This window comes from Condylura cristata, unplaced genomic scaffold (assembly GCF_000260355.1).
Source record: "Condylura cristata isolate star-nosed mole 26May11 unplaced genomic scaffold, ConCri1.0 scaffold00008, whole genome shotgun sequence".
Classification (NCBI taxonomy): Eukaryota; Metazoa; Chordata; class Mammalia; order Eulipotyphla; family Talpidae; genus Condylura; species Condylura cristata.
Window position 1 is genome coordinate 53,133,956 of NW_004567109.1, and position 66,264 is coordinate 53,200,219.

At 34.7% G+C, this 66,264-nt stretch overlaps 2 protein-coding genes across 2 annotated transcripts; both read left to right on the top strand.

Moving 5' to 3' along the window:
- Positions 1–9,238: 9,238 nt before the first annotated feature.
- LOC101626084 (calcium-activated chloride channel regulator 4) lies at positions 9,239–36,823 on the top strand. Its single transcript, XM_004679536.1, has 14 exons — positions 9,239–9,397; positions 13,701–13,841; positions 13,984–14,131; positions 17,591–17,699; positions 19,019–19,196; positions 19,937–20,155; positions 22,128–22,355; positions 26,307–26,484; positions 27,772–27,875; positions 31,011–31,226; positions 31,854–32,121; positions 32,384–32,554; positions 35,892–36,125; positions 36,423–36,823. The coding sequence occupies exons 1-14, from the start codon at positions 9,239–9,241 to the stop codon at positions 36,821–36,823; spliced, it is 2,754 nt and encodes a 917-aa protein (XP_004679593.1).
- Positions 36,824–45,024: 8,201 nt separating this feature from the next.
- LOC101626314 (epithelial chloride channel protein-like) lies at positions 45,025–65,066 on the top strand. Its single transcript, XM_012722134.1, has 14 exons — positions 45,025–45,174; positions 46,221–46,361; positions 46,560–46,707; positions 47,076–47,184; positions 50,383–50,563; positions 54,758–54,985; positions 56,058–56,282; positions 57,053–57,233; positions 58,122–58,222; positions 58,552–58,776; positions 59,056–59,326; positions 60,344–60,511; positions 61,135–61,368; positions 64,726–65,066. Exons 1-14 carry the CDS (start codon positions 45,025–45,027, stop codon positions 65,064–65,066), a joined length of 2,703 nt encoding a protein of 900 aa, XP_012577588.1.
- Positions 65,067–66,264: the final 1,198 nt, after the last annotated feature.

Below are 66,264 nucleotides of genomic sequence, written 5' to 3' on the forward strand. Positions count from 1 at the left end.
AAGGGAAAGATCAACTTAGCTCAAATAATGGATGTCATGGGCGTTTGCAATGGTGACTTCTAGCATAAAAAGAATTCCCTTAAGTGGTAGTAAATGGGCCCCATCAATCACCTAAAAACAAAACAAAACAAAGGCAGCAACCTGGAAGCTCTGAGATCCTGTCACCTGGGAGGTTACTCTATCCATATTGGGTGTCCTAACTACACGAACACTTGGCCCATCCCCATAAGAAACCTGGGACAGGTAGCACTATACCCACTTTCACTTGAATCCATATCTTGCAATTTTTTTAACTATTCATTCATTCAGAGATGAGGTACAAGCCAGAGATGCAGGATAAGTGAGAGGATTTACCAGAGACAGTGGGGAAAAGAACAGTTAGAGCAATGAAGTACACTGCTGAGAGGAGCAGTGGGCAGGTCAGGAGAGGTCTGCCCCCATGTGGATCACCTCCGGGGCAGGGGATCAAACTTGCACTGAAGCAGCTGCAGCTCATTTGCAGTGCTGTGTCCTAACCCGTTGTGCCACCAGCGAGGCTTCTGGCAACTAAAAAAAAAAAAAAAAAACTGCTTCTCTGGCCCTCCTTGGTGGTGCATCGGGTTAAAACACAGCACTGAGAGGGTGGAGCCACTTCAGTATGAGTTCGATCCCCGCCTGCCCCGAAGATGGTCCACATGGTGCCGCAGAGTGCTTCTGACCCGCACTGCTCCCCTCAGCAGCGTACGTCGTCGATTTTCCTGTTCTGCTCCCACTCTGTCTCTGGTGAATCCTCTCACCGCCCCTGCACCTCTGGCCTGCACCCCAGTTCTGTATGAGTAAATGAATCTTAAAAAAACAAACAAACAAAAAAAAAAAAACCTGCTCATCTGCTGCTTTAGTAATTAACCAAGTAAAAATAACTTAAACTGAATCCAAGATACCATTCTCTCCAATGACACAGATATTTTTTTAAACTGAATAGAGTTGGGGAAACTGAAAGGGAAAACAAAGCATTCTTTGAAGATATCCCTGAAGACAAAAGTGAAAAAGCATGAGTGTGAGATCAAGGTAAGAAAAGAAAGACTGATTCATTAAAAAGGAGCAACCCTTTCATTAATTCTTAAATGTTGCCACAGAGCCATTAAAACCTTAATAAAAACAATTTTGATGAAGAGAGTATGGGGTATGAGTACAAAAGAAAGAATCTTGACTGTGAAGTAGAATATGGAGTAGAAATAAGAAGTAATTTGGTAAAGAGAAGTATAATTTGTAGAGTAATGTTACAAAACCTTGTAAATATACAACTGTATAATATTTTAAGCTCTCTATATAGTTTTATAATAACTACACATGTGGTATAATGTCCAAAGGCTTTAACCCTTATCTTTCCCCACTTGAAAGTGGAGATAATAGTAACTGCCCCAAATGTTATGTGAATCCCATTAGGTGATGGCAGGTATGGCCCTCTGCCCACATATAGTTAGTGCTCAATCTGGGCAGCTCTCATGTTAACAAGCTTTGTGCTGCAGTCTCTGAAGCTCAGGAAGCTTAGTCCTCAGGCAGGCAGGCTATTAAGCCACTACTACTAAACAGTTCTGTACAGGTAGATGCTGTGAACAGAATTTTTAGTAGAAAGAAAGAAAACAATATGGCTCTCATATAGGTTAGCATCTACTAGAAATATTAAACATACCACATGATACAAATAATTAAATATTTTCAAAGTAGTCTGAAGTCTCATTCATATATTATCTCCTTTGACATTCATTAAGCCAACAAGGAAGTAAAACTGTCATCCCTTCACAGCATTGACTTTCTAGCATATTCCTATTCCTATTCCTCAGGTGTGCAAAGTTTTTGCCCTTGGTATGACCTTTACCATGTAATAAGATCATATGTATATTAATACCTATCAGGCTCCCATTTTCCCAAAATCAAGTATGCAGGCCCACAGCTGAACACAAAAGGTACTATGTATCCCTATGTATCCCAGATTCCAAACCTGGAATGTTTCCAGTTACATCTCTTCAAGGTGAGAGGTACTAGGTAAGTCAAAGCTATTCTACCACCATGCACCAATCCTACCACCAACACTTACACACCTCCCAATATAAAAAGAGGACGAGGCAAAAAGAAATGGCCTGGGGAAAAGAACAGTATTCTAAAAGGACACCTTTACATCTAAGTAAAAAATAAGTCTCAGAAAGCCACAAAATTCAAAAGGTAGTAATCTTCTTACACAAATATTGTTGAACAATTGGGAGAACAGTGTTCTTGATTCTGCTGAGATTAAAGAAATGGGCTGGGGCCCTTCTTGGTGGTGCAATGGGTTAAAGCAGCACTATGAAGCTATCCAAAGCCACTGTTGCCTGAGTTCGATCCCCTGCCAGGGAGGTGACCCACGTGGTGCAGTAGACCTCTCCTGACCCACCTGCTGCTCCCCTCACCAGTATATTTCAGTCAATCTGCACGTTGTGCTCCCTACTCTGGTGAATCCTCTCACCCCCTTCACCTCTGGCCTGTACCCCAGTTCTTCTATGCTTAAATAGATCTTTAAAAAATAATAAGGATGAAATAGACAGGAGAGAGAAGGAAAGACAGATTTGCCAGTACGGCTACCTTCAAACTTCAAAGATATCATGAAATTTGATACAATAAGTGCAGAATTCTAACTGACTGATTAGAATTGTAGATGGTAGCTAGGTTATCCCATGCCCAAAAATTGTGCAGAGAAAAGAGCCTTGTTGCACCATCTACAAAACTAAAGAGAACTAGCTTTCAGACATCTACCAACTTGAGAGAGTCTGGAACCACCCCACATTAGGCCAGTCTCATGAAGAGTGACTGGTTCTCCCCCACTCCTCCAGCTCAAGACCAAAGAGAAGACCACAGGGAAAATGGAGAAGCAATTATTTAAGGCCATACATTCCCTGTCTTCCCATGAGAAGCTATTGGAGACATAAATCTGACCTCAGTTACAGGAAGGGAAAGATCAACTTAGCTCAAATAATGGATGTTTTAGTAAATAAATAGAACTTGGTTCTATCAAACCAAGTTAATTTGAATATCCAAAAGTGGTCATGGAGTTGGCAGAGATAGCAAGACAAATTGCTACATAAACATTAGGAGGAAACACAACCGAACACAATTCATTGTAACTACTATGAACTGTATTGCTTTTCAAGCTTATATCCCATTAAGTCTACATTGCTCAGTAAACTGGCCTCACAGCAGTCACACTGAACAAAACCACTGCCACACATTTGTGACGACAAACCCACTGTCAGACCCGTTCTTGAGACACCAAATTCTTATTCATCTTTCTCGTCCTTTCTTTCTATAGAGATATGCATGGTGATATTCCCATCATCTAGTCTCCCTTGCTCAGGTAACTGTCTAGTTATTTACCAGTTTGAACTTCTTAGAAAGTGCATTATCTTCAGCACCAGTCTGTTCTACCATCACGCTCTCCTTTTGGCACCCAGAATGACTTCTTCCTTTGGATTGGCCTCATTTCCTTCTGTTTCTGTATATTGTTAACTTTTTATCTAGGAACACCATATACCCTTAAGGGAGCCAAACAGATCATATATTAATGGAATCTTTGGAGTTCCACAAAGCACAGACACTTCATGCTGCATGGAAATGACATAGGAAAAAAGATATTCTCTGTAGCTGGTTTTATGTTGTTTTATTAAACACAAAGTTTTCTTAAAGCCATAGCGCCCATAATAGTCTATTAAACACCTATTCAAAATAATGCTTACAAATTTTTTATTTGATATATAAACACACTGTGTCCTGTATATGTAGTCATGTGGCTGTCAGGAAATAAGGGAATGGTCTTTACATGAAATCGTGTTAGAGGTTTAAGGGGGGGATTGAAAGTAGGAGTTCGGTGGTATTAAACCAGACCATCACTGCATAATTAACAGGACAGTATTTGGATATTTCATAAAATCCAACAAAGTTCTCCAGATTTTGGAGAGTCTAAAGCTAAGACATGTCATCAGTCTTAGCATTAGATTACTCATATGAGTCAAACCTAAAAAGATTAGAAATACAGTTTTGAAAAGATGCTTAGGGATATATACATACATATATATATATATATATAAGCTTAGGGATAAAATAATATATATATATATATTATTTTAGAAAGGAAGTAGTGTTGTTATAAAAAAAATGAATTCATTCTTTTCTCTCATACATTCTTCTGACATTCCTCCCCAAGTCAAAGAAAATTGCTCAGTCCTTAGTCATTCAAATCAGAGATCAAGGATCCCTCATTTGACTCTCCAATTCCTCAACCTTTATATCCAAAGAGTCAATGGTCCTGTCAGCGACATGTCCTTAATATTTCTCTCTCCCTGCCTCATTTTCAGTGATTCTGCTCAGTTCAGCCTCCATCAGCACCTCCTGGGTAAAAGTGACCCCTAACTCATCTCCTTAGCTTCAGTCTACCCTCCCCAACACATCTTCACAAGCGATCTGAGCAAAGCCACAATAGCTCCCAAATGTTAAAAAATGAAGTTGAAACTCCTTGAAGAAAAAGACTATGCCCACATGTCACTGTTAAGCACCTGTTAAGCACCGTTAAGCACTGGCACAAAGATATCCAAATGTTTTTGAAATGAGATTTCCAGACCTGATACCATTGAATGCTCGCTTCTACTGCCCTCTCCCTTACTGCTCTGGTCTTGCAACTTTAATCAGTCATAGGCTTTCATATTCCCCTGAAATTCACAATATTGCTTATCTCTGGGCTTCTGTCAGAATTTCTCTTGTACCATAACCCCCTTATCCTTTTTCCCTTGTCAAACTACCCTCTTCGGTCTCTTCGTCTGCCTTCTAACCACATGACCCTCTTTGGAAATTCCATATCTGCTGTCTACCCCTGTGCCTCCCTCCAGTCTCAGGCCGAATGCCCCACTCCTCCACTGTGCCCACTCTCCACTGCCCGTGTGCTATTCTAACTCCCAAACACATTTCCTTGTTTAGCTGACTGAAGTCTTCCATAGCCCCTTGAACTATAATGTGAGATTTTGGGAGAACAGGACAGTGTCTGGGGGAGAAAGAATAAAAGGGAAGAGAGGGAAGTATGAAATGCTGAATATTCAAACACACATACAAATATAGAAACACTTATTCCTTTTTTCCCTGAATATCTCAAACACCCTCCCCATGTATCCATCCTTAGTTCATGCCTTCCCCTGAGTTCTCACATAACTTAGCCCTTTACCAAGTAGGGCTTTGTGAGCCACGGGGCAAGCTGTGCCTTACCTGAAATGCTCAGTCATATTGGAGGTAAGGACCGCAGAGGCCAAATACAGCCCATATTGCTCCCAAGATCAGAGTTAAGAGGAACACTATTTGATTATTTCTCTACTTACAGGGGACACAATTTTCTAGCTTACAAGTTGTTTTTACATATGTATATGTATATGCACACACACACATGTCCTGTATGAATATGTAGGATATACATACATATGTGGATGTATGTCTATGTGTGTATATGTGCGTGGGGGTGGGGCAGAAACATATCTCTGTTCCCAACTGTTCTTCAAGCTGTAGCCAGAATCTTTCTAAAATACAAATCATATTTTATCACTCTTCTCTTTAAAACCTTTCAATGAACCCCCTTTGCGATCAGGATAAGGTTCAGGCCCCGGGAATTGACTGATGATGGTTTTTCTGTTGTACTTCTGGCTGGGCTCCAAAGCACTCCCTCTGCCAGCCACACCTTCTCACACCATAAACACTGGGCCCCAACTGCTGGCTCTTGATTTGCAAAGAATCAGTCTACCAGGTGCTTTTTACTCTCTGGGAAAATGTCCTCTATTACACCTTGTCTCCACTTGTAAGGTCACATGGTGACTTACTCATCTTTCTGATTTTAGCTGGTGTCACTCCCTTGGCAAGCATTCCTTACCCCACTAATCCCCTTTCTGAGGGCTACACTTCCTCTCACACCACCTCACTCTCACCCCTGGGGTAACACTCAGGCCTCTATATTTGACAATTTAATTATTTCCATTTTGCCTCCAGATGGTGAATTTCTACACAGTAGGAAATATTTGCTTATCATCATTATATCCCCAGTTTCTGTGTTCCAGGCTATTTATTCATAAATAAATACTTGTAACAGCATAAATGCTGTCTTTTCCAAAGTATCAATTACAGGAATCACTGCCAAAGCTGAAAAAAAGTGTCACAAAAAAAGAACCAGAAAAATATTATGGTATGAACTTAAGTTACAGCAATGAAATATTTTAATATTAGATAGAGATGCTTAGTGGGAATGAACTATTTTTTAAAGATTTATTTATTTATACATACAGAACTGGGGTACAGGCCAGAGGTGCAGGGGTAGTGAGGATTCACCAGAGACAGAGCGGGAAGCTGAACAGGTAGATCTCCTGAAATACACTGCTGAGGGGAGCAGTGGGTAAGACTGGAGAGGTCCGCTGCGCCCTGTGGGTCAGCTCCCTGGCTGGGGATAGAACTTGTGCTGCAGTGGCTGTGGAGAGCTTCATAGTGCTACATTTTGACCAGCTGCACCACCAGGGAAGACCCGGGAACCACATATTGTAACATTAGATATGCTGAGTTCCTCTAATGAGGAAAAAAACCTTTATCAATATCTTCATTGTTATGGTAATAATAAATTAATTTAACCTTTATTCTTCATTAATCCCACAACAGCTTCTTTAGACTGAGATAAACTTTATATGAGTTTCCTTCTTCCTAATTTCTTTCTTGGATCCCATTTCCTTTATTGACCCTGATTACACCTATCCTGGACTTTACCTTAGTCCTTCAAATCAGTTTCAAAGATATCAAGGCTACATTCACTTAAAAGTAGCTAAAAGAAATTTCCACTTGCAAATTGTATCCCACACAAACCACTGCTCTTACTTACTGTACTACTACAAGAGCAGCCCCAATTCAGACAACTGTCAAATGCATAAAACCCAATGTTCATTACTTCTCTTTCATTGAACAGAAGACCAGTGAAAACAGTGACCTGCCAGCTTTGTTCACTTCACCCACTAACCCAGCACAGAAATTCTCAATAAAAGGTGCCTAATGAAGACATAAGAGAAGACTAACTTTTTATTTTAATACACTACACTATATAAAATAGATTCTGACCAAAGAGGATTATTTAAAATGTTTTATGTCAAAAATTTCTTGCTTATACATTCTTTCCTACTCTATTTTCTCAATAGCTTGTTATAAAGCTTGTTATAAAAAAATTCCTAGATGAATTTTTTTTAAAGATTTATTTATTTGTGCATACAGAACTGGGGTACAGGCCAGAGGCTCAGGGGCAGTGAGAGGCTTCACCAGAGACAGAGTGGGGAGCAGAACAAGCAGATCGACAAAGTACACTGCTGAGGGGAGCAGCGGGTGGGTCAGGAGAGGTCTGCCACGCCATGTGGTCACCTCCGAGGCAGGCCGGAATTGAACTCATGTGGAAGTGGCTTTAGCTTCTCAGTGCTGTGCTTTAACCCGCTGTGCCACCAGGGAGGGCCCCACTAGATGAATTTTTATAAACTAAACCTGTCCCTGTAATGAGCACAAATCACAGCAAAGTAACATCAATTACCAGTACCCCAAATACCTCTTTTGTTCACAACCAGTCATAATCACCCTAAAAAGTAACCACCATCTTGAGTCCAAAGGCATACTTCTCCCTTTTTAATTACATCATATGAGTAGAATCACACCACACACCTTTTTATGATTGCTTTCTTTTACTTAAATTTGTATGTGAGATTAATCTACACTGCATTTTTATTGTGTTGATTCTTATTGCAGTATGTCCCAAGTTTTTAGAATTCAACACTGTATTATTAGTGTATTAAAATACAACCCATTTTTGTTGACTACATTTAAAATATGATCAGTAACACAAGTTTCACAAAGATATTTTGGTCATTTCTAACCTAAGCTGCCCAGTCCTTTTTTTTTTTTTTTTTTTTCATTTATTTATTCATACAGAACTGGTGTACAGCCAGAGGTGCAGGGGTAGTGAGAGACTTCACCAGAGGCAGAGTTGGGTTGCAGAAAAGGCAGATTGATGAAGTATACTGCTGAGGGGAGCAGTGGGCAGATCAGGAGAGGTCTGCCGCACTATGTGGATCCTCTGGGGCTGGGGATCGAACTCGCACTGAAGCAGCCACTGCTAGTTTGCAGTGCTGCATCCTAACCTGTTGCGCCACCAGGGAGGGCCCTCTGCCTAGTCTTTTAAAAATATTCTCTATCACTAACATTCTTATACCTAAATCTTTATGTCTTAAAAGTTTCAAATCCTTTCTCCTCTCCTTTCCTGATCCATGGCACTTGAACAACATATTCAACATCTCTGGATTATCTGGAGGAGAGTAATATCACCTATCTCAACAAGTGTGTATGAAAAATAAGTAAGATAACATAATTATCAGACATTCTAAAAGTAATAAAGATGTTTACTAGAAACATAGGCATTAGCTTGTCCATCATTAGTAATCAATATTCCACTCAAGATATGAGATTTAAAAATAATTAATAAGCCATATTGATGACATTCCAGGAAGTTATAATATGATAGAAAAATAAAATTGAACATATATTATTCAATATCAAAATAGCATGAATAGTCAGATGGTGTGAACAGAAAAAAGGCATGAGAAAGAATGGATGTTTCTGTCAAATAACAACTAACTCTTAAAGTCATTCAGACCTAAAATCAAAGTATTTAAGTCTCCAAATCAAATTATCCAATTTGGTATTATTTGTATTTAATAAAATTACATTACTTATACACTTGCAAATAATTTAAAGATGAAAAAGAATATGTAAAGCTGAGAAATACATCACTGTTTTTCTTAAATTGATTATCCAGTGTTCCAATGTGTTATTATTTTTTTACATTCCCTGAATCAAAAAACAGCAAGCTTCATATATATGCTTGAAAATTAGCCCAAGTTAGAAAGTCTGTCCCAAAAGAAAATGTGCAACATATGTTATAAAAAGGCCTGAAATCTACTTTGACTCCAAATTACTTTTACAAAAACATGCAATAAAATAATTATGTAAACTGAAGCCAACCATTTCCTGCATATTCAATACTGACCTTTACTCTGTCAGTATCCCCATAACTGGCCAACCCTGATAAAGTTTAGGACTCTATGTATATATTTATATGGAGGCAAAGTGACAGAATAGTCTCTCAAATCACAATTTGAGCCAGGAACAACTTGAAAGACACATGGGGTTATTCAGAAGTTTTGCCTTCTTCGTTCTCCTGCACCTGCTGCAAGGATCCAACACATCTCTTGTTCGACTAAATGACAATGGCTATGAAGACATCATCATTGCTATTGATCCAGATGTGCCAGAAGATGAAACATTAATTGGAAAAATAAAGGTAAGGAAATAATGTAATTTCTTTGTTTGACTATCAAAAAGAGATTGAGTTAGCCATCAATAATTATTAAGGAAAGTTCTAAATGTCTCAGGAAGTTTAAAAACTGTGATGGAGTAAAGAAAATGCTGGAATGGAAGCAGGAATTGGAGGATCTAGTTTTTGCCCTGTCTCACTATAAGAGAAAACACAGGAAACAGGGCTCTCTGGTTCTGAACTCCATGGAATGAGCTATTGGATTCATCTTTTTTTTTTTTAATAGAACAATTAAATCTTATATTATGAAAAATATCAAATATGTACAAAAATCAAAAAAGTATAATGACTCACCCACATCAACAATGATCAATAATTTCCCATTCTTGTTTCAGCCATCCCACATCTAATTCTTTTGCTTAAATTGTTTCTTTTTTTCATTTTCTGAGTTTTTTTTTTAATTATGTATATTGAGGTAATGATGATCTACATCACAATATATATTTTAGGAGTATAGGTTTACATCTCTACAATTGCATGTTATTTTACCACGTGCACAACCAAAGACCCTCATAATACTCCATTAGACCACCACTCTTCCCTTGACTCACCCCACCCTCTCCCACTTCTTGTAGCTTCAGTCATATATGGCCCAATGTGATGTTCCCCTTCCTCTTTTCACCCCTTACCCTTTTCCCCTCCCCTTCTGTCTCTTCCTGTATAACTCAGATCTATGGTCAAATTTCTAGATTTGGCTGTCTGACTGTTTGATTTCTGTATATTCTACATATGAGTGAAATCATCAAGTATTTATCTTTCTCTTTCTCACTTCATTTAGTATTATTTCTTCCAACCATCCATGTTGCTGTAAATGACATGAGTAAATAGTGCTGCAATAAATATAGGAATGCATATTTCCTTCAAATTAGTGTTTTTGTGTTCTATGGGTAGATATCTAGGAGTAGAACTGCTGGGTTGTATGACATCCATTTTTAACGTTGTGAGGAATGCCCATATAGCTTTCCAGAGGAGTTGGATCAGTCTACACTTGCACCAACAGTTTAAGAGGGTTCCTTTTCTCCTCACCAGCACTCACTGTTTATGTTTTTTTTTTTCTAATATCAGCCATTCTCTGAGTTGGCATCTCACTGTGGTTTTGATTTGCATTTTTCTGAAGATAAGTGATCATGAACATGTTTTCATATGTCTGTCAGCCATCTGCATGTCTTCTTTGGATAAGTGCCTTTTTAGCTCTTCTGCCCATTTTTTATTGGATTGTCTGTTTTCTTTTTGTTGAATTGCACAAACTCTTTTTAGATCTTTTATATCAGTCCCTTGTTGGACCTATAATGTACAAATATTTTCTCCCATTTGAGAAAGTGTCTCTGTTTTGGTTACTGTCTCTTTGGCTGCAAAGAAGATTTTTAGTTTAGTTTAGTCCCATTTGTTTATATTCTTCTTTGTTTTCCTTGCTGCTTGAGATGAGTTCTCAAATATGTTTCTGAAATTTATGTCATGAAGTTTTTTTTTCCTGTTTTCTTCTACATATTTTGTGATTTCAGGTCTTAGAACTATCCATTTTGAGATGATTTTCATATGAAGGTGAGAGTAATCTAATTTCATTTTTTTTTGCATATGGCAGCCCAGTTTTCTCAGCATCATTTATTGAAGAGACTTTCCTTGTCCAGTGTATATATTTCACTCCCATATTTTATATTACTTGCCCATAAATGTGTGGATTTGTTTCTGGGCTTAATTATATTCCACTGGTCTCTGTATCTATTTTAGTTGCAGTACCATGCTGCTCTGATTATTATGACCTTATAGTATCTTTGAAGTCTGGAATGTGATATGCCATTCTTCCCCTTTTTTGACAGAAATCTTTTGATTATTCAGAATCTTTTATGGTTTCAAATGAGTTTCCATAATATTCACACTTCCTTTGAAGAATGCCATTGGGATTTTAATTAGGATTGCATTGAATCTATAAACTACTTTTGGTAGGATGGCCATTCTGACAATGTTGATTCTTTCTTTCCCATGAGAGAAATTATCTTTCTATCCCTTTGTACTTCTTCTATTAATGTTTTATAGTTTTCCTTGTATAGATTATTTATCTCCTTTGTTAAATTATTCTCAAGTATCTAATTTTCTTATTTTTAAGTGGGATGGTGTTCTTAATTTCTTTTTCTAGCTCAGGTGTTTGAGTGGAAGAAGGCAATTGATTTTGTGTGTTGATTTTGTGTGTTGATTTTGTGTACTGCCACTTTGCTGAACTGGTTTAAAAGTCTTTATTAGTTTGCCTGTGTAGTCTTTGGGGTGCTTTATGCATACTATCATGTCATCTGTAAATAATGATAGTTTTCTTTGTTTCCCAGTTTTGAATCCCTTTATAGCTAATTGTTCTAGCTAGGACTTCTTATACAGTGTTGCATAGTGGTGGTAACAGTCGAGATGCTTGTCTTATACCAGCTATTAGTGGACAGGCTTTCAGTTTTTCATTATTAAGAATACTAATAGTGTTTTTTTTTTAAGATTTATTTATTTAGGTATACAGAACTGGGGTACAGGCTAGAGGTGCAGGGATGGTGAGAGATTCGCCAGAGACAGAGTGGGGAGCAGAACAAGCCAATTGACGAAGTACACTGCTGAGGGAAGCAGCAGGTAGGTCAGGAGAGGTCTGCCATGCCATGTGGCAGGGTCAGCTCCCTGGCTAGGGATTGAACTCATGCAGCAGTGGCTTCTGAGAGCTTCATTGTGCCATCAGAGAGGGCCCTCATAAGTCTAATGCATTGCTAAGATTTTATTGAGGAATTTTGCATCTGCATTCATAAGAGAGATTAGTCTGTAGCTTTCTTTTTGTTGTTTTTGTAGGTTTTGGTATTAACATAAAGTTGGCCTCATAATATGTATTTGGTAGTATCTCTTCTTTCTCAGTTTCTGAAACAGTCTGAACATGATAGGAATCAGTTCATCTTCAAAATTTAGTAGAATTTACTTGTAAGGCAATGGGGTTTTTAGTTTTGGGGAGAGTTTTGATTATTGTTTGAATTTCTTGTTTATGATAGGCTTGTTCATGTTTTCTTTTTCTCCCCTTCCTTAATTTTTGATGATTGTATAACTCTAAGACTCTGTCAATTCTGTCTAGGTTGTTGAACATGCTTGCATATAAAGGTCCATAGGAATCATTGATTATCCTTTGAATTACTGAAGTGTTGTAATTTCTCCTCCTTCATTTTTAATTCTATTTATTTGAATTTCTCCCCTCTAGAGGTTTATCTATTTTATTTTTTTCAAAGAACCAGGTTTTGATTTCATTGATTTTTGAACTATCTTTTTGATTTCTAGTTCATTTATTTCTGCTCTGACTTTTATTATATCCTACCTACTATTGAGCTTTGCACTTTTTATTCTCCTTTTTCAAGTTCCTTGAAATGAGACTTCTTAATTTGGGCTACTTCTTTAAAAAAAAATTACTGATTGAATGGTTGATTTATGCATATAAGAACTGGGGTTTAGGCCAGAAGTGCAGGGGGGTGTGGGGGAGGCATGAGGGAATTCACCACAGACAGATTGGGGAACAGAATAAGCTGATCTACTTAAATACACTGCAGAGGAAAGCAGGGGGTGAGACAGAAGAGGTCTTAAGAATTTTTCTATTACATCAATTCCTGGACTTCCAACATAGCTGCTTATGATAGTGGGTGGAAGTACAGTGATAAACCTCTCTTATGACTCCATTCCTTCTAAGTGTTCACCTGAGCTTGCATTAGGTACAATTTTTTTCTATGACTGACAGTAATGGCAACCACCAGTTTTCTGACTGCATATAGAACTTAGTACTTCATAATTCATTCTATCTTCATGGAAACATTAAAGATATGAAAGTCCACTTGAGACAGGAAAATTGAGCTTCAGCTGTTAAATAAATTGGTAAAGATCTAGTTCTCAGAAAGTGCTAATGCCAATGTTAGAACAAAAAATATGACTCTAAAGTCACCATTTAATAACCAGAGTATTATGAATTAGAACCAAGTCTAGATACCTCCAAAGCCTATGCTCTTTATCATATCATACAATTTCTCTTAACAATTAACACAAGCATTTGTCTGTTGATGTGGGATAATTAAAGACTGAAAGCTATTAAATGTGCAAGATTAAACTAAAATTTTGGAGTGACAGATGTCAGAGTTGGAAGTCTGTAACAGAGACCTTGCTCTCCAGGCAGTTGACTTTTGTATTTATGATTAAAGGCAGGAAATCCCTCTGATGATTAGTCCTTTAACTCTTACTTGGTCACCCTCATGTACTTTTTTCTGCTAAACAACAGGACATGGTAACTGAAGCTTCTACCTACCTGTTTGAAGCCACAGGAAAAAGACTGTTTTTCAAAAATATATCAATATTAATTCCTAATAGTTGGAAGGAAAACCCTCAATATCAGAGGCCAAAACATGAAAGCTATACACATGTGAGTCAAAAACTTTTCTTAAAAGATTATCTTTTCTGTTGCTCCACAATTTTGCTGCAAATTGATCGTTTCAAAAATTTCAGCTTAAATGTCATTTCTATTTCTGAAGGAAATGTTTAATAGTCTTTTTAAACATTTTCAGGCTGATGTTAAAGTTGCACCACCAGCCCTCCCAGGTGAAGATGAACCATATACCAGGCAGTTCAGAGCGTGTGGAGAAAAGGGAGAATACATTCATTTGACCCCTGACTTTGTCCTTGGAAAAAAACAAAATGAATATGGACCATCAGGTAGGTTGATTATAATCTAGTGAGCAGCTGTGTATCCAGGTTAGGCATATAATCCTTGGAACCAGAGCCCTGAAGTTTAAATCCTGACTCCCCTATTCATCAGCTGTGTGTCACCTGAAACAAGTGCCTAACCTCTCTGTGCTTATCCTCTATAAAGTAGTGAATACAGAACTTCCTACCTTACAAAACCACTGGAAATACTGAACTAGAAAGTCCTTGTAAATGTATTCAGTATGTTGTCTACAGATCATCGTATAGCCATAATAAGTACATTTCTCCAGGTGTACTTTTTAGATTTTAACTTTCTAGTTCTCCACCTTTGGATGGTAATCAGTCACATGCTGTCCTCCTGAAATGCATTTAAATAAAGCTGAAAATAACCAAAATGTCAGTTCCCAGCTAATAAAAGAATACTTAAAAGCTGTTAGTTGCTGATATTTTATTGAGCCTATTTAATCGAACCACATGAACCTGTCTTTAAGTGAATACTTTTACCTATAAAAATGGCAATTCTTTTTAATATAAATTTATTTATTTATTTATACATCATTCTTCATTTTTTATATTTGTCCATCTCAGTTGTGGTCCCCGTGGGCTTCCCACCACTCATTCACCCATGTGCCATCACCATCCTCCCGTGCCCTCTTCTCTCCCCAGTTTAAAAAAAAAGGCAATTTCAAGTACTACATGTAAAAAATTAAGATCACTGGTTCAAATTAAATAAAACATAGTATTTTCATATACAATTTCAAATTACTATTGAAGAAGAGCCCAACTCGGATGTAATTAATCAAGAAAATCTTCCTGAATCCACATACCCCAGAACTATCCCTCCTTCTTCCACTGCCCCTTCCACGAGTATTCACTGTCTCTGGAGTCTAGAGCCATTCCCCATCCCAGTCTTCAAAGTTTCATCATCCCACCCCAATATTTCCTCTCCCCCAATATGTTACATGACCTTTGTATCCTTTAAGAAAAGCTCTTTCCCATCTGCCATGTCTAGCAAAATCAGTCATTTTAATTACAAGTATAAATAGTTCAAATCCCTTACCACTCCTATCTATAAATCCCATTCAACTTGAGAAATTCTCAGTATCAACTAATTTTCCTTGACTCCCTGTATCTAAGATTATAAAAGAAAATTATAAAGTTAATTAACAATTAATAACTGTTATATAAATACACTTTTCACACTCAGTGAAGACCTTAAAGCTACTTAAAGATTTTTATTTGGCCCTCACCAACTACTTTCTCAATCACTACAGCAGCTGTCTTAAAACTTTTACAATTTTTCTCAGATAGAAGCTATTCTTTACATCCCATCATTAACAGATGCCTTGATTGAAAAAATAGAGGCATCTACATTCTTCCTTTATACTTCTAAACCTTTATCTACTTTATCTCTTCCCATATCCACCTTCTTATAAGAGGAGGATTCTTTTTCAATTTTTAAAGATAATGTCCATGCTTGACCTCATTCTTTTCTCATACCTCCTACCTAGCTCTTTTCCATTATTGACAGCTTCCTCTCTTTTTCTTAAGACAGATATTTCTCCCATAATGCAAATATGATGTACTAAGCTCTAAAAGCAATATAGTTCTGGAAAAAATAAGATTAGAAATTGACTCCTCAAATCCTGTGGTTGTTATAATATCAATTACTACAACAGCAACAATATATAGCTACCTAGAATGCCAATTTGGATAATATTAAATAGCCTCTCCGTTTTACCCTCCCAACAGGTAGATGTTAAAATATACACAAGAGTGGAAATACTATCAAAAGCAAGATGGCTACCATAAAATGAGTAAATGTATATAGCAATAGAATTCTAAGACAGTGGGACTGATTTTAAATGGACATGACAAATGGAGCAATTGGCCACCAGCTGAAAATGAAGTAAGGCTGAAAGTAGCACTCTGAAAGAGAGCTGCTGGTGCAGGGAGTTTAAATGTTGTTATAACCCACTAAATCCCTACCAGATAAATGATATGTGAACTTTTTCTTCCATATGAAGATCACAGTTCTCCTAATATGTTGACACACTTGCCTGGGAAATCTTAAACTTATGTTTCTCAGCCAGGATTTCTTTCATTAATATGCAGGTTCTGATTCACTAAGTTCAGTGTGAGCCTGAGAGCCTTCATTTCTAACTAGGAGACAATATTGATGCTGCTTATCCAAGTACTATTCCTTGGGTAATGAGCACTAAAGAAAGAAAACAAACTCCACCACTATACTTATATTTTTCTCCTATTTTCAGATTTCATATGAGCTAGTTTGTATTACAGCAACTTACTTTGTAACAGGAACAGATTATATTTCTTATCTCCCCTTCACCTTTTATTCCCTCAGATTTTATTATTATATCTAAAGCAAAAAAATTGCTTTTTCTTCCTTAAAACTTAATTGACTGAATATTTTTTTAAAAAGTGTATGACTTAATAAAGTCCTTTATGAGATGGCAGATAACTGAATTTTTTGGAAAAAAACTTATTATGTCTCTTTATATATCTAAGTAGCTCCAAATCAAAGACTTTAAATTTTCTGGCACCTGGATGATGATAACATATATAATTCACAATAGCAGTATCGTTATCTAATGACAACTAATTATGATCCAAGCACATTAGTGAATTTAGTTCAATATCACCACAATTACATATGGTCTATCCCAGTATTTACCAACCTTGTTTATGCTTTACCTAATATCCCACATGACAGTTTAATACCACAGATATATTACATATATGCTTATTTTGTTAGGTATTGAATTTAGAGAGAGGCACACTATTATAATATATAAGATTTTTTACCCCCACGAACCAGTTGTGCTACTTCAGCGATCATCCCCAATTGAAAGTGGACTTTACAAATAAGAAACAGGAAACAGAAAAGTTAAGTGACTTGTCTAAGGATACACACATATAAAAGGCAAGAAAAGGTTAACCAATAAAATAAAAATGGAGTAATTGGGTAAAAATATGGAAGAATGAATGATTAAAAAAGAATGTTATTAATATTATAGCTCATGGACTAAATATGTGTGTATGTCAATCTCCTCTACCTCATGGTTACAAATGCCCAATATTCAGTATATTTGGGCCATAGCAAGTACTCTAGAAATGTTTTATTGGAGTTGACATGTTCTGGAATGAATAAATAATATGGAGTCATATAACATGCTCTTTATTTAAATGTTATAAATGTTGACAGTAATTTAAAATATATATTTATATATTTTTTTAGGGAAAAAGTGTCTTTTAATAGAAAAGGAAATGCAATGGACTATTGGTGGACCATGGATGATTTGGTGGTGGTTGCACTGTGGTAGTAATGGGGGTATCCAAATATTACCTCAGTTAAAAAATGAAGAATTTTTTTAATTGTACCTTAAAATATTCAAGATGAGTTTTTTCACTGGAATGATGACCAAGTGTTTAAATCTTTTCCCACAGGTAAACTATTAGTCCATGAGTGGGCCCATCTCCGCTGGGGCGTGTTTGATGAGTACAACAAAGAAGAGCCTTACTATGCTGCTAAGTCAAGAAAAATTGAAGCAACAAGGCATGACCATTTATATTTTCTTACATTACTTCAAGCTGTTTTGTTTCTTTCAAATGTAGTTGTTCACTTTGGTCCCATTACAGGTAACAGATGCTATACCACAAAAAAAAGCATTTTAAGTTTTTGGAAAACAACCTTAATGTTGCTTGTTGCCCATGTAAACACAAAATTTTAAGAGTACTTGTTAGTCAATTTGACATATTTTTATACTTTTCACTGTAGCTGGGAATCCCACTTGCCCTGAAATGCTAGTCTATATAAAATTTTATAAAATAGAATTGAAGAAGAGCAAAATGATTTACCCTATACAGGAATGAACAAAAAATAGTTAAGAAGAGCATTAAATTTGGACCTATTAAGAAACCAGAAACTTCAAGGATCCTTTGGTATTTATAAAGTTCATTTAAAATATGAATCTTCACAAATAGATAATTCTTGTTTCTGAGATCAAGAGAGAAGAATGGCTGGACACTGGTTTAAAATTAAGTACGATCAGCCACATCATTAAATCCCCTATGGGGTCTGAGTGTTTCTCACAAAAGTGCAAGTTGACAGATAATGATTTCAGTGAAGATCCTTCATCAGTCCCATTATACCAGTTTTAGGGCATATATTATTAGATTGTTTATATGAGTCCCCTAAATGGATACTTGTAGCCAATTCCTGGCAAAAGAAAATGTCCAAAAGTCCCCCACCATGTTTCACTTTACAATCTACTGACTTTGGCAATACCTCACTCTTAGTGTTTCCAACCATATACTCGACTAATCAAAACTCTCATGATCATGTCCTAATGCAGTCTTAGGGGAACATTTCACAACTGCTCTCTTCTAAATGCCACCAGACCATTTACCTCCAGCAGGTCTTCAGGAGTGACTGATGTTTAGAAAAAGGGGACCTCCAATCATTTGGGCTTAAGCAAGACAGCAGTACCAGGTTTACTGACAATAAAGAACTCAGTCATTGGTAGACGTGTAAGTCCTATTTAAAGTTGCTTTCCACAATTTCAGATAACTGCTTTGATAGGAACTCTTAAATTCTGCTGTCAGAATATGATATATATGGTATATGAATAAGAATACAAATAAGGGTTCCTTGGTAGTTGGTGGGGTGTATTATTTTATTAACCCGAAGAGGTATGAACCTATCCCTCTAAATGACAAGCAGTGTTGTATATCAATGTAACCTGCAACAACAACAAAAGACTGGTACTACAATAAAAGATGAAAAATGGGATCATTGTCAAAAGAAACATTTAAGATTCACAAAAAATGTTAATGGTTAGGTTGCCTGCGAGACTGAATGTCAAATATTTTCAGGTGTTCCATAGGTATTACTGGTGTCAACAGAGTGTTTAAGTGTCAAGAAGATATCTGTATATTTAAACCATGCAGAATTGATTCTAAGACAAAACTATATGAAAAAGATTGTCAATTTTTCCCTGATCAAGATCAAAGGGAAACAGCATCAATAATGTTTATGCAAAGCATTAACTCTGTAAGTATACCAGTTGTTCTTCCCATAATGTATAGACTGTCTAACAGAACCAAGGGCATAATGTTGTACTTTTTAAGTGTGTCCATTGTATAGTTAAAACTAGAACTTGACTTGGACTTTAGTAGGGAATTTAATGTAATACATACACATGTTGATTTTGAATGTTGCATACCTGAAACCCATGCATTGTTACAATACAATGTTATTTCAGTAGAATAAAATATTTGTCCAGGTAACCTGTGGGAGAAGATGTATTCCTACAGAGTGCCTCGAATATTGGCTGGTATAAAGTAAGCACATAACTAATATTAAATATTATTATTACTGTCATTATTATTGAATGATATGATATGAACTCCTCATTGACAAATTTTTATAGGATATTTTTATTTTTTGTCAGATGTATATTTGCATTTTTTTAAAGATTTATTTATTTATGCATACATAGCTGGGGTACAGGCCAGAGGTGCAGGGATGGTGAGAGGATTCACCAGAGACAGAGTGGGGAACAGAACAGGCTGACTGAGGAAGCACATTGTTGAGGGGAGCAGTGGGCGGGCCAGGAGAGGTCTGCCGCACCATGTGGGTCACCTCTGGGGCAGGGATCGAACTCATGCTGCAGTAGCTTTAGCTTCTTAGTGCTGTGCTTTAACCTACTGTGCCACCAAGGAGGGCCCCTGTATATTTGCATTTTTAAATGCATCAATAAAAAAATTCTTTTCATCAAACTAAAATTGTAGATCAATGAGTTTTGTACTGAAAAAAACCACAACCGAGAAGCTCCTACCCTACAAAATAAAATGTGCAATAGCAGAAGCACATGGGAGGTGATCAGCATGTCTGAGGATTTTAAAAACACAGTTCCTATGGATGCACCACCTCCTCCACCTGTTTTCTCACTGCTGAGGACCAGTGAAAGAATTGTGTGCTTGGTTCTTGATAAGTCTGAAAACATGAAGGTAAGTTTCATAGGCCTAATTTTCCTGCCTATAGGGACTAGTTTGCTATTCAATAGTTAAGTACACTCTAAGTACTACCTGAATCTGGACTATTCTAAATTGTATAATGACATAAAAGCTACATCACTTTCTGTAACCACATCCATCTTGAGGTAGCAATATGTTATATGAGGAAAGATGACAACAAAATTTAACAAAATTAAGAGTTGTTTTCCAAAACTGGAGGGTTTTACTCATGATAATTTAGCTGAGTTTTAGTCAGAAGGCTCACAATTAGTGATTGAAATATGGAAATGTCTTCTTACCTTGTCCCTTTATCTATTACCGATCCTTTACAGAAATGAGGCTAGAGTGGACTTGGAACTACTGAATTCTACATTTTAGGTAGAGTCAAGTAGGAAAAATTTTAGTCTAACTTTATCTTTTTTGACTACCTGTATTAACCATCTCATTATTCTCAAAGTCAGACAGAAAAAGCATCATAATGAAGATGATATAGACAGGTTTAGTCATTCATTTCTTCCACTAACATCAGTAAGTAGTAGTCATTGTGCTGGGCTCTGAGAATGGAGATCAATATCCTTAACGGGTCTACAGCAGTACTCAGAAATTTTCCTCTCTCTATCCTTATCATATGATTAACTCTCACATATTCTTCAAAGTTTGATTTAAAAAATAGCTATTTATGCCCAGAGGAGATGGGCTGGGCTTCTACGCTTCTAGGCTAGGGTATGAACCAGTTTCTGCAGTGATCTATGCATATCCCTAGTATATTATATAACATTACACATTTCTCTCCTACTAAACTGGGAGCTCCTTAGGACTTGGAACCAAGTCTTTTCCAATTTATTATATTATCTAGAATGGGGTTCATCACATATAGGCGCTCAATATATAACTGTCAAGATGCATGAACTACAAATAAGTAATATAATGTGATTAGGTACTCAGAGGATGTCATATTTGAGGCAGAATGGAGCACGCTGAAAACCCAGAATAATATCCCCCACAAATAGGGGGTGAATGGTTACTGGAAAGGTCATAAGATGAAAAAAAAAGACTAAAATAATCCACAATAAACCTGATTTAAGAAAGGGTGGGAAAATGCTAGATACTATCACACAGAAGAGAGAACTCTAGGAAGTGTTGCTGTAGAGATATAAAGTGCTAAACTGAAAGATGAAGTCTCCTCTAAACAAGATTCAAGCAGAGCCAGGCTTAAGGTGAAAGTACAATCAATGATGGAGAGAGTTCTCAAATGCGGACACATTAGAGAAATTTTGCATTCCAGGCAATTCAGAAGGAAATATGGATATGGATTGGAAGGAGGTAGCACATTATCAGAGAAGTGCTGAGGGGCTGGAAAAATGAGCAAAGGTACTTCAATAGTCTGGGAAAGAAGGATGATAGTCCTCATGGGTGTACCAAAGCACTAATTCCAATCAATCCATTGGCAAAAAGTAGGAAGAGGTTAAGAGATAAAGAGAAATGGGAAGAGGTAAGGACTTGTTCTCTCAAAATTCAGTTGCATGTCTGGTAATTTCTCACCCTTTGAAGTCTAGTATTCAGTGGGTGGGGAGATTTTGTTCTCTAACTGGAAAACAACCACCCAGTACAGTTTGGATTGATTCTATAAGCTAGAGGGTGGTTTCATTTTAAGACAGCTGGCTCAGAGGCCTTAAGGAATAGTGCCCATAAGAAGAGACTCATCACCCCAATTCCAACCTAAGCCCCACCTACCCATCACTTCTCATTTGTGTAGTTAGCAGTCCAAATTCAGCTCTAGTTAAAAGTATTAGCTCTTTTCTAAATTATCCTATATCTTATAACACATATAACTTTATTTTCAGTGTTGCAAATTCAACAAATCTATAATTGCTTTCTTTCCTTATCAACACATATTTTCTGTGATCTACTATTATCTTTGAGCAAAAAAATCACTTGGTTACTTTTCTTATCTTGTTTTATTCAGAGTTACAATCGCCTACATCGATTAAATAAAGCAGCCAAACATGTCATACTGGAGATTGTTGAAAATGGATCCTGGATGGGGATAGTTGACTTTGATAATACTGCCCACATCAAACATAAGCTAATCCAAATAACAAGCAATAAAGAAAGGATAAAGCTCATAGAGAACTTACCTACAGAAGCTTCAGGAGGAGTTTCCATCTGCTCTGGAATTGAAGTAGCATTTCAGGTGAACTGTTCTGCAAAAATAATTTGTGTTTATTTTTAAGGTCATCTCTGTGCCTGGACATGTTACTTCCCAATTCTTACATAATTTCACGAAATACAGTATAACACACATAGAAAGAGGATCAAATTATGTTTTTTAAAGATTTTATGTTGATTTTATAACCTGCCACTTTGCTGTATCCACTTCTTTTTTTTAAAAAAAAATTATTTATTTATGCATACAGAACTGGGGTACAGGTCAGAGGTGTAAGGGCAGTGACAGGATTCACCAGAGACAGACTGAGGAGCAGAACAGGCAGATCGACAAAGTACACTGCTGAGGGGAGCAGCAGGCAAGATAGGAGAGGTCTGCCACACCATGTGGATCACCTCCAGGACCAGGGATCGAACTCTCACTGAAGCAGCTGTGGCTAGCTTGCAGTGCTGCATCCAAACCCATTGCACCACAAGGGAGGGACCAAATTATGTTTTGTTTTTTTTTTTAAATGAATCAGTTAATATATAGATAGACCGTGGATGATAAGTGTCTATAAAGTTCCACTTTAGGGACTCTGTCTTATGCAAATGTTAGTGCTCAATAAATATTTCTTAAAATGTTTATATGATAAGGCAGCAAGAGTCACTGAATTTTGAACTGTAAAAAGGGTAAGTGGTATGATTCTACTTAAGGTTAAATCTTTTTTAGTTTCTGTGACATTGTTAGGACAACCTGATTATTCATTAAAGCAAATGTGGCAAAGACTGTTGGTCGTAGCTAGGATAAGGAATACAGGTCATAACATGAGTACTGACTGCTATTTACCAGCTATGTGATCAAGGCAAAATTTTAGTCTCCTTGACACTGAATGCTTTATCTACACAACATAAGAAAATAAGAATGGCTATCTCATAAGATTATTATGAGGATCAAATGAATGACACATTTACTTGTCAGAACAGCATTTATTATATATAAATATAAATTCACAATGATTCTTACTATGAATCTTGTTTTTACCCAAATCATCATCTTCAGATCATGATTAAATTTGACTGAGTCAATTTCCTGTTTAGATATTTTGACTGTTCTTGCAGTCTATAAAATTTTCGGAAATCCTCAGTCTGATGATAGTTGAAGACTCTTTCCTCCAATAAAACTGCCCTCACTTCTCTTGCCAACCTTCTTTTCTCAATTCCCCACGAGCCCCCATAATCTAACATCAACCAGTTTGTTGCATACTGCGTCTCCCAAGGCCTGCAACTACCAACAATCTCCATAAGTATGTGTTTGCAATTATTCTGTCTAAAATACCTCCTTTCCAAGTTAAGTTCTACCAGTTTTTAAGCTACTTCATGTAGCTTTTCCCAATCCTATTGAATTTTCCTCTTTTAATGTAGGTCCTAACATGAAGTCCTGGATTCAAACCCTAATTGTTACTTGCTAGTTGTAACCTTAAGCAGGAATTTTCAACACTTTTATGAGTACATTACTTGATTATCTCATTAGCATTTAAGACAGTTCATGTTTTAATTTATTGAATGTATGCTTACTGTCTGTCTGTTGTGTGCAAAACCAAGCACCACTATGCAACAACTGGGTTGTAAAAGTCTCTCTGCTTTTATGACTATGCTAGTTCAGTGAGGAATAGATAATAAATAAATAAGCTATTTTAAAAGTAATTAAGTATTTAGAGATTGCAAATAAAGTATTATAAGCAAACAAACAGGGTTAAAAAAAAGGTTTCTATGAGCGGATGGGACCATTTACTTTAGGTAAAAGCAGTATTTTGATGGCGACATATGATGGGTTTGATGGGTTTCTCAGTCAGAGGTTCTAGTAAAAGTGGGCTTCAACTAGTACAATCACTATGGAAAACTGTTTGGAGGTTCCTCAAACTGCTAAACATGGAGCTTCCCTACAACCCAGCAATCCCACTCCTAGTATCTACCCAAAAGACACAAAAACTCTGATTCAAAAAGATACCTGCACCCCATGTTTATTGCTGCTTTATTCACAATTGGAAAGACATGGAAACAGTCCAAATGCCCAAAAATGGATGACTGTATTAAAAAGATGTACATATACATAATGGAATATTACTCAGCAACCAAGAAAAAGAACACATGTCTTTTGCAGCAACATGAATGGAGCTGGAAAAGATCATACTTAGTGAAATAAGCCAGAAAGAAAAGGAAAAATAACGCATGGTTTCTCTCAAAGCAGGAATATAATAGAACAGGTGAGAAAATAATGATAATGATGAACAGCTATATAACAGAGACATTTTGTGGGGGTGGAATAGGAACTGGGATCAAAAACAGTGGGGGGAGGGAAATACACTGGACTATGGTGATGGCACATGGGTGATTTGGTGATGGGAAACCCAAGGGGCTTGCAACTGACATGGAAAAATGCACAAAAATATGTAAAAATAAATGATTATAAAATTTTAAAAAAAAAGTGGACTTCAGTATCATGGGAAGAGATGTAAAAGAGATAATTCTAAGAAATGAGAAAAATCCAGTGATATCAAAGCTTGGAAAATGAGGGAATCTGAGTATAATTAGAAAGGTAGATAAGGGTAGGCATATTTTCCAGATCTTAAGACCTATGACAGGTGGTTTGGATTTTATTTTAAGTACAACAGAAAACTATGGAAATATTTATGCATGAGAGATTCAATTTATGTCACATAGAATGATTCCAGTTATAATTATTTAGGAAGATGATTCTGGAAGACCATAGGGAACAAAATCACAATAGGGTAAAAGAATGAACTTGAATTAAGCAAAGTTGCATTTTGCTATTTCTCTTGAATAAATTCTCAAAATATTCTGGACAATATTTTTCCTATGTATTAGTCATGACTATGTTGCTCATATCTGTTTCTCCAATGTCTGTAAAAGCTCAATGAATTCTTTTAAATTCTTACCATGAATGCAGAAACCCCTGCTAAATGGTCTACAAAATGACTGATATATTATAAGGACTCTGTAAACAAGCTATAACATTAGAAACAGACAAGTGAAAAAGGGAACTCTACTTCATTTTTATATCATCACTTTGCACTCAAAAATTATATATGAGTATGATGGAAATTTTCTAATATATGAATAATTTCTCTATATATTGCAACATGTACAATAAGCAGTTCTTATCTCAAAATATACAAAAAAGGCAATGAAGTTGATAACATTGTTTCCAAACACCAGCTGTAATATAGATTTCTATATTCTAAACTCTGCTTTATAATTTCATATACACCTCTTCCATTACATACTCCCCAAAGTAGTACCCCTACGAATTCATTATGGCTTCTTTTACTTGGTCTGCAATTAAAGCATCAGCAAAGAAAAATAAAGCTGTTTCCAAGGCTAAGTTTTCTATGTCTTGTTAGATATGTAATATTCAGAAATCTGAATTTTCAAACTTTTTGACTTTGGAGTTAGATGGAAGAAAAGAATTCCTATATAGAGCTCAAATACAATAAATAAATAAATACAATTAATGCCATCTATGTATATAATTCCATCCTAAGTATTTTGGTATGTAAAAAATGACTAGCCATAAGATTTATGCTAGCCATAAACTAGCAAGTGTTTCCTAACTTGAAGTTTGTAATTTATTTAACTTTTGCATTGACTTGTTTTCATATTGTGATGGATTTTTAATAATTTAGCCCTATGTATGGCTGACTTTATACCCTGGAGACTTTTCCAGAGAATAGTCTAGTCAAAGAAAACAAAGAGGTAGGGTGACATTTACCCTAACTTAACTTTTGGTGTCTGATTGACCTGTGGATTACTGACTCACAATAACCAAAGGACAATGATTGTATATTGAATGATTTTAAAGCAGAAATTAACTTACCTATTCTATACTTTGATTTCCTCTAATTTTTTTTTTTTTTTACTATCCCCTATCAGTTCTTTTTACTTAAAGATACTAGTAATTAATGCTGTATGTTTGCAGGTAATTAGAGACGTATACCCCCAAATAGATGGAGCTGAAATAATACTTGCATGTGCTGGGAAGGACAAAAATATATGGAATTGTATGGACCAAGTGAAACGCAGTGGGGTCATTGTTCATTCAATTACTTTGGGGCCATCTGCTGAAGCAGGACTCATAGAGATGAGCATGATAACAGGTAAAAAAATTACCTATACGTTTAGTCCTTTGATAGTAACACATGAATGTAGAGGTGGACTTCTCCACAATGTCTCTCAAGCTCCAGTTTGCAGGCTCTGTGCCAAGAGCTGGGCACAGAGTCAAACCTCTCTGTTTTCAAAGTACTTAGGTTCAGTTGTCTGGAAGGACAAATAGTGCTATCAATCAGAGCGTATAATCAAATAACATTCCTCCAAAAGAGAAGGGACATATCAGTATTAAAACACCAGGAGATCAGAGGAGACCATTAATTCTACCAGTGTTTTCAGAGTCAAGAAAGAAGGCATGATAGATGAGGAAACTTCTGAGTACAAATGTGAACATGAGTTGACTTTTTCTGCAGGAGAAAAGATTATCAAATCATCACTGAAAAAAAAGTCAATTTTGGGAAGAAAATTCAAGGCACGTGTTGGATAGTCGGAAATCCATAAAACCAGGGCATAGACTGCAGGGGATGCTTGTGGATGGAATTAGCAGATGCTCAGACTTAATAGATCTACATAACAACATAGCTTCTAGATACCATTTGCTCTGGTAACTGTTATAGTAGACAAGTCAAGTGATGAAAATGGACTACATTTTCAGTCTCTTCTTCTACCAAGGAATATAAATTTCCAATGGACAGGATGATTACACTTATATTCTACCAATTATTGTATTGAGTGGCCTTTTTAAAATGCTTAGTTATATACACACTTCCATAATTTTCAGTGTTCTTACTGCCATTGTAACTAATTTTTTTCTTAAGTAGGTCCCCAAAGAAGTAGTTTTTCTTTGGATTTGCCTGTATTGCTTAGCATACTTCTATCCTCATTGCCCATTACTATCAGAATTCCTCAATATAGATGTTTAAACTTTCTCATTTTCTGATCCTGGCCCACTCTACCTGGAAAATCTAGAACTTAACAATGTCAGGACTGTACCTTAAAGAAAAGTGAGTATTTCCCTAAAGGGATGTTATGAAGTCAGGGGGCTTACTACATGGGGTTTATAATAACTTTTTCATGTCCATGTTTGGTAGATCCATTTCAGTCAGCAAGGTTCCCAGGTAAGTGAGATGATAAGAAAATTTGTACCTCTTCTTATGACATTTTCTAATCAACAACAAATTGAGAATTAGTCTTTAACTTAACTGATTTTGGTCTATTTTAACATTTACCAAAACTGTGATATTGTTTATAGTGCCACCTCACCAATCACTAAAAAATGATAGTATTTATTTTCTAGAAAGTAGATAATGTACTTTTTAAATGTATTTACATTTCAGGAGGAATGCATACATCTGCTTCAGATAAGGCTGAAAATAATGGCTTTATGAATGCATTCAGGACCAGGCTAGGAAATACCAACCTCTACCAACAATCTCTTCAGGTCAGATCTCCCACTCCTTCGGTTTTCATGTTTGTACTGAGGCATAAATAAGAAAGAAAATTACATAGCATTGTTTTGACTTCTGCATTTTGTTCCCAACAAATTATTAATGAAAAGCAAAAACTCAACAAGAATTTCCCAATTACATGATGAAATGAGAGATTATGTGCATGAATACCACAGCATTTGAAAGTTGAAAGCAAATTTTAAAAGATGTATGTCTGTGTACTTTAATGTAACTAGACATTTGTCATTTAGCAAGTCATTTGTAAAGATTAATTCATTATATTTTTTAATAGATATGACCTTTAATTTCTGTTTTCTAGATGGGTAATTTGGAGATATTTTGTATGCTACCACTGATGCAAACACCATAATGGATGTAGTAACATTAAATTGTAATATTAACACAGAGACCAGAGAAAAATCACTTAAATTATTATAGCTTCAGTTGTTTATGTAGGATATGATATCTCTGATTTAAAATTTCTAGAGACCGATTATGGAGTTTAAATCATTTACTAGTATAAAGGAAAGTAAGAAAATCATGAATTTCTAGTCTTTTAGTTATGTTAATCGAATAAGTAAGTATAAATTTAAAAGAAAGACTGGGAACAAACTGTTTTTTTTTTCCCCATAGGGGTTTTTTTTTTTTTTTCCATAGGGGTTTAATTGAGAAATAACTACTGTTTTTTTTTTTTCCATAGGGGTTTAATTGAGAAATAACATCAAAACCTAGTAAGATCAAGTTTTCCCTCCCAAATTAGACTTTGTCTAACAATATAGCACCCATAATTCTAAACATTTAAAATATCTCAAACTCCCAAGTCATCTCTCCCCTGACTCCTGTGAAATAGATCCAGAATTAGACAAATTCAGAAATTGGGCTCAACAGAAGGAATATATCAGGAAAATAAAATAAGCAGGAGAAAGAGAGTAATCATTATATACCTGAATATGCACTTCTCCTCTTGCCTCTTCTGATTTTTTTTAAAAATGTTTGAAATAATAGGTTTTTAAATATTATATTGTTTTCAGTATACAGTGTTGTAATTCACCATATATATATATACCTAACAAATATATATATATATATTTTACACATATATATATTACATTATGATTGCCACAAAAAGTCTAATTTCCATTCTCTACCATACAATTGACCTTTTATTCTTTAATTTAGCTACCTGGTTTTCCCTCTCTCTGAGTGTAACCACCTTGCTTTTAATTTTATTGACAGAACATTTGTTCCCAATATTGTATAAGATACTGAATTATAAATTCATGCCTCTTCAGAGGTCCGTTACCAAGTTAGATCCACCATCAAGGCATCCACAAGTCCTCTGCATAGTCCATTGGGCCCATTTCCCACCTTACTCTACCCCAGCTCCCCCTGTGACCATCTCAGTTCTGCAGTCAGATGTTGTTTTAGTTTGGCTTTGTCTGACCTGTGTTTTGTCCTTTATATTCCACGTGTAAGAGAACCATGTGGTATCTTTCTTTCTCAGGATGAGTCCCAACCACATTGTCATCAATGATCAGAGTTCATTGTTTTTTTCAAAGCTGAGTAGAATTCCATTGTGTACATTAACCACATTTTCTTAGTTCACTTGTCTGCCACTGAGAACTTAGCTTGTTTTCATAATTTTGTTATTGTAAATAGGACTACAAAGACCATAAAACTGCTGATATGCCTCAAATTAGTGTTTATTGTATTCTTCAGAGAGAGACCTAAAAGTGAAATTACTGGGTTTACAGTAGTTCAATTTTCAATCTTTTGAAAAATCTCTATACTGTTTTCCATGGGAATTGGACCAGTCTACATTCCCACCAATAGAGTAATAGGAGTCCTTTTCTTCACACCCTTGCAAACCCTTGTGTCTTCTAGGTATTTTTGTTTGTTTGTTTTGTTTTGTTTTTACATGGGACATTCTTACAGGTATGAGATGGTATCTCATGGTTTTGATTTGCACTTCCCTGCAGGTATGTGAAAATGAATATTTTTCACAGGCTTGTTGGCCTTCTGAGTCTTTCTTTGAAGAAGTGTTTATGTAGTTCTTCTACCAATTTATTGATTGGGTTTTATTGTTGTGCTTTTTGATTTGTATGAGTTCTATGTAGAGCTTGATATTAATCCTTTTCAGAGATGTGATGTGCAAATATTTTCTTCCATTCAATTGTATCTTTTCATTTTTTAAAAAGATTCATTTATTTATGCATAACTCTGATATAGGCCAAAGGTAGAAGGGCAGTGAGAGGATTCACCAGAGATAGACTGGGGAGCAGAACAGCTATGTGTACTGAAATACACTGCTGAAGGGAGCAGCGGGTAGGTCAAGAGAGGTCTGCCACACCATGTGGGTCACTCCCTGGCTGGGGATCAAAGTTCATGCTACAGTGGCTTCAGATAGCTTTATAGTGCTGTGCATTAACCTGCTGCACCACGAGGGGCCTGTATCTTTTCATTTGAATGATAGCTTCTTTAATTGTGCAGAAGCTGTTTAGTTTAATATAGCCTGATTTGTTATAGTCTATGAATTTGTTTTTGTTTTGTTTGTCCATTAGTCTCATTTTTAACTCCATATATTTGAATGAAATCATACAGTATTTATCTTTCTGCATCAGACTCACTTCACTAATCAAAACCTCTCAAGAACCACTCATATTGTCCAAAGTGGTAACATTTCATCATTTTTTATGGTATTGTATTATTTTGTTGTTTTTGTTGTCAAGGTAACACTGGTTCACAATACTGTATGTAATTCAGAGACAGGTTCTCACCTGTAATATACAGATACAGATTACTATGCCATACTCACCATCAAGGCATCCCGAAATTCTCTACCATAGTCCATTGGGCTCCTTTTTGCTATTTCTCTCCCTTCTGCCCTCTCACTCTGAAATGCACAACTATAAAGCCCATGGCCTTGCTCCCAGTAATTTTATTATACCTCATTCTTCCCTCAGCCCCTTCATTGTCACACTTTCTGAATGACAACTGTCACATCCCAGGCAACTTTCAGAGATATCATAAGCCTAATATGTTATGCTATATCTAAATTTGTTCTCCAACTAGGAATTACAAATGTTATTAAAAAAAATAATAATGAAATTTCTCTCTTCTCTAAACAGCTGGAAAGTGAGACATTATTGCTAAACAGTGATTCCTGGATGAATGATACTATTACAATTGATAGCACTGTGGGAAAGGATACACTCTTTTTTGTCACATGGGATAAACAGCCTCCCATTATTTCTATGTGGGATCCCAGTGGTACACCAGTGGGAAATTTTGTAACGGACAAAGATTCTAAAATGGCTTATCTCCACATTCCAGAAACTGCAAAAGTAAGTAATAAGTATTTAGATTTCTTCTCTTAAAATTTTTTCTACTGATGAAAAGAAACTGCTTAATAAATAAATGTAACTTTTAATTTAATAAAATATAATTTTTATTAGTGAGTGACAATTAATTTTCAAAATTATAGTAAAGTAGAACATGGTTTCTATCCCTAATGATACTAAGAATTTTATGGGAAGAGTCAAATAAAGAACAGTTATGTTTAGGGAGGAGGGAATAAAATGGCAAAACACAAACTGAGTAGGAAGAAATTCAAAAAGTAAATGTGGGGAAAATCTTTTCAACCTGTTATGTACATAGCTACAGCTTCATTCCGAATGAATCCCAATTAGAATTCTATGATCTGTGGACTGTAAGGACAAAGAATGAGGGCAAAACTAAGACAGATGTTCAAGATTTATATTTTCCACCATTGATTCACCAGAATTAGACCTGTGGCATGACACTAGGTAAGGTGCCCTCATTGCTTCAATACTCATCTATGGTGCAGTACAAAGCCTGAAAAATCTGCTTATTCTACATCGCATTTAAAAGATGTCCTTTAGAGTTTGCTATTAGAAATTCAGAAAATGATTGATCTTGGATATCTAACTATTTTCACTGAAACTTTTTAGGTTGGTATTTGGACTTACAGTCTTCAAGCCAAAGCAGATTCTGAAATATTAACTATTACTGTGAATTCTCGGGCATCAAATTTTTCTGTGCCTCCAATCACAGTGAATGCTAAAATGAATAAAGACACAAACAGCTTTCCCAGCCCAATGATTGTTTATGCAGAAGTTCTGCAAGGGTATACACCCATTCTCGGAGCCAATGTGACTGCTTTCATTGAATCACAGAGTGGAAAACCTGAAGTTTTGCAACTTTTGGATAATGGTGCAGGTAACTCATAAGTTTTCCTTAATAAGTCTATATTAGGATATGTTATGATCTCTGTGGACCCATTTTGTAACACTAGTTGTTGATAGCATAAGATACTATGTTCTGGTAGGATTTAATGGAAATATTTTCTAAGAGGTCAATCTGAAGATGGGTATAAGACATATCACAGAAGTGATACGTCTATAAAAGTCATATGTTTTTCTTAAAATGCATGAATTTCTTTTTCTTTACAACAACAATTTATTCTTTCATTCTTTATAAGGTGCTGACTCTTTCAAGAATGATGGTGTATACTCCAGATATTTTACAACTTATACAGAAAATGGCAGCTATAGCTTGAAAGTACAGGTTTATGGAAAAAGAAATACTGTCACTCGAGGGTTAAGGCAGCCACCCAGTAGAGTTACAGATATACCTGGCAGGGTAGTTAATGGTGAGTAATTTTTGATATCTGAAATCCAGTGCAAGCATGGTTAATTATGAATTGATATGATTAATATTTTACATATTTTGTTATGAAAAATATAATTTTTCACATGAAAAAAATTGTGAAAGTCATCTAGTAATGGTTCAATAAATACCAAACTAACATTTAATTAGTTTCAAGTACATTACCTACATATTAAAAATCTAAACCTGGGCCCTCCCTGGTGGCGCAGTGGCTTAAAGCATAGCACTAAGAAGCTAAAGCCACTTCCGCATGAGTTTGATCCCTGCCTGCCCCGGAGGTGACCATATGGCTCAGCAGACCTCTCCTGACCCGCATGCTGCTCCCCTCAGTAGTGTACTTCCTCAATATGCCTGTTCTACTCCCTGCTCTGTCTCTGATTAATCCTCTCACCCTCTGCATCTCTGGCCTATACCCCAGTTCTGTATGAATACGTAAAAAAAAAATAATAATAAAATCTAAACCTAACTTTCCCCTCAAGCTGAAGAGCGCCAGGTACAAGTCACAGGTAGAATTTACTCTTCAAATTATATAAGCTATAAAATATATATGAACATTTACACAGAATGTCCTTATTAAATACAAAGTAAACAATGTGTGGATTAAAGTGATGATAAGGATTAAGAATACATTCAGTGTAGTGGTATCAGGGAAGGTAGCCCAGCAGGGAGTGCCAGGAATCTATTTTTCTGCCAAGACAAGTCCCAACAGAATGTGACTGAGGTAACTGTTCTGGAACCTTAGAGTCTTAGCTGAAGACTTTCAGTTCCTACGTCAAGGTTTAAATGATAAATCGTACTTAATTTTGGTCGATTTCAGCCCTCACTGCATAGTAGCTGTTCATTTCCTTTTAACTCCATGTCTTGTAGCTTTGCCCATGTTCCTTGAGCAGTATGCATAGAATTGTGGAATCCACAGGAGATAATAAAATCTGGTCTTCCAAATATCATTATTTATTGCTTCTGATCACAGAGATGCAGATGGAGAAGCCAATTGCCATTACCATCATCCTCTCTGGTTGAAGTAACCTCCAGGGGGTTTAAAGAGACTGACCTTTTCTTTCCTTTCACTTTTTCCCACTTCTAGGAGTCAGATGTTTAATTATTAGAACAGTCAAAACCAACTACATACAGAGGACATTTATAAAATTATCACACATGCCTAAGGAAAGATGCAGGTTCAGAGCAAACCTATAAAACCTTATACTCAGGCTGATCTCTGTTTCAGAAACAGACTATGATTATTTAGAAACATAAACTATAGAGAAATGGGAAGATACAATTTTCAGAATTAAAATATTTTAAAATTCAAATGTCCAATTTCCAAAAAGAAAAATCAGAAGGCATACCACAAAAAATAGCAGGAAAATATGACCCACTCAATGAGGGAAAAATAGATCAACAGTAGAGTTCTCGAGGAAGAACAGATGGACTAGTACACACCAAAAAAAATTAGACAAAATTTGAAAAGATACTGAACTTCTAAAGGAAGAAGTGGAAAAGTTGTGAGAGGCAACATATGAACAAAATTAAAATACTAATGAAGAAAAAGAAAACAAAAATAGAGCCCAAGATGAAATTCTGGAACTAAAAATAGCTAAATGGAAATGTAAAAGTTACTAGGTAGATTCAAGAAAACTTGAGGATAGGACAATTAAAAATACTGTTTCTGAGGAAAGGAAAGAAAAAGATTAAATAAAAGTAAAGAGTATAGTGGCATGTGGGGCACCATCAGATGGATCAAAATACCCACAGAGTTAGTCTCAAAAGAAAAAGAGCAACAGAAAGGGGTAGAAATTATTTGGAGTAATATTGACTGAAAACATCTCAAATTTCATGTAAGGTATTAGTCTACAAATACAAGAAGCTCAATGAACTCTAAGTAGAATAAACAGAAGACCCACACATGAGACACTGTCAAAAGCCAAAAGCAACAAGAAATTTTAAACCAGCAAGAAGCAGCAACTCAGCACACACAAAGGATCCTTAATAAGATTACCAGCATATTTAATCTTTTTAAATCAGAAGTCATGGTGGCAAAGGACAGTGGGTTACTTAATTCAAAATGCTGAAATTGACCGGGTTAAAATTCTGGAGATGGATAGGTAATGGTAACACAATATAACTATACCTACTTAATGTCTCCTATGAACCTATTATATGCCTGCAAAACTTCTATGCTGAAACTTAATGCCCAGTATGATGGAATTAGGAGGTAAGGCCTTTTGATCTTGACAGTAGGGTCCTCATGACTCCACGGGGGGAGGTCCCTCATGCTTTCCACAATATAAGGACAGCAGTCTACACACCAAGATATGAACTCCTACCACACACCTAGTAGGCCAGCAACTTGATCTTAACCTTCCCAGCCTCTAGAAACATAAGAAATAAATGGTAGGTGTTTATAGTCACCCAGTTTATGGTATTTTGTTAAAGCATTCCAAATGAACTATGACAGTAAAACTTTTAACTACACATAAAATTTAAATAGAACATTTTATGCAATGTTTGTTTTCCTACATGAAAAAAAAGTACACAGTTGTATCTGTGTACTTATCTTATGGCTTTATTGAATACTCTGTGTTGCAATATTAACTACAAAGTATTAATCCTTATAATTTGAATCAAAAAGAGACATTTGTTTGTTAGAAGAGGACAAGCAAAACTTACCCAGATTCAGTTCTAGCTTGGAGATAATTCATAAGGTAGAACAATTCCATTTAGTATGATAGGTACTTGATTATGTTACATTGTTCACATCCTGTGAACAATTAATTCCAAAGTAATTATCTGATTTTGTCCTATGCTATCCTAGTCAAGGTGTTAAAGAATTTCCCCATAAAATATTTTGAAAGTACAAAAATAAAATCCATGAATCTCATGACTTTTCAAGAATAGTGTTAACTTGCATTGGTAGCATTTGATTTACCAAACTACCGATATAATTTCTATGACATAAGAAAGATAGAAAGAGTAATTGGTAGACACAATTAGAGGAAAACCAAAGTTCTCCTCAAGCAGAGATTATATATCCAAAAATTATCAGGAGTTATAATACTCTAAAGTCTAGGTTATAAAAATGATACTGAGTAATTTTTTCATATTTCAAAACTATCTCTAGCTTTTTTTCTTTTCCACCATCTTGACTTATGGCTTTATAATCAAACTTGGTAAAATATGACTATTTAAAAAGACAGGTGGGGTGAGTAATTCAAATGAAAATACCAACAGTTTTTGCTCTATACTTTTATAAATATATACTATTTTTAAAAATCCTGTTTGTACATTTACATGTAAAATTACTCAAGTTTATTTTAATACAGGGAAATTTTCAGGAAATCCACCAATACCTAACAATGAAGAGGATATACAGACAACTTTGGGCAGTTTTAGCAGAACAGAAACTGGTGGTACATTTGTAATTGCAAATGTTTCAAATCTTCCCTTGCCTGATCTGTACCCACCAAGTCAAATCACAGACCTTGAGGCGACATGTGAGGAGGATGAGATCAGCCTAACATGGACAGCACCAGGAGATGATTTTGATGTTGGAAGAGGTAAGGATGAAGGGTCATCATAGATAGTGCTGATTAAGTAAACAGTTCAGTAAAGTATTAAATCATAATCTTATGTTTTAAATCAATCTGAAGCAAACAGATTTCTCGTTTCATAGGGAAACAGCATTTGGCAGAGTTTGGAAACTCAGAATTCAACTTTTATTGAAAAGTAAATAAGGCTTTGAATATAACTATGAGTTTGTTATGTAATTAGATAATATTTTGAAGAAAGTAAATAAAAATGAATTTAATAGGATATTCTCTTGCTGTTAAATTACATGTAACTTTCTTTCTTAGTTCAACAGTATATCATAAGGATGAGTGAAAATATCCTTGATTTAAGAGATAATTTTGATGATGCTTTGCAAGTAAAATCCCCTCATCTGTTACCAAATGATGTCAACTCCAAGGAAACCTTTGCATTTAAAATGGGAAATAAATCAGAAGACAATACAACCCACTTATTCATTGCCATTCAAAGTGTGGATAAAAGCAATTTGAGATCGAAAATATCCAACATTGCACAAGTAGCTTTGTTTATTCCTCAAGAAGATACCAGTCCTGATGAAAATCATCGTAATTCCAGAACAAAAATGTATACCGTGGTGGCTGGATCTGTGACAGTTATTAGTGTTATTTTAATTACCATCATTTATATATTAGTTAAGAGAAGAAATGCAAGGAGATCTGGGTTTTAATAAAATAGACAAAGTTGAAGGTTATCTGTGAACTTTTTATTTCTGCTTTGGATTACGTATCATAAAAATAATTTTAAGAGGTTTTAGAAGGATATGTTGATTAAATACAACTTCCAGAGATAATTTTAAAAACCAATTAATTATTAAAGTTATTTCAAAATTCAATATTAAACTATGCCAACACTAATGTACAATTTTATTTATTCATTCAAAATTTTCTGAAACAATATTTTAAACTGCAAGAAGACAAAACTGTCTATGTAGAGAGTAAAAGTACAAGTATCAAAAGACAATATTTTGGAAAAAATATCATCTTGCTCCTACTAAGTATTTTTGATATTTTCAAGGTCTCCAATAATAAGCTACAATAGCTAAAGTTATGCTTATTCCAGTGAAAAATAAGTACTTGAAAACAAATAAGTACCACCTGTCATATTATGCTATTCCCTTATTTGATCTCCCTGTGTACACATATCTATGCCTCTTCCCTTAAAATACATACATTTCTGTGTACTTCTTTCATTATAGGAAAGAAATGGGCAAAGTTATTATAGCTCACCCTTGCTATAAGATAAAGAAAAAAGACAACATTTATTTCTGATAAAAACTCTCAACAAAATGGAGATAGAAGGAACATGACTCAACATAATAAAGGCCATCTATGACAAATCCACATATAACCTCATACTCAAGAGTGGACTTTTCCACTAAGATAAGGGATCAGAAAAGAATGTCAACCATTATTATTCAATGTACTATTAGAAGTCCAAGACAGAACAATTAAACAAGATACAAAAGTTATCCAAATGGGAAGTCAAAAAGTAGAATTATAACTATTTGCAGATGTCATTATGTAAAAAGAAAAAGCTATAGAGACAATAAACACAGTAAAGTGGCAGGCTAAAAGGTCAATATAAAAAATAGGTTACGGGCCCTCCCTGGTGGCGCAGTGGGTTAAAGCACTGCACTGAGAAGCTAAAGCCACTTCCACACGAGTTCGATTCCCGCCTGCCCCGGAGGTGACCACATGGCGCGGCAGACCTCTCCTGACCCGCCCACTGCTCCCCTCAGCAGTGTACTTCATCCATCTGCCTGTTCTGCTCCCCCTGTGTCTCTGGTGAAGCCTCTCACCGTCCCTGAGCCTCTGGCCTGTACCCCAGTTCTGTATGTACAAATAAAATCTTAAAAAAAAAATCTTTAAAAAAAAATAAAAATAAATAGGTTGCGTTTTATAAAAAAAAAAAAAAAAAAACATGAATTACCTGAAAGAAATTACTGGAGAAAACTTTTAACAAATAAGAAAAAGTAAGATATCTCAGAATAAATTTAACAAAAAATATGAAAGATCTGCATCAACAAAAATTATGAAAGCTATGGGACATTGTTGAAAGAAATAAACAACACAAATAAATGGAGCGATATTCCACATTAGTGGATTGGAAGAATTAACATTGCCAAAATGGTCATATTACCAATGTCATTCTTTACAGAATGGGAGTAAAAATTCATGATATAAAACTGGAAAATAAAAAAACATGACTAGCCAAGATTCTATCCTTGAAGGATGAGTGAACAAAAATAGAGGTATCATGCTCCCAGACTCCAAAATATACTATAAGCTATGGAAATCAAAACAGCATGGTATTGGAACAAACAAACAAACAAAAAAAAGACACACATATGAATGAAACAGAACTGTAAGTCGAGAAATAAGTCCACACATATATGGACAACTAATTTACAACAATAGATCAAGGAAGTGTCTTTAATAAATGGCATTTGGAAAACTGAACAGTCACATGCAAAAGAATGAAACTAAATCACTCCATTCAACATTGAATACAGAACACAAAAGCTCAGAGTTGACCTTAAATATAACAATACAGAGTTTGTATGAGCTTAATAAAAACAATCATTGTAAGGAAGAATAGAGAAAAACAATCATTGTAAGGAAGAATAGAGTATGAGTAAATAGAGAAAGTGTGTATATACATATATGTGAGCACAGAATCTTAACTGAGCACAGAGAAAGAATAGAAATCGGAAGACTTAATATGTAGCTAAGAGAAATTTGATCTGTGGGATAAGGAGCCATTAAATTTTGTTGATATAGAAGCATTGAATATTTAAAGCTACCTATCTGTAACTGATTCATTTTATTATAGACTTTGATATAAAACTGAACTGCAGTCAAGTTTTCTCATCTGTAAAAATGGGATAATAGTAATTTTTTTTTCCAAAAAAATTACTCCACCAGGCTACAGGAGGTTATAACTTCCTAACCTTTAAAATTACTTATTTCAAAATGTTATTTCCAGACTTATAATTTGTTTGTCTTTAGTATAGGGCAGGCTCTACTCACTTCCATATATGATACAAATCTCATTAGATATTGGCAGGTATACCCTGTGCCCACTTAGAGTAAGGGCTCAATGTTGGCAGCTCTCATGTTAAGAAGTTCTGTACTGCTGTCTCTGAAGATCAGGGAGTTTAGCACTGAGGACCACCTGTCTGTCAGTCAGGCACTTCATTAAGTTCATTAGGCACTTCATTAAGTTCATATAATTTTCCAATCTCTCTATCACTAGGTGCTGTAGAAAGCAATAAACAAAAAAGGTGTTCTCAATCCTCTTTGAGGTTATAACCTACCAAAAAAGGCAAATATCAGTGAAATTAAAAGATGTAATAATTGCAAGTTTTCTAATTGTTTTGAAGTTTCATTGTTACTGAATGAGATTTATCAAGTCTATTGAAAATAAAGTCCTTACTGATCTATTCATATTCAGATTCTGCAGGAGCACAAAGGTTTTACCATCAGTCTGGGACCTGTGCTATCAGGATTCCATTTTCCTAAAATAAATTATGAAGGACAAAATCTGAGAATATGAGGTACTATTTTTCCGTTAGGGGAGAGAATAAAAGAGAAGAGAAAAAAGAATGAAGGGCTAAATATTCAAACACATACAAATACAAATACACAAACTTTCTTTTCCCTTTTATTTCCCTCTAGCTAGTCACTGGCCAACTCCTGTCAATTACTAATATATCAAAGTCTTTTCCATCCCTCTATCCTTATCTCATGCCCTCAGCAATGTTCCCTTGAATTCTTACATGGCTTATTCCTTACCAAGCAGAGCCTTTGTGAACCACTGGCTAGGTTGTATCCTCCTAAAGATATCTTCATATTGGGGTAAGCAGAATAGAAACCAAATGCAGACCAAATTCATTCCTAAAATCAAGGATGAATGGGCATTATTTGATCCATCTGTCTACCCAGAAGGGCACATTTTTCTAACTCACAAGTTGTTTTTCTAATCCACTCAAGACATATTATGTGTGTCAGCAACATACCTGTTTCCAACCAGCAGTCAGAGTCTTTTCAGAGTACAAATCTGAGCATATCATTCTTGAAAGCCTACCTATGAACCTCCTGTGCATTCAAGATAATGCCATGCAACATGATATGACTGATGATGGCTTTCATGTTCTACCTCTGGCTCACCTCTCTCTGACCCAGCCATGCTGTCTCACATTGTAAACACTGGGCTCCAACTGCCAGCTCACAATTTTCATAGGATCTCTCGTTCCCATTCTGCCAGGTGTTTTTCACTCTCTGGGAAAGACCCTCCCATCAACCCTCATCTTCCAAGTTCTGCTGTCACACTATGGCTCCAGCTCTTCCTGTAGGTCTCAGAATAAGGTTACCCTGGGAAGCATTACAAATTCCACTAGCTCTTTTAATGAGATGACTCATTTCACTTTACTCCTCAGGTAACATTTAACACTCTGTTAATTGACAATTTACTTGTCTTTATTTTCCTATAGATGGTGAGTTTCTTGAAGGCAAAAGACAATCTCTTATAGTAATTATATCCCCAATACCCATCATCATTCTCAATAAATAAACATTTGCTAAATGAAAGTATGGACTCTGTTCTCTAGACAATTAGTTATAAGGAATCAATTCCAGAGAAGGCAAAAGAAGATAATAGTTACTTTTACATGAAATGCTTAGACACCCTGTATAAGAAAAAAAGAAAAAAAACCTTTGAACTATATCTTCATTGTTACAGTAATAACAAACTTTGGCTAAACATTTCTTAACTAATCTCCAACTACCCTTCAGCTTCTATTTAGGCTAAGTACAATTTTATTTTCATTTTTTTTCCACCTGACATATTCCTGTAGTCCCAGCTTTTTTAATGACCTTACATCTTCTCAGGAATTTATATTCTTCAAATTAGTTATAAGGAATTAAATCAGTTTCAATAACAGACTCATTAAAAAGCAACTAAAAACTTATTTCACACTTGAGAAATGCAGCCCCTCTCTATCCTGCTGAATCAGTAGGCTGATACCTTTACACAAGTATCAATACTGATCCACCCACCCAGCTGCCTGCATTCAAACCCAGACATCACTGATTTTTCTTTTTTTCTGGGATTTCTATTCTCTCTATTGGATTAATCATGCTCACTCCTGTTTTTCCAGATCTCAGTTCAAATTTCTCTTTAGTTAGGAGGCATGCTGTGCCAAACTACTGTTAAGGAGAAACTATCAGTCACTATCATATCTTTCCTTTTAAAATTTTCTACATAGCTTTAATATCTGATACATTAATTTTAACGTAGTATTAGAATGTTTATTTTTTTTTCCCTGCTGAAATAGAAGTCCTATCAGAGAGGTAGTCTGTTTGATTTTCTCACTTTGTGACTGCAATGGATCTGGAACATAGTAAACTCTTAATAAATAGCTGTTTTAATGAATGGATAGGAAAAAATGAACATTATTCTATTATGGTCTCTTGTATGAGAGCATAGTATCAAGTCAAACTTAGGGTATTTAAAGTGTTTGTGGCGCTCCCTGGTGGCACAACAGGTTAGGACACAACACTGCAAGCTAGTTGCAGCCACTTCAGTGCCAGTTCAATCCCCAGGACCTGGAGGTGATCCATGTGGCCAAGTAGACCTCTCCTGCCTTACCTGCTGCTCCTCTCAGCAGTGTACTTTGTCCAGCTGCCTGATCTGTCTTTTTCTGCCTGTTCTGTCTCTGGTGAATCCTCTCACTCTCACTACCCCTGTACTTCTGGCCTGTACCTCAGTTCTGTATGTCTAAATAAATAAATAAATCTTTAAAAAATAATAAAGTATGGGCCCTCCCTGGTGGCACAAGAGGTTAGGATGCAGCACTGCAAGCTGGCCACAGCCACTTCAGTGCAGGTTCAATCCCCAACCCCGGAGGTGATCCACATGGTACAGCAGACCTCTCCTGACCCGCTCGCTGCTCCCCTCAGCAGTGTACTTCGTTGATCTGCCTGTTCTCCCCACTCTGTCTCTGGTGAAGCCTCTCATGGCCCCTGCACCTCTGGCTTGCACCCCAGTTCTGTATGAATAAATAAATATTAAAAAGAAGTAAAGTACATCATATCTTTATATCTTTTTCTACTCTCCTGTTAGAGCTTAATTCACATAAAAGTAATTCTGTTATATGCAGTGAATTTTTACAAATACCCATGTACTCAGCACTAGTATGAATAGCACCACCTGTATCTCAGAAAAACAAATCAATGCCATATGACATATAATGAATGACTAGAAAATGAAGTTAAGTTGAAGTTTTAAATAAGACAATAATGGAGCTGCAAGATGTAAAAAGATCAGTAAAGGAGATTAAAAATTTTGTTGAGAATTATGGAAGCAGACTAGACCAATGGAGGGTTTAATCAGTAATTTTAAAGAAAATAATACAGAGAGGATCCAAGCAGAAGAAAGAGAAACAGAAGAAAGTAAGAACGCTTTGAGAACTATCTGACTCTTACAAGAGACAACATATAGATGAGTAGTCCAGAGGGGAAGAAAAGGAGACAGAGAATCTATTCTAAGAAATATGAGAAGAAAACCTGGGGAAAGAACTAAACCTTTCCATAAATCTTGGGAAATAACTAAATATACAATTTCATGAAGTTAAAATAACTGGTTATCTAAATGTAATGAGATCTACTACAAAGACATATAATAATGAAACTATCAAGACTTTAAGAGAAAGACTATTACAAGGTCAAGGGAAGAAAAAGCAGGTAACCAATAAAGGTACTCCCAGCAGGTTTACATCAGGTATGTATGAGAAGAGCCTACAAGCAAAGAATGAACAGAATAGCATTCTAAATACTTAAAAATAAAAACTAGCAGGCATGAATACAATGCCATGCAATACTCTCCTTCAGATATGAGAGAGAAATAAAGGCCTTGCAGAAAAAGTGAAGTTGAATGAGTGTGCCAGCACTGTATCTCCCCTACAAGAAATGTTGAAAGGGCCTCTCCTACTTAATTTGATAAACAAATCCACAAAAAAAAAAACTGAAAAAGGAAACAGAATCAGAAAACTAAAGACAAAATGGGAGTAACATATCTTCATATATCAACAATCAGGCCAAAATATAAAGCTAAAATAACCAATCAAAAGGCACAGACTAGCTGGTTGTTGTTATACTAACTGAAAATTGTTTAATGTAATTCACCACTTTAAAAAAGGAAAAATAAAAATCACATATTAATAAATGCAAAGAAAGCATTTAAAAAGATTCAACAATCATTTGTGATTAAAAACCCTCAAACAAAGTGAGGATAGATGGAACATATCCCAACACAATAAAGGCATATATAATAAATCCATAACTAATATCATAAAAACTGTAAACTTTTCTTCTAAGATTTGGTAGAAGACTAGAATGCCCATTTTCACCACTACTATTCAGAATATCACTGGAAGCCTTGTCTAGTACAACTAGTCAAGAAGAGGATATATAAGAAATCCTATTGAGAGAGAAGTAAAAACCTCACTATTTACAGATGACACAATAATATAATATAAAACCTTAAGGACTCCATGGGGGGGGGAATAATAGCAACAATAAATCAATAAGTTGTAGCATACAAAACTAATTTACAAAAAAAAATTAAAGATTGCATCCCTCTATGCAAATAACAAGATAGAAGAGAAAGAAATAATAAAGAACCCCATTTACAGTTTTCCTCAGAAAGAATTAAATACCTTAGAGTAAACTTAACAAAGAAGGTGAAGGAATTGTACAACAAAAACTACAATTCATTGTTAAAAGAAATAGAAGACAAAGAAATGGAAAGATAGTCCCATGGTTTGGAAGAATTAATACTGTTAAAATGGCCTTCTTACTATAGCAATTCAACACAATCCTCATTAAAATATCAATGGCATTCTTCAAATAGAACACAAATGTTATTGAAATTCATATGGAAGTGTAATATATTCTGAGTTGCTAAAGCAATCCTAGAAAAAGAAGGAAAAATATTGATATTACACTCCCAGTCTTCAAACTATAACACAAAGCCATTGTGATCAAAACAATATTGTAATGGAATAAATGTAGACACACAGACTAATTGAATAGAATTGAGAGTCCAGAAATAAACCCACAATTATATGGATAGTCGACAAAGGAGCCAAGAGTACACATTGGAGAAAGGAATCTCTTCAACAAATGGTGTTGAGAAAATGGGACAATCACATGTAAAAGAATGAAACTAGATCACTATATTATACCATATACAAAAATTAATTCAAAATGGATTAAAGACTTGAATGCAAAATTTAAAATCATAAATACACTGGCAAACATTCCATGACATTGGTTTCACGAACATCTATGAGGACTCAGTTCCAATAGCAAGGAAAACAAAGCAAAAATAAACAAACAGGAGTATATCAAAGTAAAATGATCTGGCAGTGAAAGAAAGCATCACTAAAACTAAAAGACACCCTACTGAATGGGAGAACATATTTGCACATCAAAAAGCTGACAAGGTGCTAATTACAAAGATGTATAGTACAAAGAACTCAGACTTAACAAAAAGAAAACAAAAAACCCAGATATAAATGGACTGAAGAACTAAATAGGCACCTCTCCAAAATGGACTACGCAATCTAAAAGGATTGCTCAATGAGTACATAAAGCTTTATCTGTCTTTGGAAGTATGATGTGTTCAGCATAATCTCTGTTTTTCTTTAACAACTATATCTCAAATACAATGATAAAAATAAGGAAGTTCATCAAAATATTTTAGCAATTAATTATGCTTATGCAAATGTTTTGGTCGAGAGTCAACTTCCTGAATTAAGCTGATACATAAGCTCTTTTCCAAAGGCTTACTGTAACATTTGCAAAAATGGTGTTCAGTATTCTGTTCCTAGCTTTACATCTCTTGCTTGAAGTGAAAAGTTCTATGATAACTTTGAGTAACAATGGATATGAAGGCATTGTCATTGCAATTGACCCTAGAGTACCAGAAGATGAAAGGCTCATTCAAAGCTTAAAGGTAAGAGAAAAAAAATTATTACCTACATATTATACTTTTATTTTAATAAATATTTAAGTTCAGATTACTTAGGCACATACATCCACTCACACAATCATAACTTGCTTTGATAGCAGTATTCATCATTTTTGTAGCATGTATCTAAGCTCTCAAGTTTAGTATATTCTCAGTGTAAATATGTTTTATCATATATAAATAGCATCATTCTCCTAATGAGTCAGTAAAAGGCTTAGCAACTGCTATATTTTCAAATGATTAAGCTAACAAAAAGCTTAGAGTTAGAGGAGAATTATTCTTAAACTTTAACCCTATAGTTATTTTCTTAAACTTTAACCCTTATAGTTATTTTCTCATTAGAGAAAATATTTATTTATTTTATAAATAAGTAATCTACACATGAGCCCTAAAGATTCATTAACTTACATACTTTTCAGTTCATAATTGTGCAGCTCTGAAAAATTCAAAACTCTTATGTATCTGATCTGAAGAAAAATTAAGCATTTAAAAAGTTGATTTACCTTTTATAAGCACTTCAAAATATACTATCTTTTTTCATACTCCCAATAACCCTGTAAGATGGTCAAGGCAAAATATTTTTTCAAATCTAAAGAATAAATATCAGGAAGAAAAAGGAAAAAAAAAGAATACAAGTTATGAAACTTAAATGCCCAGCCAATATAAATACCTCTATTTAATTAAGAAAGCAACTTGCCAACCGGAGCCCAGTTTTAATTATCTTAATTACTTAATTATCTTAGTGTCCTCACCTCCCGCTCTAACTCACAGAGTTAAATGCAGGTCTAAATATAAATAGGTTAAAAAAGAAAAAAAAAAAACCCTTGAGTTAACTGTTTTTGAGCATATGTGAATAGGAAGCTCTAACACTTAGAGAAATTAATAAAATTCAACCTATTTTTCAGTTTGTCTTTGCCAAAATTCTTGGGATAAGGAGACAGATTGTACTTGTAGCTTTGTGGTTTGCTCAATAAACTATTGTGCTCAGTTCATTGTGAAATTATTACCATAGGTATTTTTCATTTTCTTAGGAAATGGTAACCGAAGCTTCTACATACCTATTTCATGCTACCAAACGAAGAGTTTATTTCAGGAGTGTGAGCATTTTAATCCCAGTGACATGGAAGTCAAAATCTGAGTACTTAATGCCAAAACAAGAATCATATGAGCAGGTAGTATATTTCATTAGTTCCTAAACTACTGTTTTCTCCCCATGCTTTTAAAAAACTAATACTCATAACATAGTAATTACTAATCACTTACTTTAGTGATTTAGTGATACAGCTTTTCTTGATTTTGACCAAAATAATCCTTTATTTCTCTTTCTCTTGCTCTTGGAATCTGTTTTGGTTTGTTCTTCTGCTTTTTAGGCAGATGTCATAGTTGCTAATCCTTACTTAAAATACGGAGATGTACCCTACACACTTCAATATGGACAATGTGGAGAAAAAGGACGATATATACATTTCACTCCGAACTTCTTGTTGAAAAATAATTTGCTTATCTATGGGCCCCACGGTAGGGATAACTATTCTATACTTCTATCTTTATTTTCACTGGAAAAAAATATATAACACTATGATCAAGGGTATTTTTAAATTTATAAAAGAGAAAAATATGTGTTAACTAATGTTATTGTTTGAAAATATACATAAATGTATTTCCTTGCATGTGTACATAAATGTGTGTGTTTAATAATGAAATAGGACATTTATTGGTTGTTTACCATGTCAATATTTTCAGTTTAACAAAAGGTATCAATTTCTAGAGTTCCTTTATTTAATTAGATTGGGGGTAAGGGAATAGGGCAGGGAGAATTAAAATATAAGGAAACTGTACTAAAATACTGCAAATATAAATTTACAAGTGGCAACATTCTCTCATAGGTAGAATATTTGTCCATGAGTGGGCACACCTACGGTGGGGAGTATTTGATGAGTATAATGAGGACCAGCCATTCTACTTCTCCAGGAAGCAAATTATTGAAGCAACAAGGTACAGATTTGCTTTAAATCTCTTCACTTTCTACCCGTCTACCCTATTATGTATGTAACGAACTATTTCTAGGGATTCAACCTAGTAATTAAGAATAAACAGGAATATATTAAAATAGGAAATTGCTAAGGGAAAAAGGAAAAAAACTAGAGCCTAAACTCTAACATATCTAAGAATTAGCGTTCAGGTTTCACACAAACTTTTATTCCATTTGTTTCATAATTTTAAAGGTGAATCCATTTCTTTGAAATCAATCACTAGAACTTGATGCTAAATATATTTTACTTTTCCTTTAACATTGAGCTTAAAGAAAAAAGTATTTCCCATAAAAATGAGAGTAAACTGATTTTTTTAATAAATATAATTCTGGAGGGATTTAGACAGGTCCTATTCATGAATAGACGACACATTTAAACCTTTATATTAAAAATGTCAAGCATGTAAAGTATTTAAGAACAAAAGAATTCAGTGTAAAAGGAAATAAATCTTTGGGATTAAAAATGACACAATACGGCCCTCCCTGAAGGCGCAACGGGTTAAAGCACAGCACTGAGAATCTAAAGCCGCTTCCGCATGAGTTCGATTCCCGCCTGCCCCGGAGGTGACCACATGGCGTGGCAGACCTCTCCTGACCCGCCCGCTGCTCCCCTCAGCAGTGTACTTCGTCGGTCTGCCTGTTCTGCTCCCCACTCTGTCTCTGGTGAATCCTCTCACCCTCCGCATCTCTGGCCTGTACCCCAGTTCTGTATGAATAAATAAATAAATCTTTAAAAAAAAAAAAATGACACAATAGAGGAAGGAGAGGTATTTGAAAAGTGCCTGTCCACATTTCCTTTGTGCTGTTTCTTTTTCTCTATGTACTACCGTGAATCTCACACAAACTGGGCTCTCAACCTAGGACACTCCTTTCTCTCGCCTCATCCCATGCTAGTGTTCTTCCCAGCACTAGCTCCCCTTATCCAAACAAAGTGTGTTCACCCTTAAAGACACACTTGAATGTCTTCCTCTCCTTCCACTTGAGGTTAGGTATTCTTGAGAGTGTTTTGAGATCAATAGGCCTGGGCGTCTCTCACAGTGGGCAGTAATTATACAATTTTACATTATCCCCACTAGATTTTAAGTTCCTTGAAAACTGATTTTTTTTAACCATTAACTCCCAACCTAGTAAGTAAAACTAAACAAAGAATGTACAAAACATTTTTTTTTTCTGTTTTGCATAGAACTGGGTTATAGGCCAGAGGTGAGGCAATTGAGAGGATTCACCAGAGACAGGATGAGGAGCAGAACAGGCAGGATCTACTGAGATACACTGCTAAGGGGAGATATGGGTGAGACAGGGGAGGTCTGCTGTGCCATGTGGGTCAGCTCCCTGGTCAGGGATCAAACTCGGGTTATAATGATGATAGTGTTGAGATGTAACCCCTAGGCCACCAGGGAGACCTCAAACAACAAATTTTGATAAATGAATGAGTTTCCTTATTAGTCATAAAAAGAGATATACTGGTAAAAAATTAGTATCCAAAATAACATACACTGAACTCCTACCGTGCGATAAGCACTTTGTTTGAAGCCATATAAGATTAACTTTCAGGCTTACGCTAAAGCTAATCCTCTTGGAAGATATGGCTTACTCACTCTTTTAATTCTTGCAGTACAAACAAATAAAAGTGGGTTAATGTTATAAAGTTCATTAGTACAAAATGAGAGTAAATCCTATAGATAAACAGAAATTCTTTAGAATTTTTTACCCTGGCGTCCCCAGTGGCACAGGGGTTAAAGAGTGCTATTAAACTATGGCCAGCCACTGCAGGACAGAGTTTGCTTCCCAGCTAGCCAGGGAGCTGACCCACATGGCATAACAGACCTCTCCTGCTGTGCCCATTGTTACCCTCAGCAGTGTATTTCAGTACATCTGCCCACTCTGCTCCCCACTCTCTGGCGAATCCTCTCATCTTCCCACACCTCTGACCTACACCTCAGCTCTTGTATGCATAAATAAATCTTTTAAAATATTAAAATTTTTTAACCCATACTCTATTCCCCCACCCCTATCAAAGACATGACAATTATTTAATTATCCTAAAGACCAGATGGCCCCAAATTCCTATGGAAGCACCTGGGAAAAGGAGAGCAATATGACAGATGGCAAAGAGCAAATAGCCATTGATGGTAGCTGTGGGGAAACTAAAGACTGAAAGGATCCCTGGAACCATGTAAAAAGTTCCCCAGCAATCTGAACCCTTCACACACCTTGTACATGGAAAGGGAAATATTTTCACATGTTTAACTGCAGTACCATAGAGGCCAAAATGCACAACATTAAAGCAAAAACATAGATGTCTAAAAACATTTAATGTTTAAAATTATTACTGACATTAGTGCTACTTATTAATAAAATCATACATGCTCTTAAAAAAAGACCAAATGGATTGCAAAATGTTATAAATGCATATGTGGTTTTTCAGACTTCATATGCATATAGTACACATGTATGTATGCATACATCTACATAGCAACACATTTGTGTGTTTGTGCATGTATAAATTTGCATGTATATACCAAGTACCATATATATCATACATAGAAATTTAAAATAGTTTTAATAAGTGTGTTGACTATCTCCTCCCCATTAGGAAGAATCTCTAACTTCTAAGAGTTAGGAATTACCATCTTTGTTGCAAGGATAATAGATTTATGGACTACATTAGCAAGCAACTAATGTTAATAAAATGAACTGATGTCACTGTTCTTGTGAAAATCTATGGTAGATATGAGATTGTACATACTTTTTTTTTTTTAAAGGTTTATTTATTCATACAGAACTGGGGTACAGGCCAGAGATGCGGAGGGTGAGAGGATTCACCAGAGACAGAGTGGAGAGCAGAACAGGCAGATGATCAAAGTACACTGCTGAGAGGAGCAGCGGGCGGGTCAGGAGAGGTCTGCCACGCCATGTGGATCTCCTCGGGGAAGGCGGGGGATCGAACTTATGCGGAAGTGGCTTAAGCTTCTTAATGCAGTGCTTTAACCCGCTGCGCCACAAGGGAGGGCCCGAGATTGTACATACTTTTATCTAAATGAAATGTTTGCTGAATGATCTATGGCAATTGTTTTTGGAAGAACAATTTTAGGAGCTAGTATTTATTCTTGTTTTGACTAGTCTTCATCTGTAAGTACAACCTAACTCTTTCATTATAGATGTTCAACTGATATTACTGGTATTAATAGAGTTCCTGACCAATGTCAGGGAGGCAGCTGTATACCAAGGCAATGCAAATATGATTCAAAGACAGGACTGTATGAAGCAAAATGTATATTCATCCCGGATAAAAACCAGGCTGCAAAGGGCTCTATAATGTTTATGCAAAGTCTCGACTCTGTAAGTACCCTCTTTCCTAATGTCACAAAATAACCCTTAGGAGAAAATTAACTAGGGAAGCTCGATTTTCTATGTATAAAAATTATGTATACAAGTAGAAATAAGGAAAATTACTCAAACAACTTAACTGTCATTTTCTCCAGCCTGCTTGATGATATGTCTGAAAATCATTTCACCCTTTCCTATTAACATGTTCCTTTTCTTCAGATGTAGAAGTGAAGTCACATGATAAAGTCCTATAATATCCCTTCCCTTATTTCAACTCTGTTGTGTCCAGAACTACAACATTCCTCTAATTCTGTCATCTAAGTGTTAGCCATACTACTTTTCCAAAAATGCTCATTATGTATCTTTGGAAAGTTCTGACATTTTTACATTTCCATTATCTTCACATGAAAGTACACCAATTCATTGCAAAATGATTTTATGAATATATATACATGGCTTTGTCACTACAGAACAAACTGAAGGGAAAAAGAACATAATCTCCAGTCCAACCAATTAAAAAACAATAATTCATATTCCAAAATTAACATGTAACCTGAATTAGCTCGTGTAAACATATAATATACAGTGGATAAGGACATGTTTCTGGGAATTAAGTAGACTTGATATTACAAATCAGTCCATCATTACCAAGCTACAGATAAATTGCCACTATCAGTAAACTGAGCTATGGCTCTCTATATAGTTAAATTTGGAATTATAATACCCACTTAACAATGTCACTGTTATTATAAGAGCTAATATAAGTAAAATATACTTGACACAAGGTGAGTACAGAATAAATTATGAATTTTTTTAATTTAAAAGATATTTGGACAACAGACAATTGTCACTTTCTCTGGATATATATACATATTGTAGTTACCTAATGAAAGTTTCAAAATACGTAAAGACAGATCTTAAAATGTGAACTATATAAACATTTTCAAAATCATCAAATTAAAATGAAGTATGCTTTCTCTAGATAATTAGACTAATTCAATTAAAAGGAGCAAATTTTCACATACCGAATTACTAGCACAAATACTTCCACAGGTAGAGATTTGTAAAGGCCTATAGTTTATGATAAAATTTAAAGTTGGTTTGAAGCCAAAGGTATTAATGATGAACAAAAACACAGATGGTATTTTCTTCTAAAATTCTTAAACAGAACAAGATATTTAAGATGAAATTGTTTTCCAACCTTATAAAACTCCCTCTTGAAAATATTTGATACATAGGTCTAGAAAGTTCATTTTAATCTGCTATATCTGGTTCAGCAAAGGTTAGCCAAGAATTTACCATCCAAATAGATATCAACTCATATGATTAAACAGGATCATCAGAATAATCGTTTGTAGCAAACTTGACTATGAGAAGAAAATGTCTGCTGCCTACCGAGAAGACATAGCAATGATGATTACATAGCTGAAATATGGACAGTAACTGATTATATAAGACATGATTCAGAAATACTGTATTTTAATCATATATCTTATCCAGATAAACGCTTTCAATTTCATAACACAGATTAAATATATTGTATGACATCTGTACCCAGGAAAAAGTTTCAGACTCAGAAGAGAGGTGCAATATTGAAGTCAATTCCATGACTTCTTTCCCTTAATTTTCATTATTCCCACTTCATGCCCCACACTACTGTTAGGACATGGAAACACAGATGTAATTAACTGTTCTTTGTGACTCAATTTTCGAGTAAGGTAGAGCTCTAAGACAACTATGTATGCAACACAAAGTAAAAGCAGATATAAACTTAAACCAAACAACTTCAACCAGAGGCCCAACAATGGTTTTCAAACAATGAACTCTAAGCTGGTATTTGAAAAGAATGAGTAATAATTTGCCATAGAAGTAAGGGAAGTATATTCTAGACAAACAGAAAGGAGTGGGAAAATATAGGGATGCCATCCATGATTGTATAAGCTGAGCACTATCCAAATTGCATGCATCATGGTCATTAAAATTTTAATATTTATCAGAACTATTTTCAGGTTAATAGCTATAAGGGAACTTAGACAAGAGGCAACTTTTTCTATTTTGAACAGTTTCTTGTTTGTTTTTTTCATTGTGTTAGTGGAGACTCTTATGAATAAGTTTCTATCATGTTCAGAGGACAGGAAAATGTTTGCTTTTTCATATGTGTAATAAATTTCTATTATCCTAAATGTAACTCCTTTCTCTAACAGGTAATGAATAGATACATGGTAGCAAGAGGCAGGAAATGAGGTTGTAACAAAAAACTAGGATCTATGTAGCTAAAGTGTTTGGATTTTATTTTAGCATCAAACTGGTGGACAAGCAGTTCCATACACGATGATAATCCCACTAACTGTGAAGGACAAAAGGAGTGAAATAATAGTGGTGGGAGGGACAACAGTAGAAGACTATAAAAATAGATGACCTGAAGGCAGGAAGAAAACAGGAACCAGATTTGATGGGAATTTCCTATCAGCAAGACTGTCTTATGAATCATCTCTTTAATTAAAAATTGTATTTCTTTCCCCATCAAAGATAACCCCTCCTGGGAGATGTAAATGAAAAACATTAGAAGGAATATAAATCCTTAAAACATCGGTAACAATTTAGTTTGTCTAAATCTCAGCATCTATCTGAAGACTCTGAGTTTGAAGAGCATTTTCCTTTCTGAATGTTTACCTTAGTTTATAGGACTATATTCTCAAGTTACCAAATTTCAAAACTTATGAGATTTTTCACAGATTCTATAATAATGATACATTGCTTAGCAGAATTTTTGGATATAACTCATGATTTGCTGCTGAAAGAGAAAAATCCTATTTCCTCTACATTTTTATTTTCAGGAGTATTATTTTATTTATTTGACTCAAAAGATCCAAAAACATTTCAGGTTGTTAGAATATCTGCCCCCAATTTTTTCAATTAACTATGAAGAGTTAGAAAATACTTACGCTCAGCAGGCTTGTTTGACCTCTCTCTGCCTAAAAATGCAATTTTCTAGCTCATCCTCTACAGCATGTTCTTGCCCCTCTGATATGCTGATTCAGGTTTCATCTCTCTGACAACTAACATTATACCCATTTGAGCTGTTGGTTTTTCTGTTGGCTGACAGACCTGTTCTGTCCTTCATGCCACTCTCACTAGTTGATGTAAAATATGTATAAATAAATTAACTTAAAATATGCCAGATGATGGTCTTAGGCTTTTCTAATAAAGCTTAGAAAATTTTTATCACTACATGCACACAAAAAAGAAAATCCTTAGACAATTAAAGAAGTCTATTCTTTTTATGCCACTTATAAGCATCCCCAACTCTAGAACAGAAAGTAGAAATTTAACAAGTTGTGTCAAGCACCACCACTACCTGCTGCTGTGATCAAACTTTACCTAAAAGAATCATTTAAAAACTTTCCATGTAAACTGGTCTAGTCACTATGGAAAATTGTGTGGAGATACCTCAGAACACTAAAAATGTTCTGTTGAACATTTTTATGATCCAGAGATTCCACTCCTAGGAATCTACCCTAAGGATACATAACAACTAATTCAGAAGGAAACCTGTTCTTTGATGTTTACTGCAGTATTATTTACAATCGTTAAACATGCAGACAACCCACATGTCCCAAAATAGATGAGTGTATCAAAAAGTTGTGGTATATTTACACACTGGAATATTACTCAGATCAAAAATGATAAATTCGTGCCGCCGTTTGCAGCAATATGGATGGAGCTAGAAAGGATTATGCTAACTGAAATAAGTCAGAAAGAAAAAGACAAATATCGGATAATCTCATTTACATGAGGAATATAGAGAAACCAAGCAAAAAAGAAAAATCTAGCAAGCGGACCATAGGGCTGTGATATACAGCAAGGGAAGGAGAGAAAGAGAGGTCACAACAGGGGAGAAAAGAACACTAGGGAATATGGTGATGTTTCACAGGTGATATGGTGGCATAAGAACTATGGGGATTACAACAATGTAAGAAAATTTAAAAACTAAAAATAAAAAAATCCAGTGCATTTTGATGTTTTGTCTTGCTTCCATTCCACTCAGTATGCAGATACTTATCAGAATGTTAAATTATGAAGTTTTTTTAAATGTCTAGAGATAAAATCTGGGGAGAACATGTATGAGAGCTAACTGCATATTTGGAAAGGAAAGTTACACGTAATGAATTCATGTAAATTCATCTTCTAATTTATTTATTTCAGGTGATGGAATTTTGCACAAAAAAGACACACAACCCATATGCTCCTAACCTACAAAATAAAATGTGCAATCGCAGAAGCACATGGGACATAATCATGGACTCTGATGATTTTAAGAAAGCCTCTCCCATGACAGGAACAAATCTACCACCTCACCCCACATTTTCACTGCTCAAATCCAAAGAGCGTGTAGTTTGCTTGGTACTTGATACATCTGGAAGCATGGATACAGTAAGTCATTTATTTGTTAACATGCCTACCTTAAGTATTAAGTTAGTAGGATATAATTTAATCTTAAGTTTAATTATACTAAACTGAAATATATATATATATTTATTATCCCCATAAATTTTAGTATAAAATTTTATATGGATATGTTCTAGAAGATAACATGAAAATAAAAACAATTCCTATGTCAAAGTCATCAGATTATTGATATTTACCCTAACTTTTAATTCTGACAAGAAATTAATAATAAATAATTGAACAAAAGGAAAACAGCTAGAATTCCATCACTAATCATGTCCTTTTTAGACATTTTTTTTTGTGTGTATCTTTTTCCTGCCCAAAAAATGTGATTAACATTTTTTTTAAGATTTTATTTATTTATTTATTTGCATATAGAACTGGGGTACAGGCCAGAGGTGCAGAGGCAGAGAGAGGATTCACCAGAGACAGAATGGGGAGCAGAACAGGCAGATTGAAGAAGTACACTGCTGAGGGGCGCAGTGGACAGTCAGGAGAGGTCTGCCGCGCCATGTGGGTCACCTCTGGGACCAGGATTGAATTCACACTGAAGCAGCTGCAGCTCAGCTTGCAGTTTTGGCTTTAACTTCCTGTGCCACCAGAGAGGGCCCATGATTACATTTTAGGTGTTTTATGTTTTTTAACTTACTGTACTTAAACACTCCCCATGTAAAAAAATGATTCCCTGACATAATTTTTAATGTGTGCATCATATTTACACCTTAACTTCAATAACCCCCCTGATATTGAATATTTGGGAGATTTTCAGCTTTTTGTTTTTAAAAACAATGCTGCAATGAATACCTCTATGCATTTTAAGACGATTTCCTTAGGAGAAAGTCCCAAATATAAGGCTGTTACAAAAGAGATCGAGCCGTTTAAATAAAATGACTGATTTTTTTAATGTCTCCAATATTATTTTTTAATAAAAATGAAGGAATTTAATTTAAAAATACAGTAACAATTTATTATATCCGGGTCTTGAAAAACTGTCTTTTACCAACCTGCCCAATTTTGAGCAGACCTGGGAATTGTTTACACATCCACTTTCTTACAGGACAACCGTCTCTATCTAATGAATCAAGCAGCAGAATTATTTTTGATTCAAATTATTGAAAAGGGAACCTTGGTTGGGATGGTCACATTTGAAAGTTCTGCTAAAATCCAAAGCTATCTGACAAAGCTAACTGATGATGATGATTACCAAAGCATCTCTGCAAAACTGCCTCAAAAAGCCGCAGGAGGAACTTCAATTTGCAGTGGACTCAGAACAGGATTCCAGGTAAAATAAAAATGCTTTTTTTTATATCATCTGCCATTTACTCTAGCTTTTATTTTGTCCAATTATCTTTGAAAAGGGGTCATGAGTTCATTTAAATATATATTTTTTAAATCTTCTACTGTCTGTTGTTTACAGCCAGAATCTCTCTGAGGATGGTCAGTCTACTAGTACATTCCTGAAGTACATAAGTTGTATAACAAAAGTTATAAGACAAGAATATTGGTATCTTGGTATTGGCTACAAAAAATTGTAATACTTGACCAATTTATGAACTTCAGTGTTTTGTTTTGTTTCAAGAAATTCTAAGGTTTTTCAGTAGTGATCAACTAAAATGCATAGAGAGACATATGCTCCATCTTTTAACTCTTTTTTAAAAAAGTCTTTAAAGATGACTTTCAAAATGCCATTTGGAGTGCAGACTTCTAAAACTGCCTAGGTCATGTGCCTGCACCCCAAGTACCTGCTAGAGTAACAATTAACATTCACTGAGTACTTACTATGTGCCAAATATCATTCCAGGTGTTTTACTCTTCCTTGCTTGGTAATTAGAGTACATTTGAATAGATTAGAAGCACTGTTAACAATCTGTCTGAAAATCTATTTTTAAAAAATTTTACATTACACCATCAACACGCCAACACATCCTGGATTCACATGGCAAACATTTTCCTTGGACTACTCTGATGCACAGACTTAAAAATGGACTTTTTTTAATTTAAATTTATTTAGACATGAAATCCTATAATCAAAAATCTGGTTTTCTATTTTAGGTAATAACTATGACCAATAGCCAGAGCACTTCTGGTTCTGAAATTATATTACTAACAGATGGGGAAGATAATCAAATAACGTCATGCTTTGAAGAGGTAAAACAAAGTGGTGCGATTGTCCACACCATTGCTCTGGGACCTTCTGCTGCCAAAGAACTGGAGAGCCTTTCAGTTATGACAGGTGAACATTTGGAATACTGTTTGAACACAAAAATTCTTATCTAGTATCTCCCATTCCAGGAACTGTTCCTTTCATTCTACAAAACTGCTCCAAAATTTCCTATTCTAATTATTAATCTTTGTCCCTTCCTTGGACCTGGCTTTCACATGAATCATACTAGGTATACTAATATTATTAAACATTTATTGTTTTCACTCATTTCTCACACTTTCTACCAAAACCACCAAAAATGAAAAATTCTTTGTTCAATGTAACTAATGATTTACACAATGGCAATTCCAAAATTCCTGCTCATCATCTACCCAGGCTCATTCATATAGTAGAGATTCAGATAGGTTTCACAGATAAGGAAATGTAAGTATAGCAATAGGAATAAAATTTGCCCAAAATTAGAGTCCTTATTACTAGTGCTTGCCATATGTTACTTCATTCTTTCTAACTCTTTACACCTAAGTCATCTATATATTGATCCTGTATTATTATTTTCATGCACTTAATTTTTACCTTATTCTAATTTGTCATTTTCTAATTCTTCTACCTGAGACATAACTAGAACATAAGCTGGTTCAAAAGCATTGTCCTAAATTTAATTTTAATAACATGATATAATGATTAGAACAGCTTCACTAATATGGCCCTCACAGTAAATGACTGACTGATAGAAAGACAATATTTGACCAGTTCTTTTAAGTTTGCTCATTCTAATTTATTTTAAGCAAGCTTGTAGTTACTGTAGAATTATATCTGGGATTCTTAAATGTCCCTAAGGTTATGGAGATTAATCTTTTGTAAGTTGAAAAGAAATTTAAGAATATAAAGTACATTTATAAGAACATAATGACCACATGGTTTCTCTTTTAAAATTAATATTGTAACATTCCATTTTAGGAGGGCATTCTTTTTTTGCCAATAAAGATGTAAATGGACTTATTGATGCCTTCAGTAGAATTTCATCTAGAAATGGTAACATCACTCAGCAAGCTCTTCAGGTCAGTATATGAGAAAAATTCTTTGCTTTTTCATATCTATAATAAATGTCTATTATTCTATTAGCTCCTTTAGTTAACAGTTAATTCTTTTGAAATGTTTTAACTGAAAACATTTTAGCTGTGCAGAAGAAAAACATCCTTGTTGAATTTGCTCTTCCATTAACAGCAATTCTTTATATATATGACTTTTATTTACAATGTTCTTCACAATAAATATTATTTTAATGAGTCTTTAAATTTATTACTACTCTGAACTGATTAAACTGTAAAGTTGTATTAACTGATAACAAATCAGGTTTATGTGTTTGTTGTTTTTATTTATGGAACAGTTGGAAAGTAAAGCCTTTAATATTCCAACAAGGAAATGGATAAATGGTACCGTGCCTGTGGATAATACAATTGGAAGTGACACTTTTTTTGTTGTCACATGGACAATACAAAAGCCAGAAATTCTCCTTCAAGATCCAAAAGGAAAGACATATGGAACCTCAGACTTCCAAGAAGATAAACTAAATATTCGGTCAGCCCGACTTCGAATACCAGGTGTTGCAGAAGTAAGAATATTCTGTTTTTTTCTCCATGCTGTCAGTTGATTTTGAGAGGGGGGAAAAATGACATCTTATAAAGTGTCAATTTTAAAACAGTGACGATCATTTGTTATAAAAATAAAGCCAAATAGAATATTTGAAATTCATATCTATAGCGTTTACTAGCTCATAAAATTGTGTGTCAAAATTATTACTACTCTGTTTAAATTTCTAAATGATTTATATTCCAAACAAGGACCAGGATAACCATACACATATTTTCAAGTAGTATTTTTTTATTTTCAGACAGGCACTTGGACTTACAGCTTTCGAAACAAACATCCCAAATCTCAGTTGCTATCAATAACAGTAACCACTAGAGCAAGAAGTCCTACCACACTTCCAATAATTGCAACTGCTCACATGAGTCAGAATACAGCACAATACCCTAGCCCAATAATTGTGTATGCACAAGTCAGTCAAGGGTTTTTGCCTGTTCTGGGAATGAACGTAACAGCCATTATAGAAAATGAAGATGGACATCAAGTAACATTGGAACTCTGGGACAATGGTGCAGGTAATAAGAATCTGTATCAACTCCCACTGAAATTAAAATCACATAACAGTCATATGACTTAGAAGTTGATAGTTCCTATGTATGCTAAAATATTATATTTAAGTGAATTAAATTTAACTGTATTATTTTTAAACCTTTTTGATTCAGTTACATTGATTAGCTATAGCCTTCAGTGCACTTATCTTTGTTGACTTAGAAATAACCAGATTGTAATATAATCAAAAAATGTTTATTTCAGAAAAAGAATCATGGTTCTGGTCCACAAGAAAGGGCAGTCGTAGGGTGTGCCCCTCCAGGGTTAGGACAATGGGGAGTTTTAAAGGATCAGGAGAAAAGTAGTCTAAATTTTAGGTCATTTGTTTGAAATTTGTATTGACTGGCAGAAGTCTTCAGACAAAGCTACAGTGTGGAGTCTCCTGGAATAATCAGCAAATGGCTTTCCTGTTTTTTTCCTGATTAATAAGGAGAAAACAGGGTATTGCTGTTTTGTTATACTCATCAATAAGGAGAAATAGGGTGGGTGTTCTTTCACAATTGCCTATAGGCAATTGAGTCAGGCTACCTATTTCCCACACAGAAGTCTCAATATGGCAGCTTAGGTTCAAGATGGAGTATGTCTGACTCAAAACTAGATTCCACATCTCCCTTAAATTTTATGAAAAACTTTGCTTTTCCCAAAGAACCTCAGAGTGCACATCTTTATTTTCATAATGTAAAAGTTTTGCACATACTTTCTTCAGCTTTTAGTGTCCTTATTTTGTAAAATTCCTTTATGAAATAATAGTAACTAATACTGACAGGAGTTTATCATGTATTAGACTTTTAGAAGACCAAAGGTTAACATGTGGTCAAGCCAAGATGTGAACACAAGAAGCCTGATCCCAGGATTCATGTACTTAAAACACTGGGCTATGTTAGCTCCCTAAATGTGCTCGCTCCCTAACTTGTGCTCACAAGCAGTTGGAATTAATCATTTTAACTCTATTGGACAACTAATTATTGCATTTCAATATCCAGGTGCTGATACTATCAAGAATGATGGCATCTACTCAAGATATTTTACAGATTTCCATGGAAATGGTAGATACAGTTTAAAAGTACGTGCACAGGCAAGAAAAAATACAACTAGACTAAGTTTGAGACAACAGAACCGAGCTTTGTATGTAGCAGGCTATGTTGAAAATGGTAAGAGGCATTGAAATAAAAACAAGTCTGTTAATTCTCAGTGATAAAAACTTGAAACTTATAGAATGTTATAATTCAATATTACTTCAATAAATTAATAATGAAAAACATTTTAAAAGAAATGTATCATTGTTCTCATAAATTACATATGACAAGCATTGAAAATATAATGTACTATGGAGAACATATTTATGTTCTTATATGTTTAAAAACTATATTTATAATAGTGGATCTAGCATAGGAATATGCTACCATGTGTTTTGATAACATCCTCTGCACTTAATTTCATTTAAAGTAAAAACAACTTTATGGAGCACCTTTTATATGGCAAATATTGTTAGATGCTGTAGCTCCAATGATAAAATGCCATTCTTTTCCTCAAAGAATTTATAATAAAGCTGAGAATACATGTAAGGTTAAAAGGTAATTTTGGTGTCTCCTCATCATATATACAGTGATATCTCAATAATATCTCCCAGTCACTTTTTAAATGACACTAATAAAACATTTGTTTTTCATAAAAGCTATTACTTTATCAAAGTCCATTATCAAAGTTAACCCTCAATAGCTACATGATGAGATTACAAGAAAAGCTATGAAAAATTAAAATTGTTTTTCGATAGGTAAAATTATACTGAATCCACCTAGACCTGAAGTCAAACTTGACATGACAGAAATTGAAGACTTCAATAGACTAACCTCTGGAGGATCGTTTACTGTATCTGGAGCTCCTCCTCCTGGTAAAATTACGACTGTGTTCCCACCTGGTAAAATCACAGACCTTAATGCTAGATACAAAGAAGATCAAATTCACCTTTCATGGACTGCTCCTGGCAATGAGCTTGATAAAGGAAAAGGTAAGCTTGGTATCACATTTAAAAAAAATACTGTAAGAAATACCATTGCCTTTCATTTGCTAAGAATTGCCTAATGTTCTGTTTATAAGTAATATGTATGGTGTGTTAAATACAGACTGTTATTAACATATTTTCACATGTGAAAACAAATTCTAAAAGAAAATAAACACATTCAATTAATTACTATATTTTATAATCTAGAATCCTAAACTACGTTTGTCAAATCCTGTTATGCTAGGCTCTCACTATATGAGACATCAGAAATTACTTTGAAAAAACTGAATTAACAGCTTTCTGTTGTATTCTTTCCTCCCTATGAGTCGTTTTTCTAGGTATTTCTATACTTATACAAATTTGTTCATTTTTTGATCACTTGCTGAATTTTCAGATGCTATTACATTCCTATCAGTTGAGTACAGAAGATAATTTCTGTTAAGTAAACAATTTTACACAGCACGATAAGATAACATGCTGCTATAAGCACAGAATTATAAAGCACTGCATAGTAAAGTCACAAATATTCAGAGACACAAATATCCAGGGCAGATCTTAAAAAGCTTCTCAGGCAAGATAATCCCTGACCTAAGTCTTGAAAACTTGAGAAAGCCATATTAAGTAAAGGTGTCCCGTGAAAAGAAAGGATAGATATTATATAGAGAAACTTACTAACTTGAGATATTTGGCCATGGTATTTCAATAAAGTTCAAAGACAAAATATCACATGTAATTAAAGCTCTTAATAATAAATTGCTTTCATACCAAAAAGTTTAAATCATTTCTATTTACTTAACTGAATTCAATTATTATTTAAACTTAATGAATTAAATTATAATTTAAACTTAATTGAATTCAATAATTATTTATTGAATGCTGGCCATATTTCAGTATTATATTTGACTGGTAGATTCCTATGAACCAAAAACTAATTTTGCTATTTTTTCTTTATGTTAAGGTGAGAAAATAAAAGCAATATGCAATGTTGATATACATCATATCTCAGAGGTTATTGGTGCTGAAAAGTCACAAGTTCAAAACATTCTCTTCTGAGTTACATTAACCCCACCCCATTAAATACTCTCATCCCCTCTATATGGCTATTATCAAAGCTATATTTATTTTTTATCATTTTTATGCAAGGAAAAAATAATTTAAAGGATGGAGAAAACAGAATAATCAAAATGAGCAATTTTGTACTTCCAAGTCAAAAACTCTTAGCATAAAAGCTTCTAGAATGTGTTTTTACAATGCTATAATCCAAGGATACCGCAAAATAATAATAAAAAAATTACCACTACTTCAACTGAAAAAGCTATAAATGAAATTATCTGACCAATGTTTGGTTCTAAATTCAGTTCAGGTAAAACCATGCCTTTAGCTTGTGACTGGGTTCATAATAAATGTTCCTCATACTGATTGTAGGAACTAAAAGAAGGAAAAATGCACACTGGAAAAGAAAGAACTTAACTCTGTTTAAAAACATAAATTTAATAAGCAGGATATAATCTCTCATTTTGCTTGTGACAAACAGAGACTGTATTTATTATCAAATATTAACCTCAGACTTTGCAAAAGAGGGTAGGAGCAGTGTCACAAAGATAAAATGAATAGCTATGTAATCTTTAATGAAGTATGTAAATTCTCTGGATCCCAATTTTTATACCTGTCAAATATATAAATTAATACTAGATAACCTAGAATTACTAAAGAAGTAATATAATTCTAATGTTGTATGAGTCTAATTTCATCAATTGGTTATCAGCTCAATAACTGTATTGTGGCCAACAAGTAATTAAGAAAACAAATATATACCCAGTACTGTACCAGTGACTCTATTGTATCTGATACAAAGGGTAAAAAGAATATAAATCTTAGTCTTTGTATACAATAATAATCTTATTTAATTGAAAAGAAAAACTGAACTTCCATAAAACAATCTGAAAAATTCCACTCTTCACCCTTTCCATGAGAGTGAGGGAGGAACATTCCAGAGATTCCTAACAGGGAGGGAAAAAAACAAATAATATGATAGAGACCAAGAAAATAAAATTTCACAATGAAATTTTTGAATTAAAATAAAGGGTAGATAGAGACAGATGATGGATGAATGAATGGATGGATGGATGAATGGACAGACATACAGATCAACCTATGGAACACATGGTGTTTAGAAGAAAAGTCAAACTATAAGACCTATTTATGAAAAAACTATATTGCTCTACAAAGGGTCAGTATTTCTTTAAGCCATTAAGTTAAAGTTATTCACCACACACTTAAAAAACATTTAACATTTCATGATAAAAAAAAAGAAAACTTTCACATCAAAAAGGGTATTTAATGTTTTATTGCTCATTTTATTTCAAAATGTAAGAATTGATTTTTATATCCATGACCCTGGTAATTTCTAAAAAGCAATTTGGAAGGAAATATTTTATGTCAAAATCTTCCTACCCTTTCTTGATAAAAATAATAACAGTAATAATAGTTATTTCAATATCTATTAAGTCTTAGTATACCAAACACTTTTTGTGCCCTATCATATAAAATTCTCACTGCTAGAATAATAGGCCTTCAGTAAAATTTGATGAACTGATTGAATAACTGAACCTCTTATTTTAAAGATAAGGAAAATACACAAGAAAAAATGGTGATGGTTCGTGGGTGACATGGTAGTGGGAGAACTATGGGGGCTACAATGATGGAAGAAAAAATAACTTTTAAAAGATAAGAAAAATAAAGGTAAAAATAGTTTAAATAAATGTATTTTTGTTACACAGAAAGTAGCAAGATTAAAATGGTAATCTTAATCTGCCTAGCTCCTAAACACACTGTAATCAGTATGCATTCCAGCATCTCTGCCTCCTTTTGTCCTGAATCCTTATCCCTGTCTATTTATCTACTCTCTTGCTCCTGCCTCCTACTATTCCCTCTTTCAACTTAATGAGAAATAATACAGAAATGGGATGCTAACTATCTTTAATAGTGTTCATTATTTTGTTCCTTGTTTTAAACCAGAAAGTAGAATCAGCTCTTCATATTTCTACTTTTCTTTTAAAAAAAAATGTTTATGAAGGTATCATTGGCTTACAACATTGTACACATTTTATCTGAGTTCCATTTCCTTAGTATTATATGGTTTCCACGTAAATTATGGTGGTTGGATAACTAGATTAAAAAAAAAACTATTCACATGTTTATCCTTAAAATAAAGATGATAGAATAACCAGACACATTTACATCTAATATTTTCATAACCAAAACCTAGTGTGTAATTCTAATAGGCTCCTGAATGGAAGGCAGTGTGTTGTCAATAAGTTATCCTAAGGACTTTAATATCCATGAAATATTTTTGTTTTCCAGTCAACAGGTACATTATAAGAATAAGTAAGTGTTTCCTGGATCTTGAAAAAGATTTTGACAACGCTACTTTAGTGAACACTTCTAGTCTGATGCCAAAGGAGCCTGGTTCAAATGAAAATTATGAATTCAAACCAGAACCATTTACAAGAGCAAACGGAACTACATTCTATATTGCAATTCAATCCATCAGTCAAGCCAATCTCATTTCAGAAGTTTCTAACATTGCACTAGCAGTCAAGTTTATACTTCCACCAGAATCCAGTATTCCTGCTCTGAGCAATAATATTTCTGCAATCAGTTTGGTAATATTTGGGTTATTGGTGATTTTACTTATATTTTAAACTACTATCAAAAATTATGCTAGAAGTAAAATTCAATGTTATACATAGATACTTGTTTGGAATTTATACTAATTGTCTACTGTAACATTTTCTGTAATATAAAAGTGACTGTACAAGTTACAAATTTCCTCATTACTCAACTAAAAAATACTAACTGAATTGCTAACTGCATGTCCTTTCTTTGAAATGTCCATTTAACAGTATAAAAATAAAATGTGTATTTCTACCGCTTTTGAAGACGCAGTGTACTACAAAATTCACTTACATACTAACAAAATTAGAATTTATCCAAGCCATTTGAAAAATACTTCAACAGCAAATAATTTTATGACAGAATTATTTGTGTTTCATTATTGAGTGTGAATGCAAAATTTATATTACATGAATTATAATAAAAAAGAGCAATGTATATATACACTAGAAAGACAGAACTCAAAATTCCTAGGAAAATAAATCACCTAAGAGTCTATTAATCATTTTAAAAATTGTTGTTGATTGTGAGTTCCAAAAAATCCAAAAGAAAACTTACTCTCATTTACATGGTCACTATACTGGAAAATTATTTAAATGTTTTAGCAATCACAATAGAAATTTTAAGCCACACAGTAAGAAAAATAAAAATAGGAGATATAATAATTGGAGAGAAAATAACAAAATTGTAATTGAAAATAACAAAACTGTAATTAGTTGTAGGTGACATAGAAAATCCAATGGAATTAACAAACAAGGTTAATAAGAAAGTTCTGCAAATTAAGCAGACACAGATTGATTTATAAAAATCAATAGAGTTGATTTAACTCCTACTCTAACAAAGAAAAAAGTAAGCTGAAAACTGAAAATCACCAATCCTTGTGGATTCATCAAAAAATTAAGATACCACTACAGTCTGCCCTCCTAACTGGAAAGGCATGCAACAACAGAATCATGGCTTAGTAGGAGTAGAAACTTGTAATTTAAACCAACACCAGTCGGAATGTTTGGGAGGACCAGTCTGGCCACCTAGAAAGTTAAAAATTCCAGAGCACCGGCCCTCTCTGGTGGCGCAGCGGGTTAAAGCACAGCACTAAGCTAAAGTCACTTCTGCGTGAGTTCCATTCCACCTGCCCCAAAAGTGCCCACATGGCGTGGCAGACCTCTCCTGACCCGCCTGCCGCTCCCCTCAGCAGTGTACTTCGTTGATCTGCCTGTTCTGCTCCCC

Coding starts and splice junctions, on each gene's coding strand:
- LOC101626314 (XM_012722134.1), top strand. CDS start 45,025: ATGGTGTTCAGTATTCTGTTCCTAGCTTTACATCTCTTGCTTGAAGTG. Junction 54,986..56,057: donor CATCTGGAAGCATGGATACA/GTAAGTCATTTA, acceptor ACTTTCTTACAG/GACAACCGTCTCTATCTAAT. Junction 56,283..57,052: donor GACTCAGAACAGGATTCCAG/GTAAAATAAAAA, acceptor TTTCTATTTTAG/GTAATAACTATGACCAATAG.
- LOC101626084 (XM_004679536.1), top strand. CDS start 9,239: ATGGGGTTATTCAGAAGTTTTGCCTTCTTCGTTCTCCTGCACCTGCTG. Junction 9,398..13,700: donor CATTAATTGGAAAAATAAAG/GTAAGGAAATAA, acceptor GCTAAACAACAG/GACATGGTAACTGAAGCTTC. Junction 14,132..17,590: donor AAATGAATATGGACCATCAG/GTAGGTTGATTA, acceptor CTTTTCCCACAG/GTAAACTATTAGTCCATGAG.